Source organism: Lepeophtheirus salmonis, chromosome Z (assembly GCF_016086655.4).
Source record: "Lepeophtheirus salmonis chromosome Z, UVic_Lsal_1.4, whole genome shotgun sequence".
Classification (NCBI taxonomy): Eukaryota; Metazoa; Arthropoda; class Copepoda; order Siphonostomatoida; family Caligidae; genus Lepeophtheirus; species Lepeophtheirus salmonis.
The window spans coordinates 23566510-23638598 of NC_092584.1; the positions used below are offsets into that span (position 1 = coordinate 23566510).

A 72089-nucleotide genomic window follows, 5' to 3' on the forward strand; every position below is an offset into this window, starting at 1 on the left:
GAAAAGCTCGAACAGTATTGGCAACTTTTTTTACATGACAGCTTAAAATATTGTGATTGGTGGGAATATTGATTTGTGACTTGTGACTTGTCTCCAAATCTTGTCAATCATCAAATATTTTTTTTATGGAAGGCAAAAACCAGGTTGTATGATTTCAATCCCTCTTTATTACTTTCCAGCCTAAATATACTTAATTTAAAAACATTTTGTAATCCAAACTTATTATTCATTAAAAAAAAATCCGACAGGAAATTGAAAATTAAACTGACCTTTGGTTTTTACTGGAAATCTTTGAAATTGTACCATAAGATTTATTATTTACTTTTAGCGAGAGGAAAAATTCAAATAAAAAAATTCTTCTTTTACTTAATTTTGTATGATTTGACACATTTTACAGAATAGTATTCAATCTAACTTAATAAGTAATTTAGTTTGAATGCTGCAATATTTCTTATCAATTGTTTTTACATTGAACTTTCATCTATATAGTTATTTAACTCGAAATATGCCTTTGAATTGTAATTATACTCTAAAAACTTGATTAAAATAAAAAAGTTTTAAAGGACAACCCGATTGCAGTTGAAGGTTTTAATATCGTATTTTTGTGTTTTACGGCTTTAAGTACAATAATATAGTAGGCTGTTGGATAGTAATATATGCATCTATGAGATGAGTCGTCAGAGAACTACAATTCAGAATAGAAAAGTTCTTTTAGGGGATTTTTGATCAAAAGTAATCATGAAAAAGAGCTCAGAGCTGAAATTTTATTTTTAAATTTCTTAATAATAGGTTATTTAATATATCAAATGTTATTCCAATTGGATGAAGAAAAAAGTGTATATTTTCCATAGAATGACTCATGTGTATACCATACTTATGTATTTAAAAATAAAACGGTGGATATGTTAAAAGATAACCATGTATTTAAATGTTTTACAACGATTTTGACGAGATAAATTATTGTTTTTCGGTTTATAAAAAAAACAACGACCTTTGGATGATCCAACGAAACAAATTATTTAAGTAAATGCAATGTATATTATTTACAACAATCAAACGCTTTGGCTGTCGAAACAATACTGTTTTTGATAATAAAAAAAAGGTTGACTTATTTGAAGAGAGTGTGTGAGTCTTCTCTTATGGTTTGTGATATAGTACACCCTCTTGCTTTCTCATTTATTTTTATTTTCAGGCGGGGAGAATTCAAAATTTATTTTACTCTTTGTTGGAATCCCCTTTGATAGTTAATTCTTTAACTATTCTCATTTGTTCTGAATTTAAAAAAATAAACATTCTATAATTTCAAAGACTTAACTTCAATTCTTTATACCATAAGTAGTCTTAGATTGGCCGTAAGACTAATTTGCTCATTAGTGTACCCTACAACTTTACAACAGGAAATAAAACGCGACCGTTAGCCTGAGGAAATAGTATCATCAGTATCCCCCCGCAAGATGTCGCTTTTCCTAGGAAGTCATTTATTTATTTATACTGAAGACGATCAAACTTATTTTATGTTTATCATAGTATATTTAATATTCATATTGATATTCTAGTCTTTAGAAAGTTATATTGAGTTAATTAGGTATTGAACTTTTTAATTACAAATTAATTATGTCAGATGATAAGAATAATGTATTCGGGTCTTTGGATAATGCTTTGGTGTGTAAGCTCTGCGACCTGTCCTTCAAAGGAGTAGAGGATCTTTTTGATGATGTGAATACTCATTTTAAAGGTAACGAAAATAATGCCCCTTATAAACCATCAATCAGATTGGCATCTTAGAGTCTGAGTTACTTAAAATGATGGTCAAATTGAAGAAATTAATACTGAAGCATCAATGTCAGGGCTTGGCATCTATTTTTCGGATAGGAGGTTCGAAAAAGGAGAATTGTCTCTAAAGGAAGGGAAACTACACATCGATATGCCGAAAGGCATAACTTTTGCGAAAATTATTCGCTAATGTATTAGTCCCATCCTTAAAGATTAGAAGGGTTTACATACTGTGATGAAATCAGGTTAGCCGAAGGCACCGTTTCAGCATCGCTATTCCAGAGTGAGTAGTTTCAATGTTGTTCTAAATATGATTTATATTATTAAGTCCCCAATTCGGTAATTTCTTGTCTTACTGGGTAGTCTCAATCATTTGGGAGCAAACTAATATAGTAAAGGTGTTGAACAAATAGCCGAAGGCCGTATCAGGCACCTTAGAGCTTTGGTACGGTCCAGGAGATAAATCTGTATTGTTTAAATAAATGTGGGAATTCACTGTAGTTTTCTTTAGAATCTGGGATTTATATATTGTTCGCAAGGAATGCAATGCTTTAGTAGTCGTAGACAACATGAAATCAAAGCTTTGACGAAACTAACACCACTAGGTAGTATCATTGGAGCACTGTTGGGGATAATTCCATAATTATTTTTTCCTTTATCCTTTTGCCCTGATCAGTCTGTGTCAAAAAGGTGAAAAGTACACATAGTCTAAGATTTCTGAAAGAAAAATAGGGATTTCCAATGTGTTCAAAGAGGGTAATGGAAACCCCATTGCTGGGGAGGTTATTAGTTAGCTGTTTCGATGTTTAAAGAATACAATATTTGACGAAATTTGTAATGATTTACTGGCGAGCCACTTAAAATCAAATTAAGCTGTATTTGGCCTCAGAAACAGAATGAGTTTGACACCCCTGATCTATAACATCTGTCTAGTCCGAATTTTAAATAAGACCGATCCAGACCAATTTTTTATTTGGGACCGATCTAGACCTGACATTTCTTTGATACCACTCACTACCAAAATTGTTCAAAAGACAAAATTAGTTCGTTCCACTAGAAATCATAACGATGTTTGACCGGTCTGGGTTTTTCAGATTTCAACCCCACATAAATAATTGTACAATTGTCATTTAGCTATTTAAGACCGCTTCAGGTGATGATGTTGTACCTTTTTTGAGTTATTCCGCATAAGTATGTTATTAATTCAAATTATGTATTATAACAAAGTATTGACCCATTCTTTATATATTATGCTTCACCATAAAATTCCTCTTATAGCAAAAAAATCCTAACTCACTGCTGTACCAAAACTGTAAAAGGTTGTGTGATTATATTATTGTGATCCTGCTCTTTAAAAAAAACTCAACAAAACATACTATTATCTATTTACGTTTACGTTATTACTATTAATTTGTGTGTGATAAATTAGAGTGTTGAGAGGTTCTCTTCAAAGGGATTTAAGTGGTGATTTCATCTCATTTTTGGGGCCCGGAAGTACCCGAAAAAGCCCCGAATTTTGAGGCATTAACGGGGGTTTGTGAGGGTTCCTTACTGTTAGTTTATGTAAGGTAAATATCTCGGGCGGGAAATGTCTGGAGTAAAATGTTTTAGAAACTGTTTTTCCTATTTTGAAATGTAAAATATTTTCCGGAACATTTTCCGGTCGCTGTCTGTCGACGTTTTGTAGGGTCGACTTTTTGTCCATTCGACATTTAGTAGTTTGTTGGTCGAAATTTTGTCTGTCGACGTTTTGACCTAATATCGTTTGGATTTTCTTCCTCTTATGGTTTTTTGCAGTTTATCTAATAAAAAGTCATGACAGCTATCTTGCTCTTCTCCCAAACACTCTTCCAATTATCAGGATTACACGTTCATTTCTGTTTCTTTTATTCTTAAATATCGGCAGGACAAATTTGATGCATTATTGATGGATAGAGATCTGGAAAAAAATATGAAATTTGAATATTAAAACTATCTTGTAATTGTTTGGCAAAAAAGATTTTTTTTATTTTCCAAAGGTGTCATCATAAGAGAGAACACATAAGTTTAAAGTAATCACTATTTCGTGAAGGACAAACAGTAAAACTGATGATTCACTGCAGAATTACAATTGTGAGTCCTTGTGGGGCTCAAAATAGAATTGAAGATCGACATCGGAGTTATTCCATGTTAATTTATGAAAATGAGAAAATTAAATTAGCCAAGCTTTTCGAATACATTGAAAAAAAATATTCCGTCCATTTTTATAAATCACTTGAGAAATGGAACTTAAATGGAGCGTCTGAAATTCAGCATCAACATAACTTTAAAATTGAAACTTTTGAAGACTTCACTTTACAAACATAACTTTTTCGTTGAAATACAACAGAAGAACGAATTAACAAGTCACCCTAAAAATTGAAAATCCTATAACACACGCTGAAATATTTTTTTTTTTTTTGAAGATATTGACCTTTTTGTGACCTTTGACCTTTTATTTGACCTCCAACTTTTACTTTATTAATTTAAAATCTTTTTTCAGCATTGCTTTCGGCATAAAAATGCCTTAATCATCACGACACTTGCCAGTTTCCTTTTATTACTTCAAAAAACGATAAAACAAATATTTATTCATCGGTGAAGAAGAAACAATCAAAAAGATACACTGATAATATTTAATATCTAAGTAAGTACGTAAAAGGGAACAAAGAACTTACAATGAATTAATATTTTTTGATGTCCTCTAATGAATCATGAAATAAGATAAGTAATTAATATGAATACTTGATTTGGTTGTAATTGGAGATCCTCAAAGTAGTTTCAAGATATAATCCTTTTAACATGATCCATAAGGTTATTTAACCTATTAAAAAAATTAAAGAAATTAAACTTCAAATTGAGGCAAATACATTAAGGAGTTCCTTTTAAAAAAAGGATTGAAATAATATCGGTAAGTATTGTTCAAAGTTGTACACTAGAATTGGGGCTCAGGAATTTGATTTAAGGAATTGCGAAAAAAAAACAGCTTATTGAACACTTTATATAGGAGATTTGAATGCTCTTAAGTAATTTTTAGTTATATCAGAGGCTTTTATAATTTTTTATTAAAAAATAAAAAATTTTGCTCCAAGCCATAATTTGATTGAGTTACTTTTTTAATTGGAAAAGAATTCCTTAAAAAAGAATGTTTGTACGTTGTCTCCTAATCATTTAATCTCAGCTCTCATGGTATTTTATTGAATTATCTGCAAGCCGCAATGAGATAAAGGAATTTTTAAATAGGCCTAGTATCCAGCAATGATATAGGCTTTAATTACTCCGATATCGATCTTCAATTCTATTTTGAGCCTCTCCCCCTGCGGACGCCCCTGCATATAGCCTTAACCATTTTACAAATAACTTTTGAATCCAAACACTTTTCAATATCTTGTATAATACATCTGTTTATTAATTTGTGTATAAAGTATGTACTTCAATTTATCTCGATATTTAGATTTCCTAACATACATTATAGATAAATATTCATTACCTTATCTTGATTTGTTTGAGATTACTTTACATGTCTCAATATTTTAATTATACTCTGACTTTTTCAGCTGGCTTGTTTTCTATCAATTGATAATCTAAAAAATGATTTTTTTTTTTTTCATTTTCAGGTGTAATCATTATTTAACTCCAAAGTATTTATCATTATTTTCGTGATAGTTTTAATTATATTCAAGACCTTTTAGAACATTTGTGAGTGCTCATGAAAGAGGATTTGTTGCAAAGTTATAATTATGAGTCGTAGTTGGACTCGAAGTAGAATTGGGAGTTGAAATAAGAGTAATTTTAGCGAATTTCCTTGTTTTTATCATTTTCTCCTTCCTCTCTTGTCACAGCTAATTGTAGCTGATTTCCTCCAAAACATTCATTCTTCAAATTGTCAGGGTTACCATGATGATTATCGGTTTCTTTTTTTTTCTTTTTTTAACATGCCCATTATACAAATGATTTTCATCACTAACTTTACATCATTGCCTTAAAATAGTATTTCCCTATTGCTAGTATCCTTTTTCGTGGCTTTTGTGGACTGGAATTTCAGAGCACAACTTTGCCTCTTTGACCGGTACTCTACCGAAAATTGACCTAAAGACTCAACAAAAAATGATACAGCAAAGTGAAGGATATATAAAGACAATGAGGAATAGTTTTTACTTTATCCATTGCTCCAGCACACAATCGACTTATCCATGTCGAAATTACAAGGAACTTATCTTAATAATTTCCTCTCAATCTCTACTCTGTGCAAAAACAATGGTATATTTTATTAAATGAAATAAATAAGCTACACTCACTCGTTCAATACAAAATAATTTCAACAATCCATATTATCCCAAGGACTGGTTTATGTAGTAAGATAAATGAGAAAGGATGTGGCCCGTGAGTTGTAGTCTTGTATTAAAAAATGTTGGAAATATGTCAACTTACTATGTTTGCGTTTTATTTTTCAGGAATTTGTTCAAACTTAAAACAAAACAAAAAGTCGTTTAAAAAGTGATCGATTACACAATTTGAAAATGAACGATTTAAAAACTTAAACGACAACAAGCCTGGATGTGAAGTAATCGTAAGCAATTCTTGCTTAGTTTTTAAGACATTTGATGACGTCACGAACAGCTACATTGTTGCAACTTTAAGGTTCGTGGATAGGTACTCCATCAAAATTACTTGGACTTAACCGTCAATTGTGATAGATATATGACAAATGTTCGGATGAAAAGGGGTATTCGCCCATAAATAAAAATAATTAATACTTTTTTACATATTTGAATTTGCCTACAACTGCAAGGTGTCCATTTTGCAGGTAATATGTGAGTATTTTGTATGTTGATGTTGTAGATTCGAGTTCGTATGAACGAGTATTACTCAAATTCATCTTTACTTTATAAGTATTTATAAAAAGTAATGATGCCTTGTGAACTGAATTTTGCTACTGAAGTATTTTCAAGTCTCTGAATAATACACTCGAAGAATTAGGAGCTATACTCGCTTTAATACTCATTACTCGCCAGAGTATTCGTTACTCAGCCTAATTCTTTTTGCACACTAACAAACTCATGAGTTTAAAAATCATATTTTTGAAAGAGTTATTGAAATGATGTCCTTTAAAAATGGTTTTTTCGCTTCATTAAAAAGTAAAATTATATTTTTCATTATTTACACTCACATTCATAACCAGTTCGAATGAAGTAAATTTATAAATATAAAAATACTTTTTCCAGATTAAGATGCCATAATGTGCTTGATAAAGGAATTGGAGAAATCATAAGTTAGGAGTAAATACTCGCCTTTTCCGTAGATGACCCGATTTTTTTTGTATTTTTTTGTTTATTTCATAAATTTCAAGTATCCAATGACGATTTTCTTGTAGGTCATCCCTAATAAAAAGGTTATAAGAAACTGATGGTGTAACCCTGAAGTTATTTAACTAATAATAACCTCATCAATCATTTTCAATGATAGCTGTCCCACTTATGTCCAAAAAAACCTTTTTCATTCTATATGTGCTGCCATGTATAGGGGGCTGTTAAAATTCAATGTTTATCTTTTAATTGTTTCACTGTTCTATTAGATTCGTCGTAACTTCCCTCACCAAAAATACCTTAGGCTTTGATTACTATTGAATTGTGATTGGGAGCCAAGGGATACATATATTTTGAAGTCTGTTTCTGGTGTAATCACACGTAGCTTCCATAATGATCGAACAAATCAGTTTTAAATCAAACGAGTAGAAGTAGTAAACAACTAAGCATGTTCCTATGAGATTCAATTGGGCCTCCGAAGTCATTAAGACTTGTGTTTTTGACCAAAGTAAACCTCCTTTAACTTTTCTCTTACTATATCTCTCGCCTTCTCTGTGTGTTTGCCACTTCTCTTCTATCTCTATATATATTTCTAGTCTCTACATCCCACCCTCTCTCTGACTCTTTTCTTCTACATTCATTTTTTGTTTCTAGTCTCTTCTATTCATCCTGAAATGCGGTATCTAGTATCTATATATATATATATAATTTTTGAGATTTTTTTCTAAAAAATTAGATATTTTAATATAAATATCAAGCTTCCAACCCCCCAAACCGCCCCTGAGAAATGTTGTATGAAAAACAAAAAGTGTTGCAATAGACCACATCTATCTCACACATATTTTTTCGTTTCTTATGTAACAAAAATATATATATATTGTAAAAAGTTCTAATTTACTCTACAAATGTATGTATTTGTATACCTATATTCCAAGCTAATTTAAATACTCAAAAACTAATTACCCTGCCTACAACGATTATATAAGGCCTATATATAATTACAACTTAAATAATATGAAATAAATATGTAATAATTTGTTATTTTTTAAAAGCACAAGTGTTGAGAGAAAATGATGATGTCAAGGGAATGTTTGATTTATAATACTTACTAAACATTTAATAATGAGTAAGATTGAAATAGTTAAATGAATTGGTATATACATTCAGTTGCACTGAATGTACAAGGTCATGGGGGAACAAGGGAAACAATTTATGTATATTCAATTTTTTTTTCTGAATTTGAACAAAATTTAAGATATAAAACAATTTTCTTTTGCCTTTAGCTTGATATTTTATTTTAAATAAGGAGGATGTTAAAAATCAATTCAATTTTATTTCATTCGGATAAAAGAGCATATTTTTGAATTGAATTTATTCTATTATTTAAAAAAAATCAAAAAATTTAAAGACACTCCTAATGGTGGCACAAAGGATCAATTTAACCCTCTTTGAGTCTCCACGAGTGGGATTGGAGTGGACCACAGTCCTCTGTCCTAGGCGTGTACTTACACCACATGTCACATCTTTGCATTTTGTATAGTTACGGCAATCTTTTTGCAAATAGCTGTTAATGATACATACATTTTATTTTGACTTAGATTTAAGCTGAAATTAATATATATATATATTGCGTCTTGAGGACTACTATGCGCCAACACTATAGCAGACAAAAACTGTGCAACTGTTGCATCACCAATTTATTTAATCTTGATTTGAACTATAAATCATGTAATCATGATATTGAACAGAATTGTATCACCAATTTATTTAATCTTGATTTGAATTATAAATCATGTAATCATGATATTGAACAGAATTGAATGTGGGGATTTATTCTTGTGCCCTGATTATTGATCTTCATCTTTAGTTTTGATCACTTTTTGGGAGTGGCCCAAAATAGTTTACTTGCATTGTCATTTTATCAAAATATATATATTAGTGACTTGCAATGGAAGACATTTATCTGTGATAATCTTTCTTACGATTAGCAAATTCCACAAATGTTTGATACAATGGATTAATACTTAAAATGAAGGAACTTTATCTTGTATTGAAAACAATAAATCCTTGAGATATTGTCGGATATTTCCACGCCAACCTTTCAATTAATTTAAACAAAATTTTAGAACTAAGCGAAGGATTCCATCCACAGAGAACAAATGCATTTGGATGTGACAATTTCGATCTGATCTGAAAATTGATACTATCTAACAAATTTAATTTCAGAATTTCATTAAATGATTCCTTACACAAAACAATTTCAAATGTTCTTGATGGTGATGTCATAGGAAAAGGAAGTTATCATGAAATTACGACTCGGGCATTAAAAGTTGAATATACATCTACTCGAAGCAATGCATAATTCTGAAAAATATGGCAAGTTTTATATTTTATGAAATTAAGAATATTGAGCAATTTACTTTCAATGATAAATATCCCTTAATTTAAAAAAATTATATAGGCTTAATAACTCAGGATTGTGTTCTGACCACAAATACAAGAGTCATTTGAAAAGTCCGTGCAAAGTCCTTCAGATGGTACTACTGGCCTGTATCGAGGTTATATTTAGTTATTAGGATTTATTGGAAGAACACACACAAACTTTCAGCCAGATTGGTCAACTTATTTCTGTTTGGTATTGCTTTGAATCGAGGAAGTTGAACTATTTTCAAAAAATGAACAAAAAAAAAAATTCTTGTGTTAATTAAACATTACTTTATGAAAGGCAAAACGCCTCAGGAGACTAAAAAGAAGATTGATAAACATTATGGGTACTCTTCACACTCGATTAAATCCCTTTATTCAAAATTTTCAGAGGGGTCATTTGGGCACAAGTGACGCGGGAACGTTCTACTGAGATGTGCATGTTCTAATAAAAATGATTTTTTTTTTTTGGGGGGATTGTGGGCGTTTATCTTGCAACCCAGTTTTTTAATCAGTCAAAAAATTAATAAATAATAGCACCTACTATAGTTTAACTTTTTCCATAGAGTCGATGGGAATTATTCTTGCGAATTCAAAATACAGTCACCGAAAAGACAATCTGGCTGAAAGTTGGTGTATGTTCTTCCAAGAGATCCTACTAGTACCGAAATATAACCTTGATATGCGCCAGTAGTACCATCTCTCGGACTTTTCAAACGACCCTCATATATATATATATACTAATTTAATCAATCTACTTTCAGAACACTTATTGAGGGATAAGAAGCAGAAACATTTACAGCTTACATCATATGTTTTTGTATTAATGAAGAGTCATTCTGCTCTGTCAGCATAGAGGTGGCCTCCAGGGATGCATATTATATGCCCCGCGGTTATGTAAAAATGATAGAGACAGAAAATGAACTACAATTTGACGAATTTTCATTAGGGAAACTTCATTAGGGGCATCCATAAGACTTGGTCTTTGGATTTTTTTTCCAAAAAATGTAATTTCAAACATAAAAGTTTTGGAAAAATAATTTCGAAAATCCAAAGTTGTTAAAAAAAAAGTTCAAAAACTATAATTCAATTTTTTTTTTTTTTTTTTCCACAAATTAAATTATTGGATGAACTAGAAAAAGCCGATTCCGCCTTTTAGGACACGTTTAATACATCTTTAGTTGTTTCTGCATGTTGTAATATTTTTTATGACATTCTCTGAGGCGTGTTTTTTTACCCTTACCGTAATTTAGAGGATTTTATTGATACATTATTGATAAGTCCTTTAAGTTAATAATGGCGCCATGGATTAAACAATTATTCTCAATAGTCTATAGTAATACTAGCTAGTTTTACTATAAGTATCATGGCTCCCATGTTTCCAAAGATAGGGAAATAGTGAGTGATGGAAATCGTGTGTATTTTGGGCATGTTAAATAAAAAGAAACGGAAAATCAACATTGTAACCCTGACAATAGGAAGAATATTTCGTAGGAGAGAAGCTACAATCAGCTGTGACAAGGGATGAGAGGAGAAGGAAATAAACGAGGACATGTGCAAGAATGACTCCCATCTCGATCCCAAATTCTACCCTGAGTCCAACAAGGACTTACTGTTATAACTTTGAAGCAAATGAGCACAGACAAATGTTCAATCTGGTTTTGAATATAATTGAATGTAGTAGGAAAGGAAGTGTACTGCTCAATAGTTAAATGAAGATGATGACAACACCTCAGGAAAAGAAAATTGATTGTTCAAATAACTAATTCCAAATAAACAGGTTAACCATAAAATATACATGATTTGCATTACAGTAAAAAAGTAATGTAAAAGGTGCTTAAATAAGAGTTCCCATAACGATGACTTCATTTGTCACACATCCAATCATTGTCTTGAATTTTTCCTGGTCAACCTGATTAGAAAATTGAATAAATGACTTTGGGAAGCATTTGGGTCGTAGAACGGGTAACTCATTCATGTATTGGAGCCCAGGAAAATTTCCCTCAATGTATTCCAAAAATAGTTATTATATTTTATTATTGCCTTGGGTTCGAAGTTGGTCTCTTAAGCTCGGGAGGGAAGATTCCTACTGAACTGAAAGATTGTGGCTGTTTAAGCTTCAAAAATAAAGGCTGGGTAAAATCCGACTTTTTTACATCATTAGCTCTAAAGTGACTTTGCATTGAGAAACGTGAAAATGAAGCAATCCAGACCAAAATAGTTTTTTTTTTTTTTTTTCTAAATGTATTTATTTTATTTTTGCCTCTGACAAATGAAAAAAAAAAAAAAGTCCATTAAAAGTAATGGATTTGTTTTTGGTACACCTATTGTGTTGACTCCCAATTTTTATTTTGCTAACACATACGCCGGACAGCTGTTTATAGACTTTATAGTTCAGTAAATACCACTTTACTTGGGATGTATAAAATAGAAAAAGAGACAAAAAGATACAACATAGTGTCCCACATTTTTTTAGAAATAAAAAGAATGATAAAAATTATGAATTTTTATTATGTGAAACATATTGTCTCAGGAATAATTGATATACAAATCAGCTGTTTACATCCAAATAATAACTTTATACATTTATCAGTGAATGTCATCCTAAATCCATAATCATACATCATATTTTATTTTACATTTAGCTCTAAAAGACGTAATAGGTAATCATCATCATTTCGTCAAGATGGCAACATTAAAAACAAATTAAATGGTATACAAAGTGCAACAAGGAAATTTACCGCGTCTTTAAATTTATTTTATTTGTGCTATTTAGGTTTCAGGTGACATATCAAGCAATGTTCCGATACACGTGATTTGATCAAAATCAGACGAAAAAAGTGTGAACAGGAATCAAAAGGCAAAGGGTTTCGGAACTTATTGACGTAGACGTTGATCTTAGAAGAATTTCAGACATTGCCGGCGTGGGAAAAGAGTCCAAAGGAAGGGAGGGAGTGAAGGAAATCTTTGGAGGCCAAGATCAAGGAAGATCCAACAGCATGAATGAACCACTTGGACGACGAGTTCAACGTGAACTAGATCACCATCAGGAGGTCAGTTAATGACAAGCTCAGCCTTAAGACCTTTATTTGTTCTAAGACATCTCCTTACATACAGGATGCAGACTTTAAGGCTTGAGAAATGCAAAAAGTTCTTAATCACTTTAAGAGTCATATGTCGACTGTAAAGATCTTTTCATACAAGAAGTTTTGAGCCACAGAAACGACAGATTTATAGCTGCAAGTTCCAAAAAATGTGCTAGGGAGTTGTGGCCTCTGATGGGAAGAAAATTGATCCCTTCCTTTTCAAGCACAATGAAAAAATTGGAGCTGAGGCCTAATATAAGGCCTTGCCCTAACCCAAGGCTAGCTATCCTGAAAATAAGACGGTTTCCACAGTCATACGGACTTAAGATACAGGAGCACTTTGATTACTTCAGGGACAATACCTTATGGCCCACTTCCAGTCCTGATCTATGTACCTTCGACTTCAGTGAGTGGAGTGTCATAGAAATGTGAAGATTGTTCAAGGCCATCATGAAGGGGAAAACATCACACAGAAATGTGAAGGTTGCTCCTTCTTGATCGAGGAAAATTTCTATGGGGCGCTCTATACACACATGGAAGTGACAAATAAAATCTCTTAATTAATAGTTAAAGACAAACTAAAATATTTCATTCCATACTGCTTATTCTAATCTAATAATTATTAAGTAATTATTAAAACTATATCGAGTCGTCTATGAGTTTCTAGTCATAGTTAAAGGAAACCTACAAAATATGTTGGTATGCGTGACTTGAACCTGAGTCTTAAGTTCAAACACATATTTTATCTTGTTTGGTTTTATCTAATTCACTTCATTTGTATTAGATATGTTAAACGAATGAAGGATATTCGAATATTATTCTTTTTAAATGTAGCTAATATATACGCACGAATATGAAATTTAATGTTCCAAATTGTAGGTAGCGTAGAAGGAACAGGTTTATCCGAGGTTGTTAAATCCAAAGCGGGTTTTGTTGTCGTTTAGAGCTTGAACAGTATTTCTTTTTCTAAAGCAGTTATCATAATTCTTGAGGAGAGGACATCTAAGTATAAAATGGTACCCCAAGAGTGTATACTCATGAATGACGGATAGTAGCCGAGGATTTGTTTGGGATTTATATGCAGATATGCAGTTCTCGAGTTGTAGGAGATGGGGGAGGGGTCTGTCATCCCCTGGTCAAGGTACATGACCAGAAAGTAGCTGAACTAAAAACATCAACACCATACATACTCAAAAATAAAATTACAGTATAGTGCTTATGTGTCTTACTTTATACTCAAAAAACCACAGCTTGTCCATTCGTTATTAATTATTATACCACGACAGCCTGGAATTTTTCGGTGATAGGTTATCTTTTTTTTATTATTATTATTTAATTATTGATATATATTCATATATTTCGTTAAAATTGCAATTTAATCCATTGTATTTTGAATACAATTCGCAGAGGAGAACCCTGAACCTCCAATAATCAGAACCCATCACTAACTATCCCCCTTGTTTGATTTTACAACTCCACCAATAGTTACAAGTGTTAGTCCCGGTTGGACTCCTTGTAGAATTGAAGATCAACATTGGAGTAGCTCCTTTACATAAAAATGTAACCTTAATCCAGATGTCATTTTATTGAGGTCGTACCTTGGTGTAAAGTGCTCATAAAATTTGAGACAAGTATCCGTATAATTTTAGTTTTGGATCTGAATATTTAATTTTACAGATCTGAGCCAGACCTGGATCCAAGAAAAGTGGATTTGTCATATATTTAGTAATGATACCATTAGTATCTTCGGACCATCACTACAATAATTATTTGTCATCTATGCTACGTAATTTTTCAGTATTAAAGTTTTCATCCATATAGTCACTCCAATCAGCTTATTTTTAAGAAAAAATAAGAAACTATGCTAGATACTGCAAATCTTTTTGTATGCAAAAATGTGTACATATATTTAATTGATATACTAATATTCAAGTCCTAATTTGACTGTAAAATCAATATTAATAACTCTGTGAATACATAACATTATAAAATAGAGCCTATTATTTTTCCACAAAACACTTTAACAAGATTAATATTACATAAAGGATATACCTAGAGTAGATATTATATCTGAAGTGGATGTATCAACATTGAGTCAAAATATCTAGCATTTCGTTAGGATTAATATATTTCCTATAAAAAAGATTATTCTTCTAAATAACCATGCTTGGCAAGAAGTTAAATTTATAAACAGCGAATTTCAAAATTAAATAAAAAGGTAAGAAATAAACGGGAATGATTAAAAATGGATTCTGAGCAATATCAAATATTACTAAATATTTTTTTGGAAAAATTTAATATGTAGACTAGCTTCTTTACGAGATATTCGCCTGTTCCTGGAAACCATACTATTTAATTGAACTCTGGATTCGAGCTAGACTCTTGAATAATGCAATTCCCGAGTAAATAATTTATAATTTTAAACTATTTAGTTAATTACTCTAGAAAACAGATAAACATAAACTAATTAATAAATGTTGCATGTGTATTGAAAAATTTAGGCTGATATATAGTGGTAAGTTAATCAACCTATCCCCCTTAATGGATTAATAGTGGAACTTGCAGCGTTTCCTATAGAAATTGTCGATACTTCATGACAAATACATATGAAATTCATACTCTATTTTGAAACAAATCCTTTTACCTTGCTTTTTTCTTGGCGGTTCGGGTCACATGATTTGTAATCAAAAACTATTTTCATATCTTTTGGCCTTTTTTCTTTATGCTTTTTGAAGGAAAATATTCAAGATTACTCTCTATTTTTACATTCTTTTTCATCAGTCAGATGAAGTTGGGTTGTTTAATTAAAAGTAAGCATTATTGAAATACATTTTTAGATTGGTTCCATCTGACATAGGAATTATCTTTGAATTTTATATACATTAGGTATATTTCTTTCTAGACGCAAACCTACTTAAATAGAGTTCAAGAGGATAATTTCTCCCGAGGGTATTGTCCATTGAGCACTTTCGTTACATTCTCTTATGGCTTATGTACATTAAAATACGGACAACCTTCCACAGGCTATTTTTTATAGAGCAGTTTACCACGCACGCATGTAAATACATCTTGAGAATTTCTCAGACCTATTTTGGTCAATTTAGGTTTTGTATTCAAATTTCTCCCATAAATTGAGATACCCAATATTGTTAGTTACAGTGTAGAGCCTTCATTTGATTCATGACACCTAATTTGATCTATTAATTTATAATTATTTCATTGTGACAATATCTTTTGTGTTATTTAAGTGTAATTTGTGGTCACTCCAACGAATAAATTAAAATAAATTATTGATTGAAACTGACGATAATGCGTTGAAGAATACAAATGTAACATAGTCTCAATTTTAAGAAAAATTATTCTAATTTCTTTTTGTGTTGACGAGCCACATAAGTACTCGCTTACTACAATAGTATTCGCTTATTTTGTATACAATCTTTTGAGTAATTTTTTTTTCAGATATTGTTGATGCTTAGGGCATAATTCCAACACATACATATGGTACCGAAACAAATTCCCTTTGAAATAGTCCTTAAGAAGAGGAATAAACAGGGGTTTTCCGCATGTGGAGACAAATCCATTGGATCCTTTTGTTTCATCATCGGCAATGACTAGTGAATGCACAAAGCCTTTGGTATTCTATTTTTGTTTTTGTTTTTTTGTTAAATCTTCTGCATCAAAGAAGAAAAGGACAGGCAAATAATGACTCATTGCATTGAAAGCCTTTTCATGTACATATTTCTATAGAGTTTTTATATCATATACAGAAGGCTTCGACTGAGTCATTAAGTTAATGAGTAATTCGTACAAATTACTCGAAGGTAACTGAAGTTATTTTCCTCGTAATTTATAATTATGTGCGTAGTTTTTTTTTCTTCTTCTAAGTAAAAAGTATGTATTTAATATCATCACAAATCAATCATTTTATTGTACAGAGTGTATTGAATCAACGTAAAAGTAATATCAAGCTTGAAAGACCCAAGACTAAATCCAAGCTACGACAAAAATATAAATAAATATAACTATTTGAATGGAGTGCATAAAACTGTTCCTGTTCCAAAAATATGGAAAAAAGTCCACTTTTGAAGACCACACAATATCTTATTTTCCGAAGAAACTGATTTCCAGAGATGATAATTGTGGTGCCCTGTATTTTTGCCTGAGGACATTTTGCCATCAAGCATTTCTTCTTATGATATTTTGCCTTAATATATAAACATATGAGGTATATACGTCGATATTGTTGATTTTTGGTTGAAATTGATGTAACTTTGATTTTTCTAAATCAAAATATTACATATTTTGATTTAGAAAATGCACTAAATGTTTGTTTCTGTTGGAAAAATGATATTATTATCTCATATTATGCTTTTTCGTCAGTCCATGAGTCTTTTCTAATTATGTATAATAATAATCTATAACGGAGAAGTGATTAGCAATTCTTCTATTCGAATCGTTTCCGTGTTCATTTTTTCTATTAATTTTGGTACCTATGTTTTTTCTGGTTCGAATTAATACCGTAGTGAGATTTTTTTGTTGTGTAAATTAAAATTTCGGGGGAAATTTTGATTAAAAAAATTCAAAAGGAACATCAATTTTAACAAAAATTAAAAAATGACATATAAATCTTATTTAATCATATACTAAAAAAAATATCGCTGAGGCAAAATGGCTTGCAGTTTCATTTTTTAACATTTTCAAAATACCACACATATTAAATCACGGCTTATTCCACCTTCTAATGAGGACGAGTAGGAAGAAATAAAGACAATAATTGTTTGGATCAAATCTATGTATGTATATTTATTTCCTTTTATATGCAATAGAATTAATTATCACGGAATTATAAACAAATCATCACCTAACCTCGAATAATTTCTGCTTCAAACATTTAAATCGATATTGCTGGTGAAATAAATCATTGAGAAATAAATACTATTTCCTTAATACAATATCAATAATTTTTGTAGGATTTAAAAAAATTCTTTTGTAAAAACAATTAAAAAATTGAATTGTTAATGTTTTCTAATACCAAACCTTAAAATAAGGGTTGTTTTTTTTATATTTTTAAATTGCATTTTCTCAGAATAAAATCATCTTATATATATATTAAAATACCCATGATTGAAAAAATCATTAAGTTTTGCGAAGAATCAACAAGGGTGTACCCAGAATTATATGTTTGGGTAATTTTTTTTAATGAAAAATCCAAAAAGTATTTTTTCTTAATTTGGAAAAAAAATTTTCAAAAATCTATAGCTATTCTGAAAAAATTAAATTTTTTGGAAAAAATGCAAAAAACCACAGATGCCCATAAAAAAATAAAATTTATGGAAAAAAATTTCAAAAATCCATAGCTATACATAGAAAATTAAATTTTTGAAAAAAATTTCAAAATATTAAATTAAATTAATTGAAGGAAAATTACAAAATCCTTTATCTATTCAGAAAGAATTTAAATAAAAAAATTGCAATTATTAACTTTTTTACGAAAAATTATAAATGTTTAACTTTTGTGAGAAAACATTAAAAATTGATAGCTATTCATAAAGTTAAACTTTTGTTAAGAATTTGGATAATCATTTTTGGGGAAAAAAATTAATTTTCAAATTTTACATTTTTAGAATAAAAATTCAAAGTATATAATTTATAAATAAAACGTAAAAATTTCTGTATTTTTTTTTTTTTTTTAGGGGGGCTACAGTCCTTTCTGCCACAACCCATATGGACGCCATTGATAAGTTTATTTTTCATGTAGATCTTTTATCTACTCAAAATATTTAACATATTTAAATTGACCGTTCTCAAAAATCTTATTTGATACGAAAAAACTAAATACATATTCGTAATTAGTACGTCTTGTTATATTACAATTATAAATGGAATTAATTTTTTTTTGGGATGTTGTGGACTTGTGTAATTTATAAAATGATCAATAGTGACCTAATGACTAACCTCCACTAAAACATAACCCTATGAAAAATCCCGTGGTACGTAAAATTTGGAAAATAAAACCCAATTTTAAATTTTTTAGAATAATTTCAATTATTCAATTTAATATTTAAAATTGTTTTTAAAATACGCAGCTCCTCACAGAAAATGAAATTTTTGGAAACAAATTTTATAAATCTGCAAAAGTTTTCAAAAAAAAAAATCATATAGAACACAATTTCAAAAATTAAATGTCTAGTATAAAAATTATATATAAAGAAGTTATATCTGGACCAGTTTCTAAGAAAAGTTCGGTCTTGATCGGCTCAAAAGAAAAAATAGGGCTTACAAAAAAAGTTGTTTTGATCGGTCTCGTTTAATAATTAGTCAAGACCGATTCATCGGATAAACTGCTAATGGCGTCATGTAGGCTTTAAAATTGGGATCATTGGCAATATAACATCATATGAGTTTAATTGTGTTACATAAATCATATGTGTATTCCTCATTAATAGGACCAGACAAAACGTATTTTGAAATTTAAAATTAACATTTTTGAGATTTGAAAAGGGATTTTTTTTCTTTTTCATTATTTAGTGTGAGTCGATAGTCGTACTGTTAATATATCACACTGAATGATGAATTTACACGTAGTTTTGGTGTATTTAAAAAAAAATACATTATAAAATCATTTAACAAGTAGTTAACGTATGTCACTGGAAGGAAAATTTATTAGTACGCTAAGTAGTTGTAAACAATCACGTGCATTTAGTACACAAAGTGTTTAAGTACACAAAACTATAGCTATCCACAGAAAATTAAACTTTTTAAAAAAAAAAAATTAAATAAAAATTTAATTTTTTCTGAAAAAAAAATTCAAATATTAACTTTTCAAAAAAATTACCAATATCTTTTTGTTTTTATAGAAAACTTTATAAAATCTATAGCTATTCATAAAAAATTAAACTTTTGAAAAGAGTTTGGATAATTATACTTTTTGAAAAAAAAAAATTAAATTAAATTTCAAATCTATCATTTTTTTTGGAGGGGTGTGGGCTTGTGCCTCCTTCAGCTCACCCCTTGTGGATGCCGCTGACAAATTTATTTTCATTTATATAACATATTTTTATCTACTTAAAATGTTTAATAAATTTAAATTGGCCGTTCTCAAAAATCTTATTTGAAACGAAAAACTAACTACATATTTGTAATTAGCACGTCCTGTAATACTAGATTTAAAAAAATGAAGTAAAATTTTAGATGTTGTTGACTTGTGTAATTTATATCAAAAGTGATCTTATGAGGAAATGATAATTTTTTGAAAAAAATTTCAAATATTTAATATATACTTTTTTTTATTTCAAAAATATACACCTTTTTTAAAAAATTTAAATTTTTTGAATAGAAATTTAAAAAATCTACAGCTGCTCACAAAAAATAAAAGCAAAAACTTCCTGGAACGCTAAGTAGTTGTAACCATTCATGTAACTAAAACACATTATAAGTTGAAATTAAGGCAGATATAAAGTTTTTATCGATAGTACTTTTTAATCACATCTGCGGTACCAATGGATAATTTACAGTAACGAATGGACTAGCAGAGATGTGGTTCCAAAAATACCTTTCTCGTAATATGGAGGTTGAAAATGTCGATAGAATAGTGCAAATCGTCGATTTCGGCCGGCATGTGAGCACTTATTCCATTACCCAAGAACTGAAAATTAGCCGCAAAACTGTTTGGAACTATCTAAATTGGATAATCCTTCCTATATTAATTTTATTTCCGAAATAAAGTGAAAAACACTGATAACTTTTTACTTCCCTCTTATGAATTTTGATATAAACTTCCGTTTAAAAAATTATATTTTACACTTGGTTTTAAATAAATATTGTTTCAGTCTGAAAATGCTGGAGTGGTCTGTGACTGTTATGATTCTTAGTGAACATTACTAATTTGTTCCTTTATTAAGCTCCCCTGGACCAGTCTCAAATAGAAATTCGCTTTAGATCTCCCTCAAAGTGGTATTTAGTCTGGATCGGCATTACAAAATAATAGGACGGATTCTATTGATGAATTGTTGATGAAGTCATGTGTGCTTTAAAATTGTAAACATCACCATACAATAACGACACACAAATCAATCAGGAAAAGGAAGAATTGGTCCAAAATTTGAATACGATTAAATTTAGGTTAACGCTCTGAGATTGCTATTTATGTTTCAAATCGGTCTAGAAGAAAAAAGTTCGGTTTTGGACCGAGTCTCAACACTAATAGATTTGCAATTGACTTCATCTTTACTTGTCATGTTTTTAGATTCAATAGGTAAAACAAACGGCATCTTGCCTAAGGGATTTTGCCTTCTTCTGTCAATAATATCTACTTGTTATCCATTATTTCGGCTTATGAAGCAAATATCTAATTATATTTTCATTGAACGACATTTGTTTCCAATTTTAAGTTATGTAATATGAAAGATCTAACAATTAAATTGAAAAAAAAAATCACAAATAAAATATGTAAACTTGTTTCATTGATTTATAAATTTTTTTAAAGACTTTTAACGTGAATACATTCACGTGCATCCTCCCATGCAATATACATAAATTTACGTCTGATTCCCTATAAAATGAGTTCTATGAATAAAGATGGGATTTTTGTAGAGGTAAAATACATTTCATAGATTAGAAATGGAAAAAGGGTTATGCATACTTTTTATTTGTTCATTCTTTAGTTGATCGTTGGGGTGTTAACATCTATTTGTGAAGGAAGAATTTTCTCTTATATGTATTCGTTGTAAATCATTTAAAAAATAATTAATAAAACATTTTTATAAGACATCTTATTTTAAATGTGAAATGTTCTTTTCTTTTCTCCCTCCAATAACATATGACAGGCAGATAATGTTAACAATAACAATATTGAGTCAGTAGTAACATAGGTCCTACTCTAACAAAATCCTATCTTTCCCTATGATTATTTTTATCTCAGAAACACAGATAAAACTTCTTAAAATTGGAGGAGGAACGCTGTAGACAGTATTTATATAAACACTTTCATAGATCTAGTAAATTTGGAGGTAAGGGCCGGTCAATTGTGCCCATATTGTGAACAAAAAGTGTATAACCCATCTTCAAACAGATTTAATATTAACAAAAAGGTAAAATCTGACTCAAAGGTAATAGAGAGACTAGATAGTTTCAACGAGGAGATGGATATAAAACACTCTTTTCCTCAAACATACAAAAATACAGCAACAAAATGTACATTACAATTCTATAATAATGAGTAGTCCTACGTAAACGAAAATTTCCAGTATTTGTGCATCTTATAATGACTAGTTTTTTCTCCACTGAAGACTACAAACCGGTCCATTTCAGTCCTCTAAAGCATACCTTTTGGCTCTTGATGATGCCACTCAACTTTATTTCTTCTATTGTAATCAGTTCTAGGACTGACAGTCTGAAGATCAGTACCAAGGACTGATTAGGCTGTTTCTCTGACTAGACCAAATAAATTAGAACTGGCATAACACTAATAATTTAAAATATTCTTTGACATTATTAAAATAAGGTGTCCAGTTTTCTTTGGCGCCATGCTATCACCCACACCAAATTTGAAGTTGTCTAATCTATTACTTTGTGGCCATAGGTGGAGTTTTCAGGGAGGGACTAGAAAGCTACGCCCCTTCTCCTCAAGATTTGTTAATACAGAGGTATATTTCTATTAATAAAACAAAGTTTGACTCCAAAGTATTTATTCTAATTTGCTTCCTTTAATCTAAAATAATATTCTGAAATGAGGCCATTCTATTATATGACCAGGATATACAATTGGAGTCATCAGTGAGTTGATACAATTTGAGAAATAATAGAGTTTATACAATTTAAGAAATAATTGAGTTTATACAATTTGACTGATTTGTGTGAAAAACCTGTTCATGTACAAAAACTCCTTCAAATGGTCGTAAAAACGTCTTTAAAAAGTAATTTTGATTCAACATAAGAGCCATAATTTATGCATGTATAAACGTACTAAAACACGTCCTGGGTGCACTTGAAATAGTACTCCTTCATTCATTTTCCAATGCAGTATAAAGAAAATAAAGGGAGTATAATAAACAGGGAACACTTTGTCAAATGAATGAAATCTTGAACACAAGGGAACAGTTTTCTCAGAAGACATTATTGGAAATTTTATAGATAGGAAATTGGAATCTGATAAGGCTTGTGGACGTCACTGAATAGTTGGAATAGTTTATGGTGTGACAAAGAAGTAAATTGTGCCTCATTTAAAGTGTATTGGTAAATCTATGGAGAAACACGCGGCCGTCTTTCAAAAGTCTTGTCTAAGAGACGAATTATTTTTATTCAATAAAAAAAAAAAGAACGAAACGGAATTCAGTCATTGGAGGCCAATAATGCTCCTTAATGAAGCATATAGAATTGTTGTTGGAGTTTTAAGGAAGCAAATTGAGCCAATTTAAGACATGAAGTGCGGTCCAGAGAAAAAAGGTTTTCTTAGTAAATTATGTTTCTTAAAACATTCAGACGGCACTAGAACCGGTACTATAAATGGCACGTTTTTATATAATGAAGACTGTTAAGAAAATATTGCATAAAAAATTTCTATAATTTGATTAGGGCTCTACTTTTTAATGGAGCTTCAACAATATCTATAGTTGGGTTAGAGAGTAAATCAATTGAATTGAAGAGAAGTTGCTTACGTTACTTTTCGTTGCGGCAATTGAAGAACTCAGTAATATTATCAAACGGAAATATGGTGGATTTGGTGTTCAACTAGGATACAGCAGGAAAATAATTGATATCTATGCAGATGATGTGACTCTTATGGTAGGGCTAAATCGGAGTAGCAACTTATCGAAATGGTCTTGGGTTGCTTAGAGAAGTTTGAGATAAAGTCTGGCCTTGCAGTCAACAAGTATAAAACTGCAAAACTACCAATTGGTAAATGGACTCCAATATCTGAGACTAAAATTCGAGGTTGCGTACTACGAAAAAGTTTAGAGGTTCGTGGGATTAAGTGAACAGACACGGAGTAACGTTAGGAAACTGGACTTCCCTTAACAGTTTGATCTATAAAGAATTAGCGGAGTGGATAAATTTTAACTTACAAAAAAGGATGTATGTTATTTCATGGATCTTGTATAAAGCTACTTCGTCTCCGATAGTCGGAGAGCAAAAAAGTTGGCTTGTAAAGTGATTTTATAAATGTTATATTCCCACATTAAAAAGAAGCAAGGGGCATCTTGGAAGTGGACTTGCCATGATTTCTACTATTTGGTCTAAAATTTACAAGAAAATTTTTCTTAACTTAATTGTGAGCCCGGGTGTTGGTTAGAGGTCTTGTATTTTCTCTAGTAGGATTTGGAAGTGGATTTTGTTTGGAACGACAATGATAAATTCGGAGGTGGTTCGATTTTTTTCCTTTATTCGGGCTGCTCATATAATTTTGTGTTTAAACGATGTAGTTTTTGACTCGAACTCGACAATAGACGTAATACATAAGAACAGGTGAAAGAGTTATTTAATTAAAAACCATGAAAAACCAATAAGCATGGAAATGGAAGCGTTGGATAACAATGTTATTTCTATTCATGATGATAAACGTGATGATATTTTCTCAAAAGGGAAGTTTTTATTTCCTTTGCAAAGAACTGCAGCACACACAGAATGCTGACTCCTTCGTCCTATGAAAATGGGTTTATTTCAAAAAAGTATCTACCGAAGCCATCACGCATTGTAGAAAATATCTCCGTATTCTATGTTTGAAGGAAGATTGGACAAGCCATATAATGAATTCAACTAAAGGAATTGCATATGGCAGGAAATTCACTGCCAAATTTCAAGTGGCTACTGATTGTATTTTCTCAATAATCTATTATTATTTTGTTATTATTCAGGAGTGGATGTCTAAGTATTGAGTGAGTAGCTACGCGTGAGTGTGCTCATGGATACAGAGGGTAACACCAAGTATGTGTTGTATTATATCTTCGATAAATTATTAAAGCAAAATTTGTATCTTCGTCGACGCCTAAGAACTATAGGCAAAGCCGGGTACTCCTGTTAGTATGTTACTATTTCATATCTAAAATGATTTGCAAGTCTGTTTATCTGTTCCAATAGGAAATTGTAATAAATTTTGTGTAATTGACAAATTTTGATGATATAAAACGTCATGACTGGTATTTCATCTCCTGTAGCATTTATTTCCATATTTTGATGACGGGCATAGATGTTCGTTTGTTCAATCAATGAAGAGTACGAAAGAATTATATGCAAGGTAAGAACAAAATTTGTCATGGATAATTGGATGAAGAGGTGAAGATTTTTATATTAATTAATAGGTATTAATATCTGTTGCTCAGTTAAGAAAAGTTTCTTTTAATTTTTTTTTTTTTTTCCTTATTGCCTTTTGTATTTGTTAAGACATTTTTTTCTTCCTCTAACAACTTTTAATAACTGCAAATAATTAATTCTAAAATATTGTACATGTCCTAAATATTATAAATGTCCTTGATTAGAAATTTTCGAGGCTTGGACATTGTCCATGAGTAAAGGGAGGGAAGAAAATAATAAATATATAATCAAGTTACTTAAAGGCACAAGTACAGCCCACAGTGAATTAAGAAATATTATTTCTTTTTTCAGATAGGAATGAGATAATTTATTTGATTATATGTACTTTTATAAGAAATTTTTTGCTCATTATTAAGACTGATGCCTACATGCAGTAAGAAGGTTTATGATCTACATACAAAAAAGAGAAAGTCCGAATATATATTTTTTACTTCATATACAGGGTATAACAACGTAGATACTGAGTGGACATTAATTCTATGTCCTAGTATTCCTTGATAATAACTCAGTGCCACTAAACTTGCTTTGTCGAACGACAACGCCGATCTTCTTAAATATATACTCATTAAGTATATACGTTTTTGGATTGACAACATGGAGCCTTATTTTCTCTTTCCTTATATCATCTCAAGAGTGAGAAATATAGGCAATTATGCTTATCAGATTAATAATTGGTCCATAGCTATTTATAGTCATGTCTTATTATACTATCAAGAAAACTTATCATGTATTTATTGCAAGCTCTTGATCTCTTTACTATTGATTTAACACGGTAATATCTCACTAACATGAACATTATATTTTGATATATTTACATATTCTCATAAAGAAGGGTTTGAAACCTCAAATTGTGGAATTTTGAGTTTAAAATACCACTCTCAAGTCAGTGGTGGTATATACGGGTAGTTGCATAAATACAGGGACACAAATTTTAAACGCTTATATCTCAAGGTCCCGTGACCGGAAATAAAAAATTCCAGCACAACTAACTTGCTAAATCTTTTGGCTTTGTTTTTGTTTTTCTTACTCCCATCAAACACAAATCGTTTACGATGAATGACGAGGCCAAACGTCATATGGTTGCCACTCTCCTCCACGCCGGTAGGTCTATCAAGGAGATAATCAAGGGCATTGGACTATCCAGGACTACTGTGTTCAAGGTCCAGAAGCTTGTCAAGGAGGGAAAAGATCTGAAGGAGGGTTTTCGAACTGGCAGACCACGGAAAATCAATGTGGATGAGGTGAACGAGACCTTCACAAAAACATTTGGCCACCTCAATCACCTGATTTGAATCCCCTTGACTACGGTGTGTGGTCGCAAATTGAGAAGAAGGTCTGTGCTACTCGCTACCCGAATTTGGACTCATTGAAGGCCAGCATCAATGAGCAATGGGCAGCCATGGAAGACCATTACATCATCAATGTGTGCAAGGCCTTCCGCGGGGGCTTGGAGGGTGTCATAGCAGCTGATTGTGGTTATATTCAGTAATTATATTAGATTTTATATCAGAATTAATTTTCTGTTATATAATTCTCAAAAAAAATACGTCATACGAATTTCATTACACATTTAATTATTAAAATTTGAAATAAAATATGATTTTTACGCTCAGCAACTGTTTTTATTAAATATATGAAATAAGTACAATAATACGTTGCTCTGTTTGAGTAGAAGTTTTTCATATGTAGAGCTTTACATTCAGAGCATCTTCGGTAGAATAGAAACCGAAAAATGGCATTGTGTGCCATGCCACTTTGAATAATGTCTGAAATTTTAGATTTATCTGAATAAGCTACTAGTAGCTGTATATTTAAAACGAAATAACCACAATTTAAACTCCGTATCTATTAAGGTTAAAGGTAAGAGTTATATTGACGTCGGTCAACAATTCAACTCTGAGTCTCAAAAATACTTTTGATTTCCTAACAAATGTCCAGTGTTCATTCCCATTCTCATGGCCACACGCAAACATAATTACTGTACACTTAGAAAGTCTCTTCTCAAGAATTAAAGAATAATGACAACGATTTTGGAATTACAAAAAATTGCATTGCTTAAATTCCAAATACAAGAATTATCAGATGCTAGAAAATGCTTAGAATTGAGCGCCCGATTTGTTAAATTTGAATTAAATATTGCTATACAGTAAGCATATCCCTTCTATTAAAAATAAAATCGTCTAACTATTGTGAAGAATGACGTCAATAATAAGGTCTCCTATCATTTTTTTTTTTTTTTTTTTCAATTGTTGACTCATTTCTATATTACAAAAATTATATGTGTAGTCTTCATATTCAGGGACGTCCCTAATGTCCAGAAGAATAAAAGGGGCAATAAATAAACTTAGAAGTACTTTTTTATTACAATGTTTTCCAAAAATATAATTAAATTTATAGAGAGTGGGACAGAATAATTTGTGATTTTTTCATTTTTTTTTTTGATTTGAATAACATTTCATTGAGTTCCAAAAACATGGTTGGCAAGAAATCTTATTTTATAGTTGTTTAGGTTATAAGTTGTTGTTTTTTTTGCAATTTCGCAACAGTCTTAAAAATGTTGGGTTTTTTTCGGAATATATCTGATTCCAATAATCGGATTTAAACAAAATTACACTAATTTAGAATCATTGCATGACATCAAATCTGAATTTAGCACTTAAGCATCGTTATACTTTACGATAATAGCGTTCAAAGATTTTTGAAAATGTCAAATTATGAAAATAAATTGGAAATGGGGTTTTTTGTATATTAGAAATTGTGTCAAAAAAATAATTTTCCTAAATTCCACCCATAAAAATTCAAGAGATAAGTTAAAATTATTTTGATGTATTTAATTTTTATGTAAAACCATTTTTTGTTCATATTCATTTTTGACAGCAAACGCAGGATCCTTACTACTCCATAGAATGATAGCAATTTACTTTACTTCCAAGAAAACTTTAGAATCACGCCTATTGAATCAACCCGTGCTTGTCCTGCTAATAGTTTACAGCCTGATTAGCTCGCATTATAAAAAATAATGCCCCACTTTGTAAATGAATTGATAAGCCAGCCATTTTGAAAAGAAATCTAAAATAAAGAAATATTTATATAAGCTCGAAAATGTAATATTTGAATTTTTTTTCATAATATTTGAAATTTAATTTATCAAATTGAAATACTTCATTGTCGTGGTTTACAAATACCTTTATTCGCATGGTAAATTCGATTTTGGTAAACTAAAACTGAAGTTCTAATACTGTTGCTTTAAAAAAAATAAACAATTTTTATTTAATAATCTTTTTAGGACCATAGGGACACGGGCATGCCTTTGGTTTAAACTTTAAATTACTATTGACATTTTTTAAGAAGATTTTAATTGATATAATTTAATGAAAAAATAAAACCAAACTAGAATGAACACTTGGTGGAGATGAACATCTCCACTTAAAATCAAACTGAGTCATGTTTTATCTCTGAAGCATATTTCAGGAGTGTCCACCCTTCACCAAGAGTTGACCCTCAACGAGTTTAAATTAACGCGATTATAGCCGGACTTTGAATTCATTTAATGTGATGGGAATGTGGTGATCCGGATTTTTAAACTTAATATCTTTTTGTGGGTTTTTTTTTTCTTTTTAAACATTAAGTATTTGTTTTTATTATTGGATTCATGTATGATGCAAAATGTTGGGTTTAGTTGAAATTATCTTCGCTACAAGAAATTGCTTAGCACAGCGGGCGTTCTTCTTCTTCTTTTTTTTATCTTCTGTTTTCTTCTTTTGAGGTGTGGCTCTGGGGAAAAAACCACAAGAATAGGAAAATTCGATTGTACGTACATAAAAAGTCATGAAAAGTTATCATATCTTAGCTTAATATTGTTTTTATTTTCTTTAACAGTTTTATAACTTTAAATGTTAATTAGATTGTAGTAAAGTGTAGAGACAGGGGAAAAAAAGTACTGTGTTACCTTTACCTTTAACCTCGATTTCTCAAAATTGAAATTATACTAACTGTGAGCATATTAATCTTTGTACAAAGTTTGATCAAATTCGACAGGGAGCGGGGATGAAATTGTCGCCAAAATATTTTTCTACAAAAAAACAACACAAAATATCTTTTAATCTTGTAGCTCCTGCACCTTAAATCCTCAGATACACAGTCCCTTATTGTTTTCTCATGGCAGCCCAGATCCCTCGCCATGGCCTTCATGGACCTGGTAGGGTCATCCTCAACCATCTTCTTCACCTTGTCGACAAAGTCGGTGTCCCTAACCTTCCTGTCGGCGCCCTCCTCCTTGGGTGCCCTCTTTATGGTGGCATCAACATCCCAGGTGTCCTCTAGCTTCTTACGGATACGCTGAAAAGTCCGTAAATTCACTCCTAAGGTTGAAGCAATCGTTGAATTGGAGATTTCACCTCCATTATTAACCAATGCCATCACTACGGCGGACCTCAAAAGCTCCTCGCTCCACTTATAGCTCTTTATCTCCTCATATGATGACGGCATGATGCTAACTGAACTACGTATTGTCAGCTGACAAGAATAGCTTTCCTATTTGGTAACCGGTTTTTTATTTGATAATGTCGTCTTCAAGTTATCAAGGTTTAAAGTAGGCGACAATTTGATCCCCGCTCCCTGTAACTTTCACCGTAATCCTTGTGAATTACAAACAAACATAGGCAAAAGCATCAATCCAATTCAAGTTTGTTGGCGAAGTAATGATTAAATTTGGCAAAATAGTTCAAAATTTAATAATTTTCAAAAATTATTAAAAGTAAAATGAATCTACATTCATGTCAAATGAAAGTATATTCTTGTAAATTATTAAAAATGAAAAATAAAAATATGACAATATTTTTTGTTAAAAATGAATATTTTTACATGATTATAATAAAAGGACTTCAAATAAAAGAATAGGATGAAAATAAATCATTGATTGGAACAAATCCATTGGCACCCCTGTAAATATGATTGTTTAGGGATCTTGGAACATAAATTATACGCGCCATGAAATCTTATCTAATATATTTGTTTTATAACATTTTCAAGTATATGATTAGAATTGCTTTTAGAGAGTTTTCATACTATTGCTTTGGATAATGATGAGAAAATATGAAACAAAGTCGAGAGATAATGAACGCCCATGGATCTTGTAGAATTGCACACGCCTTTGTCCATATTTGCATTTAATATCAATGTTACTTAAAGTATCAATTCTTTTTCCATCCAATTCAAGTTCTTTTTACTTGAAATGGAATTTAAATATTTCTCCAAGTCATGAATTTGTTAGGCCCTATAGGAGTTGGGTCTGAAAATCCTAAACCGGTTTGAGATTGTGATGATTTTTAATGGATCAAACTAATTTGTTCCTACAAGGAAGTTCCGTTGTAATTCGTTTTAAAGAAATATTTTCCCTAAATCAGTCCCATAGAAAGTTTGGTCACAATGATTCTAATTCAAAACTGGGTCTGAAAGTTGTGACGTCGTTACCTTTATTGTATCCAAAGTCCTTTCCTCATGCAACCTAATAGAAATAAGATCCAAAATCAGTTGGTAGTTAGCTAATTCCTCCTAACCATGAAATTATTATTCAATAATTGTCGAGAATTAGTCACAGGTTAACAAGAACTAATTCTACTGTAATCAATCACCTAATCCATAAGTGATTTTCTAGACCAAATTGAGACCGTTATTTCGGTCCATAAAAATATCAGTTAGTAAGTCAAAATTTTCTTTTGAGACGGGTTCGGACCAAACTTCTTTTAAGGACCGAATTAGTTAAGTTAGTCTCCGACCAGTCAAAGATTTTCAAACTAACACCCAACACTAGAGTGCTTACATGTATATTTGAGAGGATTATATAAGATGTTTTAAGCAAAATCTATCATATGAGGACTCCACCCTCGATCTTATAAAAATATACATTTATCTTTTTTCATAGATGATGGTGATTTTATAGACTTTTCCATGTGGGACGAGTGAAGTGAAGAAATATTGTTTTTTATTCTTCTAGGAGGAAAAAAAAAAACGTGAGACATTAAGTATGAAATCTATTATTAATAGAACATTTTTATAACACTTTGGACATATGAAACAGTCACTTTCTACGGGTAATCTTTCATATCCTCACGTACTTCCTAGGGAGTCTTGAATAGTGTTCTATCAGTTCTAATTTATTGGGTCCAGTCCATGCTTAGGACTGCTCCTATTTGTCTTGGGGACAGTTAGTACTTGGGATCGATCCTTAACTGTCGGTCCTAGGATGTATTCATAAAAGTGTAATTACTTTATTAAGCCAAATATAATATATGAAATATGTATTAAGAGCATTACACATTACCTATTTTGTTCTCAAACTGTCGAATTTCGATCACGGCTACTTTGGAAAAATTGGGATGGATTTGCAAATGAAATGAATAACCTATGCAAAATTTCACTACGTAAAATGTCATCTAGTTCAAAGTTTAAAAAGAGAATAAAATAATTTTTTTTTGTCAATGAAGATTCAAATATATTAATTAATGATAAAAAACATTACTCCAACACATCATATGGAGCAAACAGAGAGAATGACAAAAGACACATTTGATCTTTCCTTTCTGAAAATGTAGAAAACAATGCAATCTATACTAGAATCATCAAATTTTTTCAAACTTTTTTCTCAAAAAGACAAAATACAGAAAAAAAAAATTATATTTTTGATAGGTAAAAAAAAAAGTTATATCAAAACTATTTTAATCAAAATAACTAAACATGTATTCTTCACTTCTATATTCACAAAGTAAAGAGTCATTACCTTTTTTAATAATTTGATCGAAGATGAACTCTTAGGACAATGCATTATCATATGCTTTTACTCAGTTACATATTATATAATAGGTTGAAGTAAAAGTAATTTCGCATTTTTCGCTTTTTTTCCATGCTTTATAAGAAGTTTTACAATCATCCGATTTAAGCCAAGTATATCCTTTTCTGTTTGATAACTTGTGGCCAACAAGAATTCAACTTCATAATAAGCTCTACTTTTAAAAACATGATTTAATTTATATAATAAAATATTTGCAGGGGTTTACCAACCATTTAATAAATTTGAAAAATAATCATGTACACATATTTTACACGGTTTTGTTGAGATGTATATGAGGGTAGGCATGTAGGTTTGATGCATTCCTTGCAGTAATCACGTGACAACACTGTTTCCTTCATTTCAGATCTTCAAGCATGTATTACAAAGGGCTTGCCATATTCAAAATATGAACATAAAGAATTAAAAAAACGCAACCTTTCCTTTAATAAAACAGATAAATAAAAAGCCAAAATTGTTTGGTAGTTAACCAATTCTTCTTCATTTGTCTGTTTTATCCGGAAAGGCTGTCACTTTTAGGTGAAAATGATTTTAATTTTGCCCATAATCTTCCTGGAATTTGATCCAGCAAAAAAAAAAAAAATGACCCATGTCTCGGTCATAATGACAACAAGTTGCCCCACAAAATCTATTAGATCCCAATTGAATTCGTCAAAAGATTGCTCTAAAAGTCATTCATCAGTATTCATCGATTACGATGCCCATCTTTCCGAGCTTTTTGACCCCTATTTGTGAGTGCAAGATGCTGTGTACCCTTTTTTCCGATATCCTCAAAGAAACAACTATCTCACTCGTATATTGTCCAATACGATATAATATACTTTAGCCTTGATTTCCGGTGTAGTTGTAGTTTTTAAGGCATTCTTCACATGGGTTGTCATTGGGGGATATGAGATCACGTTTAAATTCTGCTGCCACTTTTTCAACAGTTGACATGGAAGTAGCAGAGACCCTGTTTAAATATATATATATATATATTTGTTCTTTTTTAAATTTAATAATCACCTAACGGTGATTAATACTTACAAACCTGTTTATTAAAGTTGTATTACAAATAATAAATAATAATAGATAAATAATCTGTCACTGGTAATATTTTGAAAGCGTGCTCTTCATCTGTTATTAGATCCGTAGTCATGATAATAATTGCAAGGCAATTGACAACATCTCAAATTAAAAAAAAAAAAAAAAAAAAGATAAATCCAAGACCCTTTCATGCATCTGTAATCTCCGACTAGGCAGAGACGGCTTCTAAGATATCGAATGAATAGAGTACACAATATTCCCACCTCGGTGGAATAGGCACAAGTTTATTTTTAACAGCATATATTATCCCTTGGACTTTTGAAAACACTTATTCAATTATGAGGTTTTCTTTGTATTTCGATGACGTTGCTACTAAGCAATCCAAAGCGCTGGGATCCGGACCGTACTTTTCACGAATAATGCGATCCACCATTTTAATAACGGGAGACATTTTTGAGGCATAATTGATCATTTACTCCATATAAAGTCATGACCCAATAAGTTTTACTTGCATTGCTATTTGAAGAAGTCGAGTTTGTCTAAATTTATCAAACATTGACATGTATTAGTAGACGTCTATTTAATATAATCTTTCCTACGGTTAGCAACATCCACAAATGTTTGATACAATAGATCTTTACTTATAATGAAGAAAATTAATTTGAAAAACAATTATTTTTTTAAGAATTATCCTAGGTATTTCACAGCATTTTAATTAGTTCAAACATAATTGTAAAAGTAATTGTTCTACTTAAATTAACCGAATGATTTCATCTACAAAGGATTTGAAGATCTTTATATGATCAGAAGATAAATCATAGCTAACAAAGAAGAAATTCAGAAATGTATTAAATGATTTCTAGACACAGTAATGTGAGCATCATTAAACACAATTTCAAAAATTCCTGATGGTGTCGGATTTGTTGTTTTTTTTCTACCAAGAGATGTGGTCACTAGAAAAGTTGGGTTAAAATTTAATTAGCTCTTTTTGATAAATTATTTTAGTAATATGGGCTTAAAAAGGAGTTGTTCAATCTCACTCTCTAACTTGCAATCATTTTTTCAACACTATTAATTATCATAGATAACTAATCAAATTATGATATCTTCTATATTAATAAAGCAAATCGATATTACTAATAGCAAAGTGTGTCTGTTCGTCGATGCCTAATAACTCATAGCAAAGCCGCGTATACTACCGATAGCTATTCAATAACTGTTGGAAAGTATTCAACCCTTACGAAGGGTTAATACAAATTCAATCAATCAACCTTTTCAGAAACTGACTAGGAGAAAAGAAGCAAAGACCTCGACAGCTGACAACAAAATATAATGTATATTTTTGTATTAGTTAGGTTATATATAATCAAATTATATTGGTCGATATAAAGTAAAGTTGATTTTAGAATCTTATCAAAAATTTAAAATAAGTTTTGAAATCGCGTTTAGAAACTTTCACAAATCGGATTTGAAAACTACGGACGGGATATCTAATTTTTCAACTAATGTTTATTAAGTATTATTACACTTTAATATTCCTAATGGACTCAAATACTTGATTATCTCTGATTTGATATGAAATTATTTGTTGCAAGGCGTAGGAGTTTTTGATTTATTATATCTTAAATTGTTTTTATCTTATAAAAAAAAATCCATTTATAAAAAAAAACAATAAAAAAGAAACATTTAAACAATTGAACGGGGAATAATATTACGTTGAAGATACATTTGATACTTTTTTTGTGATAAGTTCCTAACTTAAATCCACGGAAGTAACGATGAACTTTTTCTCATAAACTATGAAAATTATGATGAGTACAACGAAGATTTTTTTATCTCTTTGTATTTTGTTATAGCAAACAATAAAACTGTATATAGGCTTGAAAGCATTCCTCAATTTTGGTGATACGCTCAAATTTTTTTTCTTCGATCTGCGTTCACTGTTCAGCCATTATTTGCGTTCCTTTCCGCCTTCCGTTCCTAGTTCGAGTTATAAGGTAATACCATATACACTGCTCGACAGCAAATCGTGGCTTCCACTTTGATAGTGTGAGGGAGGCCTCATTTGAGAACTAGGTTTCAAGATTTTTTAACACAATAATCTGGTGAATATTAGCGTTCAAATGAGCGAAAAACTGACTAAAATCAGTTATACCTTTGTCAAGATGAAGGCCAAAAGGCAAAGTATAGCTAATTTGATTTGTGCCCAGTACAGCAACAAGACATGAAAAACTGGACCGTGGACTATGTGTTACAGCAGAACTATACTGCGGCCCATGCACCACACGAGAGTAGAATTTATTATTTTTAGTAGCCCATCTGATTACATTTACGGTCAAAAGATGAGCCTCAGCCCCTTGATTCAGAATTATTACTCACCCCCCTTCCTGTATCAATCCCACATAAAAGGTCTTCTAAGCGTTCATTTTTTCTTCATCAGTCCCTCTTTAAATCATTAATATAAACTATATAAAATTTGATTTATTGATTTTTTTATAAGTACTATCGGAACAGAAAGCTAAAATAGAATTTTAACTTTCAACGTTTAGCCTTTAAGAAAAAAAATCCGTAGTGTTCTGTGTTCCTTGTTCCATGGAACGCCGTTCAATTTTGCGTTCTGTTCATAAGTCTAATCGTGTATATAATACAGTTTCTGTGTTTGTTGGTGTTTTGAATGGGTATCTCTTTAAAAACTGGTGCCATTTTTTTTTTGGGGTCATAAAAGGGGCTTATTCTTTAACCAAATTAAATAAAAATGTGACTGGGGTCTCAAAAAAAACCAAAGAAAAAAAAAAGACTAAGGATGTTTTCTAAATTTATTCAAAGTCAAAAAAAGAAATCGGTGGAAATTACACTTTCGTTTCTTTTCATGTCCAAAAAATGCAAGAAGAAGGGTTCAATACTGGATTTGTGGATAAATAAAAGGTTGTAGAAATATTATTGTCCATAATTTTTTTTCCTTTTGCATAAATGAAAAATATATTGGAGGGTTTATTTTCCTCTTTACAATGTCAATATATGCTACATTAACGAATGTTTACATATGTTTTACAACAACTACGAGGTGAGGACGGAAAAATTAGAATCATCTTTGAGGCTATCTAGCCTCAGCAATAAAAGTATGACAATTTTGTACTTGGCGCTCTATTTGAAAGAACTGGTAGAAAAATACAATATGATGTTGTTGTTGTTTTTTTTGTGTTTGTGCAGAAAAAAAATTCCGGCCAACCAAGAAAAAGGCAGAGGGTATACGATCTCCTCCATGCACAAGATTTACTCCGACAAGAAATCTTCATAATGGACGCTGTTCTGAACAGGAGAAATGATCGCTTCATGGTTGAATCAAGCGCTCATGTCAAGGGAATCTTCTGGACCAAACACACAGTTCAGGTCATGGCTTCTCGGGGTCGTGGCGTCTGAAATCTGTAAGATGACTTCATGATTCTTCAATGTCAACGACAAAGTCAACACGGACGTCTACTAAAAGGTCCTCAGGTACCATGGCTTGCCGTGTTTGAAGAGCACGTCCCCCAGGGACAACTATGTGTTTACCAAAGACAGCGCCCAAGAAGGTGCAGGATTTCTGCAGGGATAATATGGCTGGTTTCTGGCCGGCAGACTTTTTACCTTCGTCCTCACCCGACGTGAACCCTCTAGACTTTGCTGTTTAGTGCATCTTGGAAGGCAAGATGAACAAGACTTCTCACCCAAATGTCGATGTCCTGAAGACTGTGATCACCGAGGAGTGGAACAACTTGTCGTTGGAGTTCATCAAGGCTTGCTGTGCTACTGTTCTTCCCCAAATTAAAGCCATCTTTGAGCAGAGGGTACTAGAGGCGGTTGATGAACTTTTAAGATTACTTTAAGAGCTTTTCCTTTCCAATTTCTTGTAAAGATCTGGTCCTTCTTTAGGAGGTTTTCGTGAATGCAGAGCAGGATCAGCGACTGTGCCAGCCCAACTTCTGGAGCAATTGCATTGATTGACTTCCCTTCGTCCTCATAGACGATTTGCTGGATTTTGTCTACGAATTCTGGCGTCCAGACACAGTCACTTCGACCTCTAACCACATTGCTTTGGACTCAAAATCACACTTAGACGTCTCAAATTTACTCTAAACTTTGCGAAGGAATGTCTCACTGAGTCCCAGATTTCGAGCAATTGCTTTAATGTCGCGCTCAGTTTGAATTTCCTGGAGGACTCCGAGCCTTTTCACACATATTTGGTACAACCGAACAACTGGTGCTGCTTTGAATAATTTATCCAGCAAAAAGAAAAAAAAACTGCTTAAGCGGCATCCTTTTCCTAAAGAGAGCCCCAAAGTGTTGGCGTAGATAACTTGCACATCTAGTACATATATAAATATAATCATAAGTTAACTTCTAAATAGAAAACTTTGTTGCTTTAAGGAATTCCATGTCTAGGTATATATTATTTTTCAATAATATTAATGTTTTTTTTTTCTTTTTACACAGGTTTGCAAATCAAATATTATTTTCAATTAAAAATATTTCAAATGCTTCGTCGTTTTTTTCTCTTCGTTTAAAAAAATATATATATACATATTAATAAAATTGTAGAAGCGTGGGAATAGAAAATATAAACTTAATTTGAGAACCAATATCCATGATGATGAATTCAATTCATGGATATTGCAAATATATAAATACATACATATTCAAATATAATTTACCTTAGGGAAAGTGACTTTGGAGTTTTTTAGTTGTTTTTTTTCTTAAGAAAAAATAAATTAAAAATAAGTCGAATCATTGAAATGTATTCAAAAAATAATTTTTTTCTAATGTTGAAACTAAGGTTTACTAAAAACCTTAGCTTAAAAGCATGTCTAAAGGACATAACAAAAGTATTTAAATTATTAAGACATATGGGTTTATTAAATTCAAGGCCTTCAATATTATGAATAGAGCAAAATTATTGGAATGTCAAATATATGCAAAGGTGTACAGAAAATAAATTATTTTAAATGCAAAAGTTAGGTACTGTGTCTTCATTTTTTTCAATAATTTTCATGAAATGATAACTGTATTGTTGGTTATGTAAATTTTTAGGAGTTGAGGATTGTATCACACTGATCCAATATGAATTTTGGACGTTCTAAAATGGTACTTCTTATCCGTTGACATAATCATAGATATATAAGCTGGCCATAGTTCCAAGTATGACCATACATTATTATATAAATGAACTTGTGGAATACTAAAAAAAGTATCTGTAGCGTTATCCAATTTACAGATTGGCCTCTGAGATCTTAGGACTACGGTTGAATTTGGTTAATATAAACAACAGTATGACGTCGTTAAATATTAAAGTGGGAATGAATTTAACAAGGAATGAAATTCTTAGGAACGAAGACAGGGAATTAATTTACTCGCAATGAAATTACCGGTCAGGGTCGGAAACGACATTAATAAACATGGCTTTCGTTCTCACATCCACGATGGTGATCGAAGTAGTAGTGTTGATGGTGATAGTTTTGAGTAGTTTAATAAAATGTTTCCTGTTTATTCAATTTCTCATATTTTTAACCTTTTCAATTATTTTCATTTGCAAACATAAAAAAATATATAATGCAGACAACTGACAGCTAGTAGAACCAGTGTAATGGGGCGAACTCCGGACATAGACATGCCGGAAATTTCGATAAAATCACATGCCGGACCGGATGTTTTGTTGAAATTAAAATAATGTGCCGGAATTCCTTAATAATACAATTAAGTCAGGGTCCATTACCATTTGGCCCAAAATTTATAAGGTTTAAGTCCTTAAACCCTATAAATTTCGTGCCAAATTGACACAAACTCAATTTTATTTATTTGCAGTTTAATCAGTTCTAGTACTGATATTCCAAAATACCAGTCTTTAGACTGGACTCAACTGGACCGGTTAAATAAAGAACGACACTGCACTAATAATTCATATTTTGAACATGATTTACAGAGGAATAGGAAGATTTGTATCTTTATAACTGCGTAGTTACATACATGGTACATGACGGAATTACAAATGTAATGCTACGCTTTAAATAAATTATAATATCAATATTGTAAATATAGCCTATGTACTATTCATAAGGGATTATTTATCATAATTCGGAAAGTTAAGTTAAACATTTACTACCATAAAGATGACGGAGAGATGAAACTAATTAATATTAACTAAAGTAAAACTAATTTTGAATTTGCAAAATTGTTTAATATACCTGGGAACATTATATTCCTTAACCTGAATTACATTTCTTAAAGTCAAGTCTAAAACATTTTCCTCATAAAAGTTCTAAGTAAGCAAATGACTTTAATCAGACCTGCTTTTAGAATGACAAAGGTATTTAGCATGGATAAATGGTTCGTATTAATAAGGCTCTATTTTCTTATTATTTTTAATTTGAAGTTTTATGTTTTAAAAGAAATTTTTAATCTTATTTTCAATATAATTTTTTTCCCCCCGAGGGTTTTTTATATAATACTTTTTTTTAAATGGCCTTTGTATAAAATACTTTTTTTAAAGTGACTTTTATAAAATTATTTTTATAAATAATTCCTTTTTATAAAATATATATATATTTTTTAAATAAGTGTTTTTAATCAATTAAATATATTAATAAAAGTTATGTTTCTAAGTATGTCGTTTTCAGTCTACAATCATTTTTGAAGTATCGAGCGTGGCGTCATATCAAAAGGAGTATATATTTATTATACTATCATCTTCCGCAAGGAGAAAAAGAATAGTCGACATGATGGTTGATACTTCCGGTCTCTCGAGCATGGAGGTAAAAGATGAGGTTGAACGTCTTCTGGATGAGGAATACCTAAAGGATTTACGTGAAAGTGATTAAAGAGGCACTAACAAGGAATGCTCCAAAGGAACAACAGGGATATTTGAGAGTACAATCAACACTTACGACTAAGAATTTAGCAGATATGTGTACGGCTGCGAAGGAAGTCACAAACACTTCCATTTCTACTGTCGAGGATCCAGCTTCTTCTTCTCCCACTGTCACATCTTTGATTAAGAAGAGACCTAGTGGAGCTTTTTCGAAGTCCTCAACATCTGTAAAATTAAAAAAAATTTGGTTTGAATGCAACTGTGTGCTCTGGTCCTGATTGTCATTTTAATTCATTGATTCAAAAAAACTAAATTGTCCTCGGTTGCATGGGACCGAGGCATTAAATAATCCTTCAAATTTCTTATTAATTAAAGACAATATAAATTCAATTAATTTTCTTGTAGATACGGGTGCCCAGGTATCCGTTATATCCCCGACGAATTGTAAAGATTTCATTCGTGTTAAAATACCACCTATCTTTGGTTATGGAGGGAATCCAGCAGAATTTCTCGGTACTAAAACTCTAAGGGTACAAATAGAAAATCTAGGAACTTTCCAAGGGAAATTTATTGTTGTATCTAGAGGCCACCCTATTTTAGGGATGATTTTCTTCATTTCTACAAAATTAATATTAACCAATTCAATAAGAAAATGTTTTTTAATGATCCATGCGTCATTTCAGAATTATCAGAAGCCCAATGGGTTCAATCTCAATACCCTGAAGTTTTCTATGATAAAAAATTCGCTGAATCTTACCCAGCTCATGGAGTTGAACATCACATCGAAACTAAGGGTCCTCCCTGCTTTGTAAAATACAGCAAGCTGGATGATGTTAAACTCAATTCTGTTAAAAACGAAATTGATAGACTTGTAGAGAAGGTAATAATTCGTCCATCTTCTTCAAATTTTTCATCAGCGATTCATGTAGTACCTAAAGCCAAAGGAGGCTGGCGAATGTGTGGTGATTATCGTCAATTAATTAACATGACGTATCTAGATCAATATCCTCTTCCAAATTTAAGGGATTTTATGGCCAACCTAAGAGGGATGTAATTTTTTTAGTAAAATGGACTTGCTCAGAGTTTGCAATAAAATACCCCTGACTGAAGACTCCATGAGTAAAACAGCTATCCTTACGCAATCTGTGTTGTATGAGCACTTGAGAATGCCGTTTGGGCTTAAAAACGTTGTCCATACATTCTAATGACTCATCGATACTGTTTTGAGGGGAATTAAAAATGTCTTCGTGTATCTTGATGATATATTGATAGCTTCTCGGACAAGGGATGGACATTGGTAGTCCATAAATGCAGTCTTGTTGCAGCTCAAAACTTCAGGCTTGATATTTTCTCTTGAAAAATGCGAGTTTTTGAGGGACTCTGTTGAGTTCCTTGGACATTCTATTCACCAGAGGGTTTTAAACCTCTTAAATCGAAAGTTGCAGCTACTACAAGAATTTCATCTCCAAAATCGAAAGATTATTTACAGAGATTTTTAGGCATGGCTCAAATCTATTCACAATTCATCAAAAATTTGTCAAAAGGGACAGTGATGTTATATCCAGTTTTAAAGAAAAAATTGAAATTCTATGGAATGATGATTGTGAAAGAGCTTTTCAAGGTATAAAACACAGTTTATCCTCAAGTACTCAACTTTTCTTCCGGGACAACTCGTTACCTTTAGCCCTTATAACAGATGCGTCTGATACTGGAATGGGAGCCGTTCTGGAACAGAAAGTGAATGGGCCCTGGCAACCACTAGCATTTTGGTCTAAAGCCTTATCTGAAACGCAAAAGAAATATTCAACTTTTGATATGGAATTACTTGCTATTAAGGAAAGCATTAAACATTTTATGTGGGAATTAGATGAACAAAATTTTAGATTATTCACAGATATAGTGTCAGCGATAAACATCCACAATCCCTCCTCGACTCCAAGACAATTCCGTACATTTGTATATGTAGCAGAGTTTAATTGCAGGATTGAGCATGTTTCAAGAAAATTAAACCACACCGCGGATATTCTTTCGAGAAATGTCAACAACATCAAATCAAGTCCCAATTTTATTCAAGATGTCATTGAAGATCAAAGACTCCATAACCCTAAATTGTTATATTTTAAAGTTAAACCTAGTCTCAAGTGTGTTTCAGGAGCTTTACTTACAGGCTTCGGCAACGAAGACTTCTTTAGTGTCGTATTGTCCTCTCCAGAACTTCGCCAACGAATTATTCATTCAAACCACAAAGATAATCATCCAGGATTCAAGGAGACTTTAAAAAGGGTATATCTTTCCTACGTTTGGCCTAAATTGCGTTCTGATATTTAAAAAATTACTGAAGAATTCACCACATGACAACAAACGAAGCCTTTCAGAACCTCCAAGCCCACTTACTCTTTCGATCCACCATCAGCGAGACTTGCTTTCATCCATATTGATATAATTTGCCCGTTCACACTAGTCAAAGGAGAGCGCTATGCCCTGACTTTGATGGACTGGTATACGAAGTGGCTGGAAGTGATCCCAATTCCTAATATCACCTCTAGTACAGTGGCTAGAGCTTTCTTGAACGGTTGGATATCAAGATTTGGAGTACCTGACATTGTCAGAGACAGGGGGATGCAATTCACAAGTACTATTAGGACGTGTGTTTGCAGGGCACTAGGAATCGCAAATAGGACGACCACATCATATCATCTTGAATCAAACGGGCTTATTGAACGGTTCCACAGATCCCTAAAAACTGGGCTAGTTGCACGGATACTAGAAGAGAAAGAAAATTGGATGAATGTTCTGCCTATTGTTTAGTGTGGACTGAGGAATTCAGTACCAATGGATTAAGGATCTAAATATTCGCCCTTCCAGTTACTTACTAGTCGCACTGGATCTTTGGCTTTAGGCTTCTTCGATTCGTTTCCTATTCCTAAGGGAGATGTCGATGTGGGGCGCTTCTTCGGGACGATGGTGAACTTGGGTCACGTTCCTCAAGAGTAGTCCAGAGAAAAACGTTCAACAATCGTCTGAGGAAGGCTGACTACGTTTTTGTTAAAAATAAGCCAAGTAGACTCCGTCCTGCTTTTGGAATCGCCAGGATCCTACCTGAATCTTCAACTGTGCGCATTACAAGATCCATTTAATAAATTAATTACTCTTGTTTTGTTTTGTTTATTTTGTTTGTGTGATCTATTGTTTATTTTCTTTTGTAGTAGACGATACGGAAGAAACAAAAAGAGTGATTTTTTTTTCTTTTCTTTCGTATAAAGAGTACTGTTGAAGTTTAATTTGATCAAGTTGATCATTTCTTCTTGTTATTATTATTATTGATCTGAAATATAATCATTATATATTTGAACTTAAAATACTTTACTTATATTATAAAAATATGAGTTTGCCTAGGCGTTTGAGAGTTCTTATTCAATTTCGCTGAATAGTAATTCATATTTTTTACAACTGTTAACATAATTAATTATATTTAGAGTTGACATATTTCTAACGAAAAAACTAACCTTTAAAATATAGAAAATGATAAATGGTTGTTGCGTGTGCTCCAACTTATTAATGGTACAATATTTAATAGGTCGTACTGGTGTTAAATTTCTTCCTCTAAAAAATAAGAATTTTCATATTTTTATTTTTTTTTGTGTAAACTGTTTAAGAAATGCATAATAAAATAAATATATTTCAGCTTAAATATAACTAGAATAGTTTCCCTGAACTAATGCTATTTTAAATGTTGATGCCCATCTTTGACGCCCAGTGTGTTGCGCTCAAACAATGACAAAATGATGGAAGTCTTTTTTCCTACAAAAATCTAAGTCTTTTTCCTATCTTTTATGACACCATCTAATATAAACCAATCACATTTACATAAGATAAACATTATTAAAGCCAACTATTGGAAAAATAATATATTTCTTTTAATACACCTATGACATGCAGCCCAATATTTCATGGACATATTTGAAACAACTATAGGCTTATTATACAAATTTGTGGGATGATATTAGAGTTCTTTAGTTTATGGTTTAGAACCTTATTTGATGCGATAAACAGATATCTGCACCCGGTATAGATTTATATGTCAAATTTCATTATTTTATTGTGACAATCATTTTCGGCCTTTTCAAGTGCAATTTGCGACATCCACAAGAGGTTAGTAAGAATAATTAGTAGATAGACCTTGAAAAACATTTGTCGAAGAATACAAATCCATTCTATCAATTCTAGCTTGCTTTTGTATTGAGGAACCACATATACAAATCAAAACAATTCACTCCTTTCAGGAATGTGAAATGATTTGCTTGAGTCAAAAAATGACAAAATACCTTAAAAAGTTTTTTTGTACGAAATATTATCTTTCTAACACTATGCAGCATAAGCTGATTGCAGATATACAACGCGAGATACACATTATTTAAACCATCTTTTGGAAAAATAATGGGTTTCATTTTACTGCACCTATTATTTATATTTTTGAAACCTCAATTAAAAAAATTATCCAGCACAGGGCCCCCAATCAGGAGCAGAGTATTTGCCCCCTAAAATCGAGCCTGATTTTATTTTGTATCTTACTCGATCTGCATTATTTATTTATGTAATCCATATAGGTAAAATTATCCTCTTTTATCCTTAGAGTGAATAAACGTGACGAACACCACATTTAAATTAAACTCTTTAAAAAGGTAATTTTTGAAGTAAATTAATTATTCATGTATCTAGTTGTCCGTTGATTCATATATTTGTCATATAATCAGTTGATATAAATTAATACACTTGTTCAGTCTTTATACTTGATTAAATATTGATTCATATTATTGAGGGGATAGTTAATTCTTATGACTGATTTATTGATTGATGTAGATTTTGATACAATGTAAGAATGATTTAGTTTGTAATTTAACAAATTGTATTTTAAACTATTTTGAACTACCAGTAAAATCGTGAGTCATAACTTGACGTCAAACAAACTTGTCACATTCTGGGATAGATAAATGTGTTTTCGTGTAAGATGTTTTTTTATGACTAAGATACTATACTTTTAACATCCTTCTATAGGAGCTTAGAATGTGTATTATTCATGAGCTCCATATCTAGTTCATTTGTAATATGGAGTAAATATTTAAGGACAAAGATTTTCTGAGTGTCATTATTTGTGAATTATTGTCGATCAGTTTTAATATGAAATAAAGGGGTCTATGACACTTTGTCGAAAATATATTTGCATAATGTCATATTTATTGATTTTTACGAGTCAAGTTTTAATTTAAGTTACATAAAACTTATTTATCAAAAACATATTAGCTTCGACTTATTTCATTTGATTCTTAAAGCATTTATTTTGATATTTAAAAAAATAATTTAACAATCAATTATTTGTTTATATAGGACAGTTAATCGAAAACATAAATTTAATCAATTTAATATAAAATATTTATTTCAACCCTCATGAGATGCATCATTCACTCTATTAATATATAATAATATTTAGCATCTGCTAAAAACTTTTGCATATTGAAATATTAAGGAGTCACTTTTTATGAAAATGGTGAATCTGATCTGATAGGGTGTTAATTCCTGATGATTTTCTTAAGTGATTAAGTTCGGCATATCTAATTTACTGTTTCTTCAGAATATGGCTAATTGGAAAAATATGTGACTCAATTAATTATTTTCCATTAATCCTATAATACAGCCTCAAGCAAAATCCTTATTTTTAAAAGGTGCGAAAAAATACGCAGGTTTTTTTTATATTTCAAACTCTTAATTAATGATGTAGCTAACTTATCTCAATGATTCTTTTCTTGTACACACGTACTCTTCTAAACTAAAACTATAGGTGTATAAATAATTTTAAGTATTTAAATCATACAAATCGTAAAATTTTCAAAATAAATAAATAATCTTTTTATATAATATATAAATATAAAACTTACGAAAAAATATTGTAAAATAGTTACCTTTAACTAATGCATTGACATATTTTTATTTAAAATTGTGTACAAAGTTCTGAATAGCATTCAAACTTAATTATATTATATTATAAGTATATTTTCATACGTATAATATACTTATGAATTAATTATAAAAACAACAAAATATAGACACATTTTTATCAGATGTATGTAAAAAAAACCTAAATAAACAGTATTAATATTTTGGATTTGGTACGTTTTTTTGTTTTAATTTGGTGGAGTTGCTATTTGAACCGTTGGTACAAGAATCATGACAATTGCTCAACAAATCACTGGATTACTTTCCTAAAATAAAAATATATTTTATATTTTGTTGTCTGATGTCGATGTTTGGATTTAATGGTTGAATATTTTTCGTATTGATTTTTGCATGGACTTGTCCTCCTTCTGTACTGTATGTTACTCGTCCTGAGACAAATCATCTTGAAAATTATAGTTAATAAATGAACGCTTAATCATTGCAATTCGTAGCAAATAATTAAAAATTTTATCTTTTAAAAATTGGAGTTAGACGAATGAAAATCAATGCATTAAAGTATAAGTTGTAATAAAATGAATTTCTTATGTGTTTTGGAAATGTTGTCATTCGGTAAACGGTCCATTCGGCAGAGTGTCAACGCACGGACATAGATATCAGGAGATAAAATTTAATTGCTTAAAAATTGTTCATAAATTGTGCAAATAAAAACTAATCAAACACCTTTATTTGACTAAATTCAGGAAATTCTGAAATTGATAATTTATCCGATCTGTAAAAAGATTGACTGAAATAACGTGTTACAGTTTAAAATTGCTAATGATGGGCCGAATAATCAGAATCGCCATTAGGAAAATAATATTCAATTTCTGACTCCAATTCTTATTTAACTATTTACAACTCTTCTACGTTATAAAAAAAAAAAGCCCCCCCCCCCTAAAAAAATCGTACTTTTTTTTACAAAAAATTTAATTTTTTTTTTTACTTTTTTACGATTTTTTTTTTTTTTGAATATTTTTGGTTTGTTTGAAAAAATTACAAAATATTTTATGGATTGTATAATTGAAATTTTTTTTGAAAAAATGTAATATTTGACATTTAATTTTTCAATTTTTTTCCAAAACATTCAAAAACCAAGCTATACTGTGGACGCCTCTGATAGCAAAATTATATTTTTGAATTATTATTTGAAATATTTTATAATCGGAATCGGCAATGGTAGTTTATACTAGAATCTGTATTTTTACAGAACTGCATTATATATTTTTCGTATTCGTTAAATAAAAATTATAATTCCATCTCCCAACCTTTCCTAATAAAAAATTATTAGTGGGGGTTGGGAGAAGATTTTAAGTTTTTTTCTCAGCAAAATACTAACAAAATCTGTGGTCATTATACAGAATAGCTCATTTTTTCATATATGTATTGACGCCCATCTCTAGTTTATACTTATGAAATGTCGAAATTTATGATAAAATTAATTTCGATATTTCTCAAAAAGACCTGGTTTGATACAAAAAAAGAAGAATCAGATTTGGGATAAGCTTGTCAAGAACTACTAGAAAACAAATTCGGAATTTAAAAGATTTTTGAAAAGATAAAATTTACTTGACTCTTTTCAATAATTTATTCTCTCCAACTTCTTTTGGTTTATTTAAGTCGAGTTTAGTAGAACAACGTTTAGAATAATAACAAAAACAAATAAACAGCTATTAGTTCATTTGCATTTCAGTTGGTGATCGTCATGTTGGGGACATCATGCTGCCTAATGAGTTTCAATATATGAATGAATCCACATTATTATTTTCAATTATCGAATATTTGAGCTATTCATTTGATGACAAGTGAATTAACTTTAAATAAAGCCTTAAAGAACTTTAGGCTCGGTTTGAACTTCCAAATTAGTGAATGTAGTTCATTTACTTGAGATTACTTTCAAAAATAGTTATTCCAATCTCGAAATATGCAAATGTGAACATTGTTCGTGTTTCCTTTATTACTGCCTTTCTCAGATTAGAATCTGCTCCAAAAGTTGAAATTTGATCAAGGTTTGAAGTCCTAGACTTGAGACTTAAAATTAGTTACTTTGATCTAGAAATAGGTGACAAGCATATCAATGGGGGAAAAATATGACTTTAGAATTACGGAAGCTTAATCATTTTTACTGCCATATGTTCAAATTTTGTCTTTCATAGTTTTAAGGATGGGATTTTTGTAGATAAAATTTATTATTATTGCACTCAACAAAAGTTCCTTCCTAGTCAGTATTATTCTATTTTTTAGGCTTCCCTGAATAAGATGCTTACATGTTGATGATTCAAAAATTAGAATCTTCTTCCAGACCATCTAGCCTCAGTCCTAAAAGTCCGCCATTTTGTACTTGACGCCATTCAAAAGAAATGACAAAAAGCTACAATTTGATGTTTGTTTTGTTTTTGGTCGATCAAAACAGAAAAGGGTCTGCGATGTCCTCTACACACAAGATTCACTCCGACAAAAAGATTTTCACATTGAACGCGGTTCTGAGCCGGAAAAAATTGCTGCTTCTTGGCTTAATCAAGAGCTCAGGTCGAGGGAACCTTCCGGACCAAACATCCAGCTCAGGTCATCGTCCTCGGCGTCGTGGCGTCCAACAATTTGTAAGATACCTCCTTACTTCTTCAAGGCCAACGAGAAAGTCAATACCGTCGTGTATTAAGGTGTGTACAAGGTCCTCAGGTATCATGCCTTGATATGGTTAAAGATTACGTTCACCAGAGACAACTATGTGTTTACCTAATACGGCGCCCGGTACACACGTCCAAGAAGATGCATCATTTCTGCAGGGAGAACAAGTTTCGCCTTCTAGCCGGCAGACTTCTGGCCTTCGTCCTCCCCCGACGTGAGCCCCCTGGACTTTTCGGGTTGGAGCGTCTTGGAGCACTAGACGAACAATACTTCTCCCACAAATGTCGATTCCCTAAAGGCTATGATCACGGAGGAATGGAACAACTTTTTATCGGACTTCATCAAGGCCAGCTATGCTTCTGTTTGTTATGCTTCCTGTATTGAAGCCATCATTCAGAATGAGAGGAGAACATAATAAATACTAAGCGTAGAAAATTGTTAAAATACCAACTTTTGCTTCAAAAGTTTGCCATAAAAATGGGACAAAATCAAAATATGGAGAAGTGAAAATTGCTTTTAAAATCTTCTAATTTTTGGGCCCTCGCCTTGTTAGTTAGCTGTATGTTTTTTCAACATTTCAACTTTAATTTCAACAGTCTTATCGACCCTTTTTTTGAGCCTATTTTTATTTCGCTTCACCTTTGTTTGTTATAGTATAATATCCATGTATAAAGTTGTAGTCCGTCAACATAAAAACAATTTTGAACAAATTTTGTCAAAATTGAGTTTGAAATAGTGATGCATTCTCGGACATACTATTGTCAATTTCTATCACCTATTAACCCTTTGAAAGCACCACAAATTGTAGCTAAAGTAGGCAAAATTGATTGTTTAACCCATAAATCTTAATTAAACTACATCAAACGGTTTTATCAACAAAACAAAAAAAATGACTCATCACTTGATACCAATGATAAACAATGATATTTAAATTAAATCTAGGTAATATCTAACAAAAATAGCAAAATTTGTACAATTTGGACAAGGAAAATAAGATAACTAGAGAAAAACATACTATTCTTTCCATTGCAATATTTAATTTTTATCAAGAATATGGAATTAATATTGTTTAACAATCTACTCATATACTTTTCATACCTTTTAGAGTTAGATATATTAATAAAACTAGGGAATCGAAGTATATATTTGTGGACCTTTTATTTTTCGGTGCCATTTTGAAATACTATTTCCCTTACTACAAAAAATGGTTATGATTGTTACAAAACTTTGATCATCCCCCACTCCCAAATGGCCAACAGCAACAATGCCGACGCCATGTAAAAACGCTTTATATATTTTTTATCATTTCCCGTGAAATCGAATTTCTATTAACTTATGAGTGTTCTGAACGTTGATTGGTTGTACATGAATAATCTGTTGCTATGATATGTATAATTCACTATTATAAAGTGAAGAATATCTTAATATTTTGGAAGGATTGACTAATAATAACCAATAGATTTTGCTTCATTTATTAATTTTTTAATGGAAATATGTTCTAAGATACAATAATGATCACATAGGGGGAACAAGGCAGTCATTTGCCCTGGAATTTTTCTCACCGTATATGTAGGAATGTCACTAAACCTCTTGATTTTGAAAAGAAGAATATTTGAGCGTTGAAGAGCTCACAATTAAAAGCCAAGAGACCAAATAAACATCACGTCATACATATTTGTTCATATTTACGTAGTTGGTTATGTAATAACTTTGTTGTCTGTTATGGGAGTTGAATATAGTTCAATATTACTGCATAACTAATTACGCAACCTCCATTATATATTTACTCCTTTTAATTAAAATAACGAGGTACATTCCATAAAAAGAAGTTGGCATTTTATATGTGTATAACAGCGGGGACGTGCTAGCCTATTTTAAGCTGACGACCATTGAAGCACAACAATATATATACCGGTATATATGTAAGTGTGTAAGGTTCTTTTTCCAATGTTTTTTAATTTCTTTTAAAAAATAATAAGGGGGAAAGCCCCCTTTTTAAACCCTTTTGAAAATGAGAGCGACGCTATTTTTAGATCGCTGCCAGGGGCGTTACGAGAGGTCCCTCACATCCCTTCCGGTACGTCTATTGATTAAATAACACTATCCCTGATTCCCTAACATGCCATTATTTTGTTAGTAAATAGTTTGGAACTGGACAAGGAAATCTTGTTAATCTCTTGGCATGTTTCTATTGTCAGCTGACTATGTTTCTTCTTTTTCCCCTCCTAATCAATGTTCTAAACGTTGGTTAAATCAGAATTACATCATTTTATGATCTAACCAATAATAAGAATGAAGAGAAAGATCAAAATACATGCGCGTAACACGCGGTACTGAAAGATGATAATATTTATTGGCAGCATGTTTATTAACTGAAATACTCGTATGGTTTGACAAAAATATTTTTGCAAAATATATGTGTCATCTATAATACTTGATAAAATAAAAATCTCTAACTGGATTCAAATTGATAATTTCAAAGAAACAACCTCAAAACATTCTTTTCTTCGACATTTTCAAATCAAAACGTGTCCATGAGGGACCAATTTTTTTACAGACCATAATATGCATAAATTATGCTCACATTAGCTCCAATCTCGAGGGGAATGAAATGGATAAAGGCTATTAAAAAATATTTTTTCTTTTTATTATTAAGAAATTTATAATGTTGTTCTTTTTAAAAAGGTATTAGAGCTGAGTGGCCTGTCTGCATAATCAGAAATGTTACATATGTATGCTGCGGTCTAATTAGTGTATTTTTGCATTTGGAGGCTTGTCCCAAGAAATTGGGTTACCTTTTAATTATTTTATTTTTCCATGCCAGTGTTACATTTCTTAGCTAATAAAATTGCCACTCAGTATTAATATGTAATTAAAAATAATAGAAAAAATTTCCATTTAAAAAAAAAAGTGAGGTACACTTTTCAACCTCATGTGTCAATGGGTATATAAGACTTTTTCATGAATTAAAAAAAATAAAAACCTTTTGTGTTTTAACTTATTTTCGTCTATCTAATTGTTATTTTTTGAATAAAAATATGTTTATATGATTAGAATCATGGAGAAATGTACCCTGTGACTCGTTTTCCTATATCCATACAGACAAATTTTGCTTTATTAACATACATATGAAATTATGTTTTTCCCTCAGGATGAACTTGCTGCGGGATGAACTTTCCTTGGTGCCAAAAGAGGGAACTCAACTTTCCAGGGATGAAAACTGATAGGTGAGCTTCTCTTTTACCATTTTATTTGAATGCAATCAATCTACATTTTCGACTGTAACTACTAAGCAAATGAAGGGGAACGACTTAATTAATATAGTATCAAAGAAGAATTCAATTATATCCATAGTTTCTGTAACAAAATGAAAAATTATTATTGCTAGGAAAATGTCCTTGATAGTTTCAATCCGCTTTATTTCTTCTTTTTTTAATCAGTTCTGGAACTGACAGTCTAAAGCACCAATTGTCTTAAAGACTAGTCCTAAGACTGGACTTGACCGAATAAATGAATACTGACATATCACTACTATTTTTCTTTCACTCACGTGTAAACTCTTCCAGCCTTGGCAAACAAAAAATTATTTTCATGTAGTAATTACAATATACTGCAATGTTAAAATATCATATTTTATAACACCAAAACATAAACGTGATGGACAAAAGAAAAAAAAAATCATCTCAAATGAGTTTGTTATATTATATTCAATATAATTTATTTTTTTAGGTCAATCTAATATATGAAACAAAACAAATGTTTTTGTTTTTTAGTGTTGTTATAATATTACCTATTTATAATATTTACCTGGTTGTTACATTGATTGTATTTGTGGTTACACATAAGCATGAATTAGAAGTTTACAACTCTGCTTGTTTTGCTTTATGTTCTTTTTTTATATGACATTTAAAATATCTACCTAAATGCCACTCAAATGCACAAATATGCCTGTTGTATCGTAAAATTATTTAAGAGGAGATTAATGTGTCCTTGAAGGCATGCAATTGGTGTATTATTTATAATACCTCCATGTATATATGAAACTGCATTAAGTTATTGATAATTTGGGGTCAACAGAATCGCAGTAAATAAATGTATGTCAATATCATAAAGAACAACGAACCATTGTGACTATAAAAGGAAATAGGTCAATGAGCTGTTACGACTATGTAGTTCATTAATCTTCTTGAATAAATTTATATAACCTACTATTTAGATCGAAGTTATGAGTTATATTAGGGCTGAGATAGTACGCTAAACCCACGGTTCGGTACGAACTGCGGTACACCCTTCACGGTATTGTGGAGAAATAATGTGGCGAGGATAGTCTTGGAGGATTAAAGAAATAAATAGAAGTTAGAATGATTGACTATTTGGCTAACTACCAGATGATTTCGGGCTTTTTCCCTATAACTTTTAGGAGGAAAGGTTGCGTGATCCAATAAAAGTAACGATGTGATATATTAAAAAATACTACAACTAAAAATACTTAAATGCCTAGTTGCTCCGTGTTTAAATGCAAATATAAATCTGGTGATGCAAAAAGTTGCATAAATCTAAATTATCACAGATTCCCCAATGATCAGCCTTTAAAAGATAAATAAACTATTATTATTTAAATAAATTATTAATCAGATCCCAAACACCTGGAGGGCCAAATTTAAACGCTCGAAATACGCAATGATATGTTCAAGTCAGTTTGAGGCTCATTGTTACAGAACTCACATAACGAGGGACATCGACTAAATAAACATGTCATTCGTAACCATTTTCAAAGGAATTCCAGAACTTTTGGACAAAAGAATCCTACAAAATAATTTTGGACGCTCTGCACAAAAACGAAGCTAATATCTTTCCCCAAAACTAATCTGCATTTGAACTTAAAATTTAATATCAATAATGCACTCAAAAATCATAAAATGTAAATATTATAATTTTAATTAAATCAATTATTAGCCCTCCAGCCCATCCCCTACGTACCCAGAATACGATTATTGTTAGATTCCAACTCCTATACCCCTTCTCCACTCTCATTATGAAAGGAATCTGTGATCAGCTATATCATTGGATTTTTTATCCTCCAATAGTAAAGGTCTTTGTTGCATCTCTTACAAATCAGCCTTTTAATTGACAAAAATTAATTCATTTTACAATTGCCAGCAAAGTATTAAAAAGAATTATTTATTGAAAAAAGTAGTTAGGTTTTTAAAAATGAACACATATTTAATGAAAATCCAAGGAACAATCACATTTTTGTATGATAAAGGAGTTGGGATGAACTTATTCCAGGACCCGTCTTTTTCGTCAAGGTGGAGCAGTTCACTAATATTCATATTAAGCTTTCCCTCACTCTTCTTTTTCAGACTCGGATTTCAAGGACAAACTGTCATTATGATTCGTCTTAGACTCGATAATACGATATCTCTTCCTCAATTGTGTATTAAGAGGACTTATCATTGACTTGGTATCATGCAACTCTTGAAACTATGATGACTCATCCTAGACTCGATACTACTAAAGAACTTAAGGGAGTCTTTCGATATTACGATAACTCTTCTTCAATTGTGTGCTACGAAGACTCATTAGCCTGGCGCCATGCGGACTCTTCTTGGACTTGAGTGAGATTATAATAACTTATCCTGGACTCTACACTACAATAACTCTCCTTAAATTATGTGCTACGAAAACTTATCGTTGACCTAGTACAATGAATAATCCTTTTGGAATTGATTTTATTTTAAGTTATCCTAAACTCAGCAACATAATTATTTGTCCTGATCGATGAAGAGTTGCCTACCCTTGCTGTAGTTTTACTCAAATAACTAAATAAATACACTTTTTGCTTCAGATTTGAAATACATTTTTTTATTAAAACAAATTAATTTTTATTGTGTTTAAACATTAACAAACCCTCAAATTTTTGGAGCATTGAAGATATTCTGATAATAAAGGCTTCCTGCTTACTCGCTATTTAGTTTTTTAACTTTTTTGATTTATTATATTGATATGCAATTCCTTTCTTATTATCATGAATTTATAATTTACCTCAGAAATGCAATTTTAAGGGGGTTTCCTTGTTCAAGGTTGACAAGATCTACAACATTTGAAACTTTTCCTTCCATTAATTTTCCTCTGAAGTTGGGGCATACCAAATGAGTTCTGCACAAGAAGTTGTTAAAAAAATTCTTCATGTCATGAACCAAGTCAAAAAGTAAATATATTGTAGATTTTGGGCTGTAAGGATTGAAAATATAGAGCCTAAGATTTCCATGACCAAGCTCAGAGGAGTAGGTTTTTTGATTTATTTTGTGGGAATCATAAATTATAAGACAAACTTGGAATCCAATTTGAGAAAAAACTTGGGCAACTTGATTAAAAAATTTTTTTTTAAGTTTCAGCATTCAATTTGGATACGGGATGCATTGCTATCATGTCGTTATAAGTAGAATGAAGGCTTTTAATCAGAATGCAAAATATTTTCTTGGATATCTCTTCACCTTTTCCTAGTCCAGAAAACGATCCAGAGAAGTACTTGACTCGTCTTGTGCAATACGTTTCATCAAACACAATACTAATGTTGTTGTCTTTATGATTTTGAAAAGAGTTCAAACGAGTCTTCAGATATTTAACGGTTGTTTCTGAAAGTCTCGTTTCTAAATTAAGTGATGTTGACAGTTTTGAAAGTCGACGTATATTGGAAAGAGTAAGGACTTATTTGCAGAGCTCTTTGTATCAAGCAGTTGAAAAACGTTTCCATGATATGGACAAAGCATACATCGATGTGGTGTACCTGTACTCTGTGAAGGATCTTTTAGAAGAAGGGATAATTGTTCTTTTATATTCACTATAAAAATCTTTATACAATTTGATTGAATACGGCAAAAATTGGCACAATTCAAATATTATATCTTAGATTTATTTCCGAAAGGACATACGGATTGTACTTTTTTTTTTTTTTTTGGAATTTTTTGATTAAAGATCCATAAATTAAAATTTTTCAGAAAAGAATTTCAAAAATTAAATTTCAAATATTAAATTAAAAAAAAAAAATCAAATATTAAATTTTTGTCGAATTTTTCTTTCAAAATACCCAGCTGTTGACAACAAATTAATTTTATTGGAAAAAAATTAGATAATCTAATTTTTTGGAAAAATTTCAAATACCAAATTTTTTGGGAAATTTTCAAATATTTAATCCTTATGATTTCGGAAATCATCAGCTGTTTACAAAAAAAAAACTCAAAATATACTGTTCACAAAAAATTTAGAATACTTAATTTTTTCGAAAAAAATTAAAAAATTAAATTTTTAATATATAATCTGATGAAAAAATTAAACTTTGGGAAAAAAATTTCATTAAAAAATTTTTTTTATAAGAAATTTTTTTAATACAATGTTGTTCACCAAAAATTAATTTTGGGACAAAATTTCAAAAATTAAATGTAAAATATTTAATCTTTATGAAAAAAATTTCATAAATCTTCAGCTATTCACAAAACAATACATTTTTGTGAAAAAAATTCTTATATTAATTTTTTTGAAAAAAAAAATTAAATATTGAGTTTTCTAGGAAAAAGACTTAAGTTCCTTAAGCCTTTGGGGGCTACACCACCTCCAGCGCATCCCCTGCAAACACCCCTCAACATACGAATAAATATAGAAAAAAGATTGCATAATGACTATACATTAAATATGATTTCAGAATCTCCACGCAGTATCTATGTTTTGGATTTTTAAGCAATTTTATTTATAAGGTAGTAAAAATTGCATAAACTGCATAGTAATAAATGCATAAATGACAATTTTATGGATATCAAAGGAATGGATTGCAATTGTGTCTTAATACAGGAAGTACATAATATATATATATATATATACCGACAATTAGGAATAATTAGGAACAGTGTATGACTTATGTAAGACACTAAAACATTTAAGGACATGGCTGGAGAAGATGAATAAAAGTTAGATGAGTATTTGATACTAGTGTAAACGCAAAAGAATATATTTTTGTTAATATGTATTAAAAATCAAGAGTCATGAATGAAAATATTCAAATATATTACAATTACATAAATTACAGGATTATATATATGGGATTACCATAATATCAATTAAACAATGTAAAATGTAATCTTATAATATATAATTTTTATTCTTGTCAATTTTTTCACACGTGTTCTCTATCTCACATAATACAATATAATCATAATACTGAGAATTGCTCTCTGACTTCAAAGTGTTGTAAGATTAGGGATGAGGTGAAGGCTACCGAGCTCTTAACGTCTATCCTCACAATATATGTATATATATTTTCAAAAAAATCAAAAATCCATAGCTTCTTACAAAAAAATAAATTGGAAAAAATTGACTCTAACATTATATTTTTTAACAAAAATATATAAATATTAAATTTTTTGGAACAAAAATTCAAAAATTCTTTGGTATTCACAAAAAATTAAATTATTAGGAAAAAAAAATTTGAAAAATTTAATTTATTGGAAAATATTTTCAAATATAAATATGTTTAGGGGGAAAAAGTCAAAAATCCACAGCCTATTACAAAAAAAACAAAAACTTTTTTGTAAAAAAATTCAAAAATCCACAGTTATTCTCAGAAAATTAAATATTTTAAAAATAAAATATATGAAATATTGAATTTATTTGAAAAAATTTCAAAAATTAAATTTTTTGAAACAAAAAATCCAAAAACTATTTCAAATATTTTTTTTTGAAAAAAAATCACTAGTTATTAAAAAAAAAAAAATTTTTTTTTGTTTTATTCAAATTTAATTTTTGTTATGTCTGCATAATTTGGCACAGTGACGAAAAAAATTTCTTGTAGAAATTAAATATTCTATAATGTGGAGGGGATATAGCCCCTCCAGCCCACTCATTGCGTGAGCCCCTTGAAATGGCCTAAAAATTCTTAGGGTTCACACATAGATACCGCTATTGTTTTAAAAGGTACCCTTATTTTCAGTTAATATAAGCTTTCAAAAGACAGGTATCAAAATTTCATGACAAAACAAAGGATAAAAACTAATTTTGTGTTTTAACTTTACACAAAAAAACCCGACTTTTCTATATTAAGCCTGTGGCTTTTCAGTTATATTAGCGATGGTACCCGGCATTACCCAATGTAATTAGGCGTCGGTTAAAAGATACATTTTGCTTTTAGAATACAAAATGTAACACCTCAATAAATCATCAGTCTCACTCATGAGCTCTACTGGCGCGTAATTCAAAAATTATAATTAAAAAAATGTTGGTTACATATTTCAAAATCCATATGTATTTTTACATACTATACAAATCTACATTTTTTGTCAAAAAATAAAATTACAAAATCCACAGCTGTTCATTAAAAGTTAAATTCAAAAATCCATATCTATTCTAAAAAATTTAAATTTTTCCAAAAAAAGTTCAAATATTACATTTTGTAGTAAAAATAAAAAATTCCTTTATTTGGTTGGGGACTTTGAAAAATTCTAATTCGTAAAAAATAACGTATATTATTATTCACTAGTTTGGGGTAAATTAATTTTACTATAAGTTTGTTTGTGGTAATTCTAAAAAAAATGCCCGAACCCTGCATTTGGGGGACATTCACAAACTCCGAGGCCAATTAGAGAATAAGGCCTGAAACTTCGTCTATCCTTATTCTGAGGGAGTTTGTGAGAGTTAAACATCGGGATATTTCTTGCCAATGTAGTTGTTTATTTCTGTCTACCTTTCCTCCCTTGTCACAGCTGATTGTAGCTGCTCTCCTCGTAAACATTACTCAAATTGTCAGGGTTACCTCTTGATTTTCGGCTACTTTAAAAATAAAACAAAAATAAACATGGTCATAATACACACGATTTCCATCGCTATGTAGACCACATTACCAAGCTATGGGACACGCAAAAGTTTAATGTAAAGCCCTCTCTAGAAAAATTTGCTTAAAACCAAGCTAACAAATTATCTCCCTTTCGCACTGAGTCTTGAAAATAAAAATTTACTTTTTTTATGCAGGTTTCTCATTAAAAAGTTAATAGTACTTACAAGAATAATTAATGTCTCGAAAGAGGAAAAAAAGTATCTTTTGATTATATTTGATTGTAAGGATGATTTGGAATCACGTCTGAACATTTATTCACAAACAAATACTACTGCGTAATTCTAAGTTGTGATAATTAGTTTTTGTTTATAAGGTTTAAAACAAGGCAAGGGTCATGGCTTATTTAAATCGTTTCCATACAATGAAACTTGGGTGGGCCTTTATTTCATATTTTCTAAATAGTTTAATGGGTAAAGAATAGACTTTTGTTAGTTTGGTCTAATATTGGTACAGATCTTGTCTCCAACAGTGGATTTAAATTTAAATCTAGAAATTAATATTCGTAAAAAAAGATGATTTTAGAAAAAGAAAAAACAATTGTGGGACTGACCAAACCAAATGATACTTGAAGACCAATGCAGATCGAATTATTTCGGCCTTACAAATGTTATAATATTCATATACCAAAATTAATCTCAATACTCATAATTAATTTGTGAACTAGGTAATTTTACTCTAAGTTATTTTCCTTTAAACCTTAGGATATTTTACTTAAATCCATTTTGCCTACAGGATATTTCGCATTAATATATAAATAAATGATATTTATAGGTCACTTTCGTCAATCTGAGTTATAATTGATGTTTCTTTGGAATTATTTAATCAAAATAATAATGTTTATTGCTATAAAACGCATTAAATGCTTGTTTTCTGTTAAAAAACTGATAAAATCATGCCCCAAAATTTCAAAGCATGAAAAAACAAAATCTCACTATCTAATGAATTTAAACCAGAGACAAAGTAAGTAATACAATTTGTGTAATAATAATAATAAAAAAGATTAATTACTAATCGATTACCAGTTCTCTGTTAGTAATTATCATTAGAAATGATGGATTAGTCATACTTGAAAATACTCATGGATTGACAAACAAACATACCATGAGTCAAGAGTATAATCCATCATTTTTCCAACAGAGAACAAACATTTACTACACTTTTATAGTAATAAATATTATTTATAAAATTCAAAGTGAACATCAATTTCAACCAAAAATAAATAATAACGACTCATTAGTATTTCATTTATGGGGTTAAAGAAAATAATTTAAGGCAAAATTACTGGGGTACATTAATTAGGTTGGTGAATATTGTCTATATAGCAGTCATCATTAGGGATGTGAAAGTTGTCTGAATACTCCTGATTGGTCACCTACAAGATAATACTAATTATTTCTTTTATTTTGAAAATCCAGACGTATTTGCAAGTAAGGAGGACTTAATTTTATTTAGTGATATTTTCCTGTAGTATAATAATATTATATCACCTATCAAAGTTGCTAACATATACATTTCTTACTGATTTAAACTCACAAAGATTTAGAATATATATTTATATTTTAAATATATTTGTGTAAGAGAAAAAAAAATATGAATGCTCTTATTAATTATATCTCTTTATTTTGAAAATTATAACACATCAGGCAGCAAGGAACACTAGATATACAGGGTGCGTAAGCTGTTTGTACCGTGAAAATGATATTTTTTTCCCCAACATAATTTCCTCTCCAATCAGTTATCAAATTAAAAAAAAATTAAATCAGATTCTCAATGCTTGATGGATTCTGATTTACATATTTTATTTGATAAAATCAAAACCTCAAGCCTCAATTACATCCTCTATACAAGACCGAAAGTGTGTGTAGGCCTTCAGCACTTTATCCCTTAGCAAATCCTAGAATTCATTCTTGATCCTACTAATAGTTTATTTTTTTTGTGTTGCAGGGGGTTCAGTTGGTTTATTGTTCGATTGTGCCGCACACAAAAAAGTCCATCGGATTCAGATCCGACGAGTTTGGAGACCAAAAGTTGAGGGAGATGAATTAATCAAAATTGTATTGGAGCCATTTCGATGCATGGCAAAGAGCCGAGTTCTGCTACCATATGTAAGGCCTTTTATTGGTAATCATGTTGATTCGAAGCTTCATTTTCGTCTCTAGCACCTCCAAATAGGTATCATTGTTGACCCTGAGGACATAGGGGAACATACGATAACTTATGATCTGCCCTTTGGAGCTCATTTGCATTGATATTCAATTAAAATCACCTTTAGAGGCCTAACCTTGCCGAATAACATCTCACTAAGTCCCAGAGTTCAAACAATTTTTCTCTTGGCGCACCTGGCACGGATTACAAGGAAAAGGCTTTGTGCCTTTTCCAAATATTTGGCACCATGAATTCGTCAATTGATTCCATTTTTTCCGACTGGTTCAGGTTTGAACAAGTTATCTAACGAGAACAAAATCAGCTGCCTAACTAAACACGTTTGCCCAAGTGAGTGTGTTAAAGAGAGCGACATAGATAGCTTACGCACCCTGTATGTAGCTTTTAGTGATTTCTGTGAGCAGATATGTCGTCTCTCAAAGTTATCATATTATTTATATAACATTCCTCTAGGCGTGGGATTTACACTCACTGCAATTTAGACAATATTATCATTCCTATAAATATGATATATATGAGGTGCGTCAACATACAAGCAATTTTGAAAACAAAAATTAGAAAGAGGAGAAAATCCCATTTAATTTTTTTGCTTAATAGTTTACATACCTAAATCTGAGTCAATTAAAGGCTTAACAACGATCTGAATACACAAATACCATATTTCTTGCTCCTTCCTTCTATCCGTACTCCCTAAAAATCCTATCTCTACTAATATCAAGAGTAGACATTTTTGTAATGAAACACTAAGCTGATAATTTAGAAAAGGAAAGACGAGTGATGCGTGTGCTCTTTCTTCTTTTTTATTCATTATTTTATAGGTCGTTGAGGTATTAACTTCTTCCTCTGAAGTAAGCATTCTCCTCTATCTTTGGTGTAAATTGATTTAAAATTGCATATAAATATATATATGCAATTTAAATATAATTAGAACATTTCCCCTGTACTAATACTATTTTCAATGTTTTTTATAACATTAATTCATTTTCTTGTATGCAAAAAGAAGTCAAAGGTAGCTGATATTAAAAAGGCTCTTATTCAAGTGTAGCATACGCCTCAACCTCCCATCATGCTCTTGTTTTCATTAGAAACTACCTTTGATGTAATTTATTTTGAAAATGCAAAATAAAATAAATTTAAATATAATTGTAATATTTTCCCAGGCGTAATGTTATTTTAAATGTAGAAAAGGATCCTCTTTGTACCAGTTATTCTTTTTCTTTTGCTAAAATCATACAACATGCAGTGGATATTAACAAGGGTCTTAATTGAGGTGTACCATATGTCCCGCTCTCGCCTTCTCCTTGCGCTCTTTTTCTCCTTACTTATGAGATAATTCCTATATAAAGAACAGGATGACTCATGATCAGAAATACATATTTTTATCCTAACATGATCGATATGGAAACATCTATACACAGACAAAAAAAATTATGAGGACATCCAATAGGATTGAAGAGAAACCTGTATACAGAGATATAAAAGTTCTCTGCATGTTAAAAGGAAATAAAAATGAAATGGAATATAAATTTTAGAGTACTTATTTTAAAAGTATAGATTCAAAATGATATTATTCATATCATGCTTTAAAATTCTTCCTATTTCTCTATACGTAAAATATTCCATTGTTATGCCTGATGGAACAAGTGTTTTTATGAAAGATAATAGTGATTTATGATCTTCTGTCTGTTTCTATTTATTGCTACTTTGACCTATTGTATTACTGAACAAATGATTCAAGTCAGGGAAATAATGATAACATATTATTTGCTTTTTTTTCTCTATAAGGTTCCTTTCCCGAAAAATCATATCGCACTGTAGGAATAATATATTTTGAATATCAATACAAAGTTATTACGTCGTAATTTCGATTAATCATGTACCTTACAATATGTCCAAACCCAAACTGACCCTACAAATTCAATGTGTGCATCCTCACATTTATCAACCCTTTTTCTACACACGTCGTTGGAGGGTCGCTCTTAAAAACCCAGTCGGTCTGAGACAGTTATGATTTTTAGTAGACCGAACTAATTTGGTCTTTCAAGGAAGTATAAAAGAAAATTAGGTTTGGATTGGTTTTATTTAAAATTCGTTTTAGACCGGTTTTATAGATGATGTCAGTTGTGTTTGAAAATTATACAGATCGACCTAGAATAACGTCGAATGAAGTTAATTTTGGTACATAAATCCGATTCAGGTCTCATATTTGTCAGATTAAACGATTACTTATAACTTAACCAAGGTACTTGGCATCCGGATACAAAACTGTCCCATCTTTACTTCCAACATGACGTTGCTGTCGATCGTTTATACAATCTGTAACGTTTGTGAAAATGTTAGACAAAAATACAAAGTATAATTTGAATTGTATTTAGACTGACCACTCCTTGCATGTTCACCACCCAAGAAGTCCATTAATACACATCTTTATACATTACGTCAATGAACTATTGGTCTACTTATATATATATTCATTAGTGTTGGACTTCGGTTTGAAAGTCATAGATCGGTCTGTGACCGTTATAATTTTTAGAATACAGAACTATGTAGGTCCTTTCAAGACTTTCCATCTGAAGGGGCCCTTCCTTTGGTTCAGTCTCATTTAAAATTTGATTGAAACCTACAAATGCATTGTTGATGACGTCATATGTGTTTCAAAATTGTAAAATTTAGCTTATTTTTTTCCCCTTCTTCTCAACTTTACAATTATTATTCATAGGTAATATTACTATGAACAATTTTGGTGCCGGTAATTTTGCCGCATGACATATTCGCTGCCTTTTCTAATTATTGGTTTGAACTATTTTCCTCTTTTCCTATTCTTCTAGCAATATACATAGATAATCTGATTGATACACAATATTCAAGTTCGAATGGATAATATAACAACATAAAAAGGCAACAAATATGTCATGCGGGGAAATATCCTCTACCCAAAGTTATCGGCTGCAAAGAAACCGGTCGTGGGAATTAATCTTCAATAATTTTGTTGATAATTGTCAATAGCTTGAAAGGAACTCATTCTTATTCAACCAATCCAAGTTCAGAACACTGATTAGGAGAAAAGAAGCCAGCGATACATTGACAGTTGACATAGGGCATATTTTTGTGTTAGCACGGTAAAACTGTGATATATTTCTTTCTTCTTTGGGGATTTTGTCAAATCCTCGTCCCCATCTCTCCCCCTGTTAGTAGGGAGAATTTCAAGCTTCAGTGTCAGTAAGAGGGATATCCTTCTCACCCATTCGTGAAATAAAACATCCAGAAGTATCATTTTCCTTTCGTTGCGTAATTTTTTCCACGTCTTTATTTGACACATTTGCCAAAGACTTTTAGTTTTTATTAGAAAAACATCTTTATCCATAATCTTAATATTATCTTCTTCAGTCACGCGAGAACATACACTTCGCATGTCCGCCTCTTTCTCTACTTCAGTACACTTTTCTGACTCATTTAAAACATAGTTCTCGCCAGTATGTGATAAATTAATTTTTGTTGATTTCATGTGTGTTTTATAATTGTAGAATTTGGTCAAATGACGTGTATTATTAATTCAAATGTATACCGATCTGAGATCGTCGTATAGATGGAAATACCGGTCCAGACGAATAAAACAGTTGGTCTAGATCTAGACAGAAACTTTTGGCCTAGATTGATCCCAAATATAAAATCAGTCTGGATCCGTCTTATTTAAAATTCTATCTATACCAATTCTGTAAATGAATTATTGATGACACCATGTGTGTTTTAATACCTTTGATCATCGATTTGTAATAACTTCATGTGAAATTAAAAGTATGGTATAAATTATATTTGAGCAAATTAATAATTAACGTTCCATAGACTCTAGAAGGAAACAATTGTTACACAACTTGACAAAATTAACTAGCGGTCTATGTTCTAAGACTATGTTCAAGGAAAAACTACGGATGAAAGTTAGTTTAGAACAACAACTTAAGTCCAACCCGAAGTAAAAGTTTGGTCTAGGACCGAGTTTCAACACTAATAAGTATGTATATATAATTTGAGTCCACTTCTATAAACAATATTCAAACATTATCGAGTATTTGTCTGCATACGTTTTTGTGCAAATATTAAATACATAAGCTCAATCGAATATCACTAATGAAATAGAGTCATCAAACGTTGGCAATTGAGATTATTTATAATAAATATTATATTTGATATAGGTTTTTAAAAAGAAGTGTTTAAAGGCGGGTTAAGGCATTTATCGTGCGTTTGCACGGAGAAAGAGTTGCTCAAATGAAAATCTTCCTTTAATCTACTAAAAAGAGTTAATAATATATACAGGGTGGTCTAAATGAATTGGGAAAATATTTAAAGGCATATAACGAACGAACTAGATGCATTAGAAACAGGCTTGTACACGTTCACCCTTTTTCCGTTCATTCGTTTAATCGTTCATTTTGCATTTTTCTATTTGATCTCAGCCACTAAAAAATTACCTATTGTAATTACATATCAAGACAACTACAAATTATTCACTTCTCCAGGTTTCACAGTTATGCATGAAAACAACACCCGTGAGCAGATTGGTAGGCAATCTATTTAAATTTTAATTAACATAACAAAATCCAGTCTAGTCTTAGGGTTGGTTCTATCAGTCTTGGGATCTCTCCTTAAGACCATTGTTCCTTTGGACTCATGGTACAAGAACTGATTGTAAAAAAGAAAAAAGAAATAAAGTTGAATAACATAATCAAGGACTAGAGGTTAATCGGGCTAGAAAAAATGTTGAGCTTGGGTATAAGTTAGGATACTATGTTTCAGGCCAAATCCCGAGCTTTTGGATCAAAATATGATAATCTATACAATGAAGGTATTCATTCCAATGGAGCAAAATATATTTAAAACATCAGCATGTAATAACACATTCATTTAATTTAATAATAACCTTTCTTTTTTGAAGAAAATAAATCCTTGAATTGATTTGGGTGAGGGGATAATTTTTTCCCTTATGAATGATTTTTTTTTAAATTGATCGATTTAGGGAAGGTACAGCCCCTTTAGACTCCCCCCCCCCTCTGCAAACGCCCCTTCAAATAAAATATAATCATGATTATAAAAAGGCATTACTTTTGAAGCTTTACATATTGCTCAACAATTTATTATAATGTGTTTATGTCTCTTCAATCTTAAAAACACACCTATTTTTTCAATTAATATTATTGAAGGTCAGTTGATAATATATTTGAGGTGTTTAATGTAAGTCGATACGAAATCAATAATGGAAATACGATGCAATAGAGAACACCCATTCTGAGGAGAAAGGTTGCCCGTAATTATTAATTCCTAGGAAGACAAAAAATTGAAGGGAATCTTGTTTGTCTTTCGTAGAGCCCTCAACGTAGAGGAAATTAATTTTCTAGGCTGTACCGGAATGCCAAAGTAATTTTTATTAGCAATTTTGGAAAAGGATTTTGAAACTCTCTCTCTCTCCTGGGAGTTAATTTATCCGTCGAAAGAAGACATCTAACTTGATGATTCATATGAAGTATTTGAGGGAGATGTTTTATCTGTAATTTCGGAAACTTGTATCCTCATTTTTATACAGTTTAATCTATTTTGAACTTATCTCTTCCTTACGAAATAATCTCTCTTTAAACCTCGTACATAGGAGAGTCGAAATAGCCAAAGCATTCATTTCTTCCATTTTTTTATGCACTTATAAATAATCAATAACGTCATACTAAGCTTATTTTTCATCAATTAGTAGTAAAATAATTATTTTACATTATCGGACCTGAAAGTTTGGGCAACAGGCTTTTTGGGCTTGTTGAAAGGAAATTCGGATGGCGGTATTTCGGTCCTGGCCCTAAACCGAATCCATATCTATCAAGGACCTAAGTTTATACAGTTTAGGACTGATTTGTGGGATTGAACTGGGCCGCCGGAGCATTGCTGAACTGGACTGCAGTTTTTAGTCCTAAATAAAGAGAATATAAGGGGTAATAAAAATACTTTATTATGCTTAAAACTCCTGAGGTTTCTTTCTTATTTCTTTAGCTTAGGGTTTACAAAATATATGGTACCTATCAGACTGTCTGCCCCGCTAAAAATGGTTAAAGAGTCATCCCTATTGTATTTTTCTAAATAAATTCCCTGCAATGCTCTTAAATAAACTTGGAGCTAAAAGAGGTAAAAATTACCTTTTGTTGATTATTATATTTAAAAAAATCACGCATACCCTACTTTAAAGGGCATTGATGTATATGGATTACTATAAAATCAGCTTAATATTGTAGTGCGTATTTTATATATATTTTGGATCCCACAAATTTGAATACAAGGCTCATAATTGGGACAAATTGTGTATAAATTTAAAAAATAAATTGGGATTTTTTTCACTTCTTGATTTTTTTTTCAAGATTGATTTTATGTTGACACACCAGATATCTCATATTATTGAGTACATAACTGATATGCGTCGTCCTTTTACAAACTCTAAATAAATAAACATTCCGGCATTTATTTATTAAGAATAATTTTTTTTGTATCAGGAGATACGATTCTGAATGACCTATAATCATCATTAGACAAAAAAATAAATAATAATTAAACATTTGTAGCGTTTACAAATGTGTTATGACGTTTAATAATATATGAATTGAATTGAGACATTCATTACAGATGTCCCTTGTATTTTCATAACTACATGTTAAATACCTTTGAATATTTTTATATTGTACAAGAAAGAAATAAGACTGATTGTCTAGATTAGTACGTCCCACAAAATTACACTTTTTTTAAAGCACTAGAACAGGATTAGTAGAGTTTTATCCCTTGATTCCAAATATGAACTTAGTTTTTCTTTCGCAGCCTCGTGGCCTTCAGAAAAAGGCCATACATTTTTTTTTGCTATTTTTAACGTTCAAAGCTTTATTAATCGTTTGATATTGAAGAGAGAGATAAGGTCTGTGAATATATTTCAAAGCCAAGTGCTATAAAACTCTCTGACCATTTTTAAAATGCATACATCATGCGAGTTATCATTGTTTAAAGTTGAAAATAAGGGATTTTTATTCAGACATAAAGTCTCGAAATCAAATTTCACATATATTTGTGGTTATGTGAGCCCTCATTTAGTTCTTTTTTTGTTTTGTTTATGAGACTAATTGAGGACCAACGTTTCATTTATTCTTCCCTATGGCCTTGCTAGTTATGGAGATAGATTTGTGTTAATTTCCTTCCTGGCTCTCTCATAGCTTCTTGTAGCTAATCAAATAAACCGACATGAAAACTAATCCTATCTCCTCTTACACAATATACAAACTCTCAGGGTTACCACGTATATTTTCGGTTTTGTTTATTACATACCAAAGTGACTAAAGATATACAACTCTATATATGTGACCCGTCTACACAAAATCAATCTATAATTACTCTTAAAATGGAGTGGCATTTATATTCTTCGAGGAATTATCATCCGTTTATATCAACAAATTATTCATATTAATGCATTTGGGCGTGACGCAAATTGCACTTAAATTTAGCTAAAACTGATCATCACAAAAAAAGAAAAAGAAAAATATATATATAGATTTTACTTGAAAGGGATCATATCGGGCCTTCTATAAAACTTTTAAATCTAATAAAGATTCTAAACTATAGAAAAAGTTCTTGAGTATCTTATCTCATCCCAGAAATTTAGATTCAAAGTCTGTATAATTAAGTACAGCTTGTCTCTGAAATATTGCACTCTATGTATAATAGATGATGTAAAAAAAGAAATAAAAAACTTGATTTTTGTGAAAGATTGTTTTTATGTTGACCCACCATGTAAATGAATATCCATGACTCAAACAATAGGCTAGTTTGGGAAAATCATAGCCTCTTGATTATTACTTATTTTTGTAAAGGAATCTCAATGACTCAAATACATCTATGAATTTTGGAAGCAAGGAAAGGCAATTATTATATGATTAAGTTACAGACGAAAATGTTTGTATCGATATTTATTTTTTCTTAATTATTTCTTTTGACAGATTGTTAAATTAGTTTCACTATTTAATGTTTTTTTTTTTCGAAATGTACTTCTGAAAAGTTCCTTTTTGGGGGAAAAAAAAAGAAGAAGAAATATGACGTTGGATCCATATTAATGGTTTATAAGTTATGCATTGTTTTTGAACAACTCGTTACCTTTATTGTGTCACGCACCCTTTCCTCAAGAACGAAACAGGAAGAAAAAAAAGCAGAAATCCTCTCGTGGTAGCCAAATAAGTCAATCACACCAAGACCTATTTATCTTTTAAGTATTCCCAGACAACTATTGTCATATTAGGTTAAGTAAAAAGTTCTGAGCGTTTTTCAATAGATTTTTTAGTTAGAAATATGTTACAATTAATAAATTGCATCAGAACGGTCCAAAAAGGAATTAAAAAGAAGAGAAAATTTGATACATTGTTATCTCTACCGCCCAGCTGAAAAGACGGAGCAGACGAATATAAAAAAACAAAACCCGCTGTTGATGGACTCTTAAAGTTGATACTATTGTAGAGAAAACCGCGTGTGAGGAGAAGGGGAAAAGAAGATATATGGTATCATTGTTTAAAATACTGATGTAATTATCATCTGCCTGCTTTATTATGATTTTTGAGGGTATAAGGAAAGTATTTATTAGCAAAATGTTTAATGAAGATATACTATGTATAATTGACTTAGACGTTTTTTATCTGTTACAGTAGATTTGAAAACGTCACACTCCATGAAATTGTAATTCATTATGAACCTTATTCTCAGAATAATAGCTAATGAAACGACAAAGTAGAGTATTTCGAAATATATTTGAAGTTCCAGGTTTAAAAAAGAAGGCTTTAATTAAATATAATCTACATACTAAAAAATAAACCATCATAAATTTATGTTAAATATACAAAATTAAACAATTGGAATCATATAACTAATAACAATAAATTATATATACAGAATATTGAAATAATAGATTGATCCAAATAATATTCTCTTGTTCTGACATCGGAATCCAATTAAATATGTCATGCAGAAGTTGCTATATACAATTGTGCACAGGATAGATATATCTCTACCGATGAAATCTAACTAATTATTAATAATAAAGTAAATGTCAAAATCATAAAATTAGACAATAAATATACTAATAAAAAAAATGTTAGAAATAAATCTATCTTAAAGATTTAGAGCAAAAGCTAATTATGTAGTAATATCCGGCGATATTACTCCTTATTAAGAGCATCAAAAAAGATTTTTCTCCTGTTATTTATGCTTATATAACAACATACTATTATCATGAAGGATATACAGAATTGCTAATTATATTGCTACACTCAATGCAACTACCCCCGTTGTTGTGACCATTTAAGCAGTTGTTTTTGCCTTTTATGAGTTTTCTGAACACCATTTCTTGGAGCCTATCAGCCATAGCTAAGTCTTAAGTGATAAAAAAGGAATATTTATTGACTATGTAATATTGAAAAACCTAATGATCATACCCAAGTCTTTAAGTGAGGAAACTAGTCTCAGACAAACTAGTTGCGAACCATCCAAACCTACTACCCCCGTTGTTGTGACCGTTTAAGCAGTTGTTTTTGCCATTTAATGAGTTGTGTATCATAATTCTTGATATGTTTAGCTAAAATAGAATCATATTTTAGGGTGAGATTTAAAAAAAATTGAATACTTACTGTGAGATAGTACAAAATTCAGAGTTCCATTTCGATATTAGTAAATATTTTATACATTTTACTTATAACTTGATCGTCATTTGGTGTGGATGACTTAAAACATTTTTATATGTATTTCTATATATGACATCAGTACCAACGTCCTCCATTAATTTAATGATGGTTCCTCGGGAAGGGATAGGTTTACCCGTATATTTCTCCATAATTTTTTTGAACGTAGATGATTAGCAATGGATAAAGTTATATTACATGCAATAAGCATCTTTGTGAGACCAGAGTTAAAGTCTGACTTGATGTATTCACCATTAACTTGATATGAGATGAGGATAATGAGTGGCGTGTAATTCTAGATAGGAGACTAAATGCACATTTATATCGACAAATCCGACAAACCATCTGTTTCTCATCCGGTAAGAAATTCCCAAATTCCTGGGCCTCCATTTTCAGAACTCCGGACCGAAGGCGACGTTATATTAGGCATTTTATTCAGTTCTCTATCGACTATCAGCATCTAATATTATATTAATATTGAATAATAAAGGCGGGAAGGATAACGTTCTTGATTGATAGAAGAAGATATATATTATTTAATCATTGATGCCATAAGATTTTCTTCTTTTCTCCTCGCACGCTTTTCTATTCTTACCAAAATTATCACCCTTATATACAGTATCGAATGCAACATCCAAGCGTTAGTTCAATTGATTCCGTTTTGGTAATATGGACGTCGAAAATCCCGATATAATGAGTGAAATCTTCGAGTGGGAGAGCCATGTCATCTATTTCCAAGGAATTGAAGATTAGCTTGAAAACCGTTATGAACCATCTAAATCAGATAAACCTAACTATGTTCATTTTATTGTCAAATCTTTATACTCTTCCCCTGTTAATATTTCTCCCCAATTTTTATAATAAACTACTTATGTACAATAACAAATTTAATAATATTTTGAGCATGTTAAAGAAACATATCAAAAATTTGACCATTTTTAGAATGTTTTTGAGGAGAGAAACGTAGCTGTTATGAAGTTTCATTCAATAAGCTACCATCAGCTGAAGGAGGAGGAAGAGAAGGAAATTATCAAGGGTATTACACAGAATTACTCTGATGTTGATCCCCCATTCTAATCTGAGTTCAATAAAGACATACAATAATAACTCTGTAACAAACCCTGTAAAGTAACTCTTCTTCTGTTATGAGGACAGGTTTGAATATAATTGAGCCTATTGTGAAAGGTAGTTAATTCTTCAGATTACACATTCCAAAAAAACGAGTCATATAAAAATGCATACGATTTACATCTCTATATGTATATTATCTAAAAAAAGTTTGTCTGTATTTATGAAAACGGGTCATCGGGCCCAATGTATACAGTGTTCCATGAGGTTAATCATGGACACACCTTGAGCATTATATAATCAATTGATAATTCATGGGGATTTTCAGTATACCATCTAAAGATTTGAACGAAATATAAAGGCTGGGCTATGTTAAAATGAATTTTGTTAATTTTTATTATTATTAGGAAGCGCTCTAAAATTAAAAGTACTAATCAATCTCATATTCTATGATTTTTGAGGCCAGAACAGAAATTAATTTATGTAAGTATTGAGTAGTTTCATGTGAGCCTGCTTACGAAAAACAAAGAGTAACAAATATCGTAAAAAAGTCCAAGGCCCGCTCCCCAAAGTATAATCCTGTGCAAGCCTCTTCCATTTGTATTTAATAGCCAATATCTATTCATATTAATAATAAAATGGCTATTGAATATGCGAGAAGGGATTAACGAGAAATTGTATTCCTGTCTTTTTGGAAACGGAGCATATGTATAGAATAACTTATTACTTCGAACATTTATCAAAAACTATAATGGCCTGCCATTATGAAATATCCATGACTAGCAATTCTCACGGGGTATACGTGCATTTCTAAGCATTTTTAGCTTCAAGAAAAAGAAGGTTACACCTAATAAAATTCATGAGAAATATGTTTTTTGGGATGTTGATTTAGAAAATGGAATAAAAATTATGAAAGTTCAAATTCATAGCATTTTTTAGGAGATAATATTGGAGCTATTTGAATATTTAAGCATGAACCCAATGTCTCTCACGGATTT

The 72089-nt window shown here is 30.8% G+C and overlaps 1 protein-coding gene and 2 long non-coding RNA genes across 3 annotated transcripts in view; all 3 read right to left on the bottom strand.

Moving 5' to 3' along the window:
- Positions 1 to 1081, bottom strand: part of LOC121130538 (protein timeless) — a 5663-nt gene extending 4582 nt beyond the window's left edge. Inside the window, exon 1 of the mRNA XM_040726275.2 lies at positions 992 to 1081. The gene's annotated coding sequence lies outside the window, so the exon portion shown is untranslated. The remainder of the gene's footprint in view (positions 1 to 991) is intronic.
- Positions 1082 to 39382: 38301 nt separating this feature from the next.
- Positions 39383 to 39793, bottom strand: LOC139907345 (uncharacterized). The gene is made up of 2 exons (XR_011783891.1): positions 39707 to 39793; positions 39383 to 39613 (listed from the first exon to the last, which is right to left on the bottom strand). It is a non-coding gene; the product is annotated as an uncharacterized lncRNA (long non-coding RNA).
- Positions 39794 to 41591: 1798 nt separating this feature from the next.
- On the bottom strand, positions 41592 to 42864 carry LOC139907344 (uncharacterized). The gene is made up of 3 exons (XR_011783890.1): positions 42504 to 42864; positions 41796 to 42393; positions 41592 to 41734 (listed from the first exon to the last, which is right to left on the bottom strand). It is a non-coding gene; the product is annotated as an uncharacterized lncRNA (long non-coding RNA).
- Positions 42865 to 72089: the final 29225 nt, after the last annotated feature.